At 47.6% G+C, this 58,464-nt stretch overlaps 2 protein-coding genes across 2 annotated transcripts; both read left to right on the forward strand.

Annotated features, from left to right (window-relative positions):
• Positions 1 to 14,915: 14,915 nt before the first annotated feature.
• LOC136473695 (peroxidase 5-like) lies at positions 14,916 to 16,288 on the forward strand. The gene has a single exon (XM_066471339.1). The coding sequence runs from the start codon at positions 15,072 to 15,074 to the stop codon at positions 16,071 to 16,073; it is 1,002 nt and encodes a 333-aa protein (XP_066327436.1). The 5' UTR covers positions 14,916 to 15,071; the 3' UTR covers positions 16,074 to 16,288.
• A 32,368-nt stretch (positions 16,289 to 48,656) lies between these two features.
• On the forward strand, positions 48,657 to 50,060 carry LOC136473696 (peroxidase 5-like). The gene has a single exon (XM_066471340.1). The coding sequence runs from the start codon at positions 48,835 to 48,837 to the stop codon at positions 49,837 to 49,839; it is 1,005 nt and encodes a 334-aa protein (XP_066327437.1). The 5' UTR covers positions 48,657 to 48,834; the 3' UTR covers positions 49,840 to 50,060.
• Positions 50,061 to 58,464: the final 8,404 nt, after the last annotated feature.

The following is a 58,464-nucleotide window of genomic DNA, read 5'->3' on the forward strand; positions in this document are numbered from 1 at the left end:
TTTTTGTAGGGAAATTAGGTTAAGGAGTAGGGAAGTATTATGGCTTGTTTTAATAGCCTAATATACCCTCTAAGGTATAGCAAAAGTGGTTTGGGGATTGGATCAATGGTTTAGATGTTTCGAATGCTTTAAAATTCATGCACAACACATGCTTCGGTTGCCTGGCTAAGTGTGCGCGATCACCACTGTGTGGAGCCTCGGTGTCGCTGGGCTTGGATGCGCGCTCGCGCACTGCCGCCCGTGGTCGGCCGCGACAGCCCCATCTGGGCTGCCACAGATGGCCGTCTGACCTTGTCGTGCGGTGCTACTGCCACTACCGACCCGGTGCCCTGGCTGCCCTAGCGCGCAAACGTCTCGTCCCGCTGCCACATTGTGTTGCTGCCACTCGTAGTGTTGTGCTGTGGGCCGCCAGCCACTGCTGCTCTGCTGTCCCTACTACTCTGCTGCGATGCCGTTGCTGCTGATATTGTGTCGTGATGTGCTCGTCCCCTCGCTGTGCGCACGATGGCTTGCCCCCTCCTCTGCTACCAGGGCAGAGGCGTCAGGGACCTCCCTAATGTGAAGACAAGAAAATATGAGAGCTTCCTTGCAAAGTCGCTGTCTACAGGAATAGTACGCATAGTGCTCACGCTAATGCCTGGTAACATGAGGGCATTTTTGCAAGAGTGCCAATGCGCACGGGCTACCCCCATCGTGGGCTGGCTCACGTGGGCCACGTTTGCACGGTGGGCCATGCTAGGCTCGGCGCCTTTTCTTTTTAAGCGAATTAGTTAAATGGTTTTCTAATTACATTTTTGAGCTGATCTTTGGTAAATCATATAAAATCATGTAGATGTCCAAAAATTATGAGACCAATTTTGTTAGGTTCCTAAAATCATGACCTATTTGCTAATGTATTTTGTTCACTTAGTTTCATAGAATTTTCAAGAGTAGACTAATTAATTTGAAGCACTTAAAATATGTAAAACATGAACTTGTAGGAATTATTGTGATGAATTGGTAGTAGTGCTGGCCCTAAAATTTGTATAGTAGATTCCTAACATTATTAGGTGATTACCATAATTTTTGTAGATTCGTAGTTATTAGTTTGCTAAGGTAGCTAAACTAGCCATAGTTCAAAAATATATGTTTAAACCAATAAAATGTCGAAACACCTAGAGATTTTATAACTAAAACATTGTGGGAAATTAGCGCCTAGTTCAACAACTTGGATACGTGGTCGAGTATGTTAGTCGTTAGAGCTAGCTCATTAGTTTGAGAGGTGTAATCATATTTTAAGAGTTGCGATTGTCATTGAGTATTTACATCTCTGCGTTGCATCCACGAATATCATAATAGGGACAACGATGGATCGTGGAGTTGACCAAAGTAGCAGAGAAGATGGTGCATTGACAATCGTGTCATCATGATGGAATGCTAACTTTTGGTTATATGTTACCTAGGCAAGCCCCGGTGCATAACCCCTATTATTCTGCACTTTATTTTATGCTTGTGCATTAAGTTTAAGGAGTTGAATAAAACCCACTTGCATATATATACCCTTATCCTATGAGTTTTACTAGTATGATAGGATTGTGTAGATTGCTATACTACAGAACTCTGGTAGAAGTCGAGTGATTGCCTATCACTCGCGAGAGATAGGAAATATATTATTATTGTTATTATATTACTATCACATGGAATATATATGAATGATAATTGGAGACCGGGCGGAATGGTACTTTGGATCCGGACTTGGTTAGGCATTCGAGCGAGTCTTGGATTGCACTTGTTCCGCCTGTGTCGATTGAGGACCATCTGTTGCATTGGATTCTAGTCAGGTCACAGACTTATTATCCTGAGCACATACTTGCTTATGGGAGTGGGAAGACTCGTTGCTCGCTTGTCATGGGTTCTGGCTCTTTCTGGATCGACTGATTAGAGGCGGGGATGGTGGAGGTCTAAGCACCACACTTAGTCCGGGACTCAGGAGTGGGGGTTTAGAGTCCAAGTTTGGACGGGGACCTGGACCCCTTGATAGGAGCATGGTGGGTTGGTCATGCTTGTGCCTAGGGTATAAGCGAGGCGCGTGTTTTGGGGTACCCAACTGGGATATATTGGTTTGCGAATCGTTGTGTAATACGGTATGACTTGTCTACGATCTAGCACCGTAGTAAGAACTGGAATATGAAAGATGGTAAAATGGTTCTGATTGCTTACCACCTGCTTGAAAGTAGAATATGTGCTTACATAGAATGGTTAGTTAATGAACTAATGATGACTGCTAATAAAATTGAATATAAGGACGCACGTTTAGTAATGCTCCTACAGATGCAATAAATCCATAAGACAGATAGCCTTGCATGTCCTTGGAGTCTTTTCTTTCCTCCTGACGGGTAAGTCTTGCGAAGTACAATTGAGTACTCAGGGTTTGTTCTACCCTGTTGCAGGCGACAGGTGGATGCTAGAGCTGACACCCACCTCCTGGTGGGTTCAGCGAGGATTTCGTTAACGTTGTGACATAGAGTTTATTTGAAACTTCCACCCAAAATGTTTTACAATGGAAAAACTTATAACATGTTATGATGTATATAACGGATCAGCATGTTAATGTTTACCTTGTCATTAATGATTTTATTTCCGCTGAAATTCTGATAACATGGTTATATTTTGCTGTTATAAACAACAAATATTATACTCTGATGTTGCATGGAAAGTGATGTAAGAAATGGCTAAAATGTTGTCAGCTTTATTCTCCTATTTATGATCCTGTTGAAAAAAGTGGATTTTTGGGTTCTCCCATGGGGTGTGCTCGACAGAACTGCCTAATGTAGCTTAACTTCAGGGTGCTTAGTATCTAGTGAAAGACAAGCGCCTCTGTAAGTCTATTATTTCAGGCGGTTCTGCCACACCAAACTCCACAATATATATGTAAGTTGAATAAAACCATTTATGATTCGAAACAAGCTCGTAGAGCTTGTTACTCACGTTTAAGTGCAAGGCTGCGGTAGTTAGGATTTATACCATCATAGGATGATACTTCATTATATATATTCAATAAGTTAGGAGTTATGATGTATTGAGAATATATGGTGAGATGATATTATTGTTGCTAGCTCTTCAAATAAAGCAAGTACAGTCCAACTAGAAGATTTTAGGAGTAGCTTTTGCCTTGAAAGATCTTGGTGACTAACATTATTTCCTGGGAATAGAATTTAAGAGATGTGGTACCTGGAATTATCTTGTCCTAAGAAAAGTATGCTCGTGACTTGTTGAGACATGTGAATATGCACAATTGCAAACATGTGTCTACTCCACTTTTTGTTTCAGAGGAGTTATCTGCTTATGATGGGGATCCACTTGGTCCAAAAGATAGTACTATATAGAGGAGTATTGTAGGGGCACTTCACTATAGTATCTTGAAATGTAATCACAAGCCAGTTGTTCAGCTGATGGTTTCAACGGCTGATAAGCCTGCTGATGCTGATTTGTTGTGAGATAAAAACACTGTAACATGGCTGATAAGCCAGGCTAATAAGTTAGCTTTTTTAGTTAATAAGGCGTGTCAATATCTTCATGCTCCAACTATAGTTCATTGGACTGTAGCTAAAAGAATTTTGAGATATGTGAGGCAAATAGTGGGTCATGGTCTTTGTTTCAAGAAGCCTATCTATACCCTAGTAAGTGCCCTTTCTGATGTAGATTGGGCAGGTAATGTTGATGATATGAGGTCTATAAGAGGTTTTGCTACATTTACGTGATAAATCTAATTTATTGGAATGCCAAGAAGCAAGTTACAGTTTTCAGGTCAAGTACGGAAGTTGAGTGCAAAGCTATGGCCAATGCTACAGCAGAATTGATTTGGGCTCTGTTCAGCTGCCATTATAAGCCAGCTTATCAACCATGGTATAATATTTTTCTCTCCTAACAAATTAGTCGTACAAATCAGCACAAGCGGCTTATAGACCAGCCATCTTTATTAAAGGAACCTAGGATTTCTCACGATCAAAGGCCATGTGTCGGTGTTTTTGGACCACCGACGAGTAAATTTATATTTGCGTGTCTAGCTCGGATGGTGTGCTCGAAGGACACAAGGGTTTATACTAGTTTAGGTAGAACATCCCTATGTCCAGTTCGCTACTGCTTGTGTTACCAGCACTTGGTTTGCAGAAGGGGTTATAAACAGGTGAGAGAGGGAGAGGGTCCCAAGTCTCTAGTGGAAGGACTGAATGGGTGCTGAGAGCTCGCTTGCCACTTAGCCGTGTGCTCATGTCGTGCTCTTGTGTCTAGATCCCCCCTCTCATGGGGCGCACTGCTTCCCTATTTATAGGCGAACGGAAAGCGTGGGTTATCGAGGCGGAAAAAGACAATTACGAGAGAGAGAAGAAGGCTTCCAGGGTTGTCGGGTCCTTCTTCTCCTTCATGTAGGTCCTGCCGATCATGTAGATGTCAACAAGAATGGCTCCATATCATGGCCCTATTCATCACTGGTGCCATGCATAGGTGTCATCTGCCGGTCATGGCCTTCCACTCCGTCCTGACGGACGTCGTGGTAAACGGACATGCCTGTTAGCATCCATACGAGGATTAGGCAGAACAGCACCAACACGCACGACACTGTTCTTGATGTGAATCCCTCGGTATAGCCCATCATAGCCATGGGTTACATCGAGGCATGCCAGCCTCTTCCTTGATGTCAGAGTTTTGACCCAGGCCCATACGCTTGGACCTAGAGTGGTTGGTGGTGGTATGGGTCCCCATCGGACGAGACAGAACCCACGTCCTCGAGGTTGGGCGAGATGGTGCCCGTGACCTAGGGCGAGACAAAAACTGCGTCCTTAGGGTCGGGCGAGATAGAGCCCGCACCCAAGAGGTCGGGCGAGACAGAGCCCACAGCCTCGAGGTCGGGCAAGATGGAGCCCGTGGCCTCGAGGTTGGGCGAGACGGAACCCTCGTCCTTAGGGTCGGGCGAGACAGAGCCCGCACCCAAGGGGTCAGGCAACACGAAGCACATGGCCTCGAGGTCAGGCGAGATGGAGCCCACGGCCTTGGGGTTGGGCAAGACCTTTTAATATGCCTCGAGCCATCTAGGGAAGTCAGTGTGGGTGCTAACTTCCTTGCTTTGGGTATCCCTAATATCGATACCCAACAGTAGCCCCCAATCCTACGGAGGAGTAGAATACTCCTTTGGAGGCTTTTCTGAACAGGAGGACTCTGAGGGCCTTGGCCATCTTTTTGTAGTCCATGGCGTGTCCTGGTAGGAGGTGATTCCCTTTTATCGCAATCGATCTTCTTGGGGGCATGTAACCATAGGATTCAGGAGGTCTAAAAGATTTTTCTTGATTCTGGTCCGCTAGGATCCGATCGGTCCACCGTCGTACTACGACCGCATGTTCGGTCTCCTTGCGAGTCCAACTTCCCTTGAGCCCCCGTGCATAGAAGGGGTCTGGTCGAGGGTCAACTCAGCTTTGTGATCGTCATCCCTTAAGCATTTTTTGATAAAATGGAGCGGTAGAGCCATGCCACGTTTTTCCTCGATGGACGAAACATGGTGCTCGATGAGCTATTAATAGGCTAGTCCAAGTGGGGCCCTAGTTTCCTATTCATGGGGGTCCAGCATGGGTTAGCTGGTGACCTACTCTAGACTCTTGGTGGCCAATCCATATGGTTCTTGGGACCGTTTGGCCGGTCTCAAGGGCTCATTGCCTTTCTTTGAGGAAAAACCATGGACTAGGAACTGACCAAGACTCGAACATGGGTTGGGATGCCCGCGGTGATTGTGCGCTAGGGTACTGGCCGCTTGTGGGCCATCCCTTTCCATTCCTCACTCTAAGGATGCCCCGGTGAAAACTCTAGTTTAGTTTTGATGAATTGATGAAACCCTAAGTGCTAACCTAGTTTATCAAAGTGATTATGAGATAGGTAGCACATTCCAAGTGGTGAAGCAAATGAAGATCATGACATGATGATGGTGATGCCATGGTGATGATCAAGCGCTTGGACTTGAAAAGAAGAAAGAGAAAAACAAAAGGCCCAAGGTAAAGGTATAAATTGTAGGAGCCATTTTGTTTTGGTGATCGAGACACTTAGTGAGTGTGATCACATTTTGGATCGATAGCCATACTATTAAGAGGGGTGAAACTCGTATCGAAATGCGGTCATTAAAGTGCCACTAGATGCTCTAACTCATTGCATATGCATTTAGGATCTAGTGGAGTGCTAACACCCTTGAAAATGTTTATGAAAATATGCTAATACATGTGCACAAGGTGATACACTTGGTGGTTGGCATATTTGAGCAAGGGTTAGGAACTTCACCGGTGGAGTGTCCACCCATAGAGTGCGGATAGTTCGACGGTGCCACTAGCGCCCTATACAGAAAAGACCGAGGTCACTGTAAGTGACCGAACGCTAGTCTCGGAAGGACCGGCACGTACGGTCAGTACAAGCAGCGAAGACGCTGGCGTCGGTCTCTGACCGGGCGCTGAGTCACTTAGTGACCGAACATTAGAGGGCTGCATCTGGTCCTGCTAATGTGGCAGTGCACAGAGGAGACGCCGAGTGACTGGACATTGGGAGAGTCCGGTCGAGCATGACCAGACGCGTTCGGTCGTGATTTCTCATTTCTGGATGCTTACTGGAAATGACCAGATGCTGAGGTCCAGTATTCAGTCACTTCATAGTAGTGCATCTAGTCATCACTTGACCATTGAGATCAGCTGAACAACATTTGAAGTCAATGACACGTGGCATGCATCACACGACTAGACGCTGGGGTCCTGCGTTCGGTCGATATGATCAGAGCGTCCGGTTACCCCGTGTTGTGCCCAGTGAAGGGGTACAACGGCTCTATTTCATGGGGGCTTCTATTTAGGCCCCATGGCCGGCTCAAGCTCATTCTCTTGGCCATTTGCTTTATCATAGCAACCTTGTGAGCTTAGCCAAAGCAATCCCACTCATCTCCATTGTTGATTCAACATCTTTGTGAGATTGGGAGCAAATCCAAGTACATTGCTTGAGTGTTTGCACCTAGAGGCACTTGGTGTTTGTGTTTTGCTAGGGGATTCGCTTGTTACTCTTGGTGGTTGCCGCCACCTAGATGGCTTGGAGCAGTGAGGATCGTTGAGCGGAGGGTGGTGATTGTCTCTGGCTCCGATCGTGGTGATTATGAGGGGTTCTTCACCTTTCCCCACCGAAGAGCCAAAAGGTACTCTAGTAAATTGCTCATGGCTTGTGTGATCCTCATCTTGTGTTGGTTGTGCAGCACCCTATTGACGATTTGGCATGTGATGCCAATTAGCATGTGAACCTTCAAGTGAGTGAATCGCCACAACAAGGACTAGCTTGCCGGTAAGCAAGTGAACCTCGGTAAAAAATCATTGTGTCATCATTTGATTCCGAGATGATTGGTCTTCATTGGTATTCATTCTTGTGATTCATTGGTTCACTCCTCGACACGGCGGTATAACTATCTTGCTCACTCTCTTTACATTACCACAAACTAGTTGTCAAGCTCTTTAGTGTAGCTAGTTGTGAGAGCTTATTAGTTTGATTAGTGTGGCTCTTTAGTTAGCCTTTGAGAGCACACTAACTTAGTGTAGTGACATAACTATTGTGTGGATAAAAACTATATAAACTAGAATTGTGGTAGGTGGCTTGTTTTTTAGTAGGCTAGCGCAACACTTGCTTCACCTTATAATTGTCTAACCAGTTTGTTAAGTGTTGTTGTAGAAATTTTTAATCGGCTATTCACCCCCCTCTAGCCATTAGGACCTTGCACCCAAAGCGGCTGTAAACCTATTAGAGGGCCAGCCTTCGAACTCCTAGGTCTGAATAGATCGTAGGAGCGTTTTTAGCTCCGTATCCCACCTTACCTATGATGGTTCTCACGCCTATCTACACCGACGCTGAGCTGGATGACATCAAGAAGGAGGTGGCCCCTCTGGTACAGGACTTACCTACCGAGATAGAGGATGAGATCATCCCCCCAAGAAATTAGTTAGGTAGATAAGCTAGGCGATGAACTTGTAATAAGTGAACAAGCTCTTAAATTTTGTTATGACCAAACAGATTTTTAGCTCTTCTCTCCTTTTTATATAAAAGGTTAATGCGATCTGGCTCTTTCCATCTTTAAGGCTGTAAAGCTCGGGGTGTGGGTGAAAAAACTCTGATCACGCTGGTGAGCAAAAATGCCATAGCCGCTGGGGCGTAGGTTTCTTGCAGTCTGACCAGTTTTACTCAGCGTTCGTTTCTACAACCCCTGCTTCTAGATCTTAACGTGAGAAAGGGTCAGGCATAGAGAATGTCTACTGGATAGATATACTCTTTAATGCGTTCGTACTCTTTCCATAGTGAAGGCTAAAAAGTTTGGGGTGTGGGCAAAAAACTCTGATCACGCTGGTGAGCAAAAACATCATAGCCGCTGGGGCATAGGATTCTTGTGATTCGACCAGTTTTACTCAGCCTTTTGTTTCTGCAACCCTTGCTCCTAGATCTTAATGTGAGAAAGGGTTGGGCATAGAGAATGTCTACCGGATAGATATGCTCTTTAATGTGTTCCAACTCTTTCCATAGTTAAGGCTAAAAAGCTTGGGGTACGGGCAAAAACTCTGATCACGCTAGTGAGCAAAAATGAAATAGCCGCAGGGGCATAGGTTTCTTGCGGTCTGACTAGTTTTACTCAACGTTTGTTTTCGCAACCCTTGCTTCTAGATATTAACGTGAGAAAGGGTTAGGCATAGAGAATGTTTATGGATAGATATGCTCTTATCAGGCCCTGAGTGAGGCCAGACCCCGTGCCGTTGCTGGGGTCGGGTGTCACTAAAGATCGAGAAGTCAATATCAAAACCGATAAGAGAACGTGTGCGTAGATTAAGGGTAAAAGCAACGTAGTTGTTTGATGTTCCAGGCATTAACGAAGACTTCATCGTTGATGGTCTTGAGCTTATAGGTGCCTAGTCAGAGCACCTCCGCGATGACGTACGGTCCCTCCCACGGCGGAGAGAGCTTGTGGCAGTTCTTATTGCTCTAGACAAGGCGAAGCACTAGGTCCCCGACGTCGAAGGCCCGACCCCACACTCGATTGTTGTGGTACCAGCGCAACGCTTGCTGATACTTGGCTGAGCGAAGGAGGGCAACATCATGTGCTTCATCTAGCTGGTCCATGGCATCCTCAAGGGATGCCTCGGCTCCCTGTTCGTCATACGCCCTGACCCTCGGTGCTCCATAATCGAGGTCGATCGGAAGGATAGCCTCAGAATCATAGACATGAAGAATGGCGTGTAGTCGGTGGTCCGGTTGGGGTCATCCTTAGGCTCCAGAGCACTACAGGAAGCTCCGTGACCATCATCTACCAAACTTATTCGACCAGTTGAAGATCCTAGGCTTAAGGCCTTGTAGGACCATGCAGTTCACGCGCTCAACCTGCCCATTCGTGTGGGGGTGCGCCACGGTGGCCCAATCAATGCGGATGTGGTATTCATCGTAGAATCAGAGGAACTTTTCTAGGTCAACTATGTGCCGTTCTCCGTAATAATGGAGTTTGGGACTCCAAAATGATGGACAATGTCAAGGAAGAACAGCATGGCTTGCTCGGACTTCATCGCAGAGATCGGTCGAGCCTCTATCCACTTTATAAACTTGTCTATGGTGGCAAGCAAGTACGTATAGCTCCTGGGCGCCCTCTTGAGAGGTCCGACCAGATCGAGCCCCCAGACCACAAATGGCCATGTGATAGGGATCGTTTGGAGTGCTTGGGCCGGCATGAGGGTCTACCGAGCATAGTATTGACACCATTCATAGGTGCGCACAATCTATTCAGCGTCGGCTACTACGGTCGGCCAGTAGAAGACATGTCGGAACGCATTTCTAACTAGGGTCCTAGGTGCGGCATGTTGCCTGAAGACCCCACCATGTATATCACTCCGTAACTGCTTCCCTTATTCGATGGGGATGCAGCGCTGTAGGATCCCGGAGTAGCTTCGCCTATATAGCTTGCCCCCAATAATGACAAAGGACTTAGCGCGACTCATGAGCCGCCGAGCCTCCATTTTGTCTATCGGCAATGCCTCATGGAGGAGGTAGTCGAGGTAAGGCATCCTCCAGTTGACTAGAGGGTCGTGCTCTGTGGCTGGATCCTCATCAAGCTCCATGACTCCGAGGTCGGATGGAGCCACTGACTGGTTAGCCCCTGAGCCTAGGGCAGGCGGTTCATCACCGGTCTGTTCTGGCTCCTCGTAGCGGACCGAGGACTTGTACAGATCACTGGCGAAGACACCCATCGACACTGGCTCTCAGTCAGACGCCATTTTTGCCAGCGTGTCAGCCACCTCATTGAGATGCCTCAGGATGTGATTGACCTCGAGACCGTCAAACTTGTCCTCTAGTTGGTGGGCTTCTCGGCAATATGCAGTCATCTTGGCGTTGTGGTAGCTTGATTCCTTTATGACTTGGTCGATGACCAGCTGGGAGTTGCCCCAGACGTCAAGCCATCGGATACCCAACTTGATGGTGATGCGTAGGCCATTAATGAGTGCCTCATTCTCGGCCACTGCTTGTTCTTCTTCTTGTTGGGGTGGTTGGAGGCGCCTTCACCGACGTCCTCGTCCCACTTTGCCTTGCCCTTGGGGCAGTCAAAAATTGCCCCGATCGCCTCCTCGCCCGAGGCGTGGCTGGTGGCGATGTTGAGGAACTCCTTGGTGGTTCATAGGCCCTTACATCCTAGCTTGTGAACCAAGGACTCGTAGGTGGTCTCAGACAAGAAAGCTCCTATAACATCGGTATCGGTGACATCAGGCAGCTCGTTGCAATGCTGGGAGAAGCGATAGATGTACCTAGGAAGAGTTTCCCTAGACTTCTATCGATAGTTTTTGAGATTCCATGGGTTCCTAGGATGCATGTATGTGCCCTAGAATTTTCCCACGAAGATCTCTTTTAGGTCCACCGAACTTTGGATTCGGTTGGGTGGAAGGTGTTCCAACCACGTTCATGCCAAATCGGCCAGGAACAATGGAAGGTTGTGGATAATGAAATTGTCACTATCTGCTCCACCAGCTTGGCAAGCAAGCCGATAATCCTCAAGTCATAGTCCAAGGTTTGTTTCCCTAGAGTATTTTTGGGATGTTGATCGGCGATTGGTATCGTGGTGGAAAGACGGCATTGAGGATGTGTCGGCCAAAGGCTTGAGGTCCCGGCAAGTCGAGGGTCGAGCTTCGGTCCTCGCCACTATCATAGCATCTGCCACGATGAGGATCCTAGCCGCGGCTAGCCTCCTCTCTCTCATCGTTGTGGGCACGACTACGAGCATCGAGGGTGTTGCGCATGTCACTGTGGAGGCCGAGATGCTCATACACCAGGGCCACAGCGTGTGGCCTGCTGCCTCGCTGCGCTCGGTGGACTGACATGTCCCTGTCGGGTTGCTATGAGGGTTCGCGCTGGCTAGAATCAAGCTCGCGTTGTTGGGACAGCGTGTGAATCTCGTGATGGGCCTGATGATCCTTGGGTGTCATGGGCTCCGAAAGCCCCTGGAGCAAGGCCACCGCGGCAGCGATGTTCTAGCTTGCCTGGATGAAGTGTGGGAGGGCTTCGTCATCCTCGATGATCCTTCGGTTCACGTCGCGGTCCACGGCATGCGCACGCCCACCATCTCCATGGCGCTTGATCTCTCGCTCGAGCTCCATGAGTTCCTGCTCGAGCTGGAGTCGTGCTTCTTAGGGCTCTTGGTGCCATGCCCTCAGCTGCTCTACTAGTAGGTGAGGTGGGGCCCCTGCATCCCCCTTGACCTCATTGTCGAGGTCATCTATTGGGTAGCCCCTCCCTCATGGATGCTTTCGATGTATCCCTTGGGGGTACCTACCATAAAACATTCTCATGAGGGGTTATGCCCCCCCTATTAGAGTCAGAGTCGGAGGGCGACTCTGATTCTCCCATGAGAAGGTCATGGAGAGATTTCGTGATGTATTCGGTCATCCACACGAACTCGTTGTTCGCAGGGGATGGGGGCATGCGTTGCGCCACAAGGTGGCCAACGGTCTCTACAGCGTTGCGCAGACCGAACGAGAGCGCTGTTGGGGCGCTCCGAATGAGGTATTCTAGGGAGAGTGGCTCTCCTCTGGCAAATTGCGTCATGACATTAGGAAACGAGAAGGTGAGGCGGTGTAGGTCCTCCCAGGATGGTTGGGGTCCTAGGAAGGCGCTGAGCTGGCGCTCTAGCCCCCCATAATCGAAGCTAAGGAGCTGGTCACTCCTAGGGGCATGGGCCTCCAATGCATGCAGCTGCAGCTCCTCAAGCACCTCGGCGATCACGTCGAGGATGGCGGAGCGGAGAGGCTAGACGGTGGCGGGAACCAGCGCCAACTCTCCCTATGTCGTAACGATGATGTGCAGGTTCCCGAAGCACACATGCGTGCTTGAGACTTAGCTGACACCATGACTAGCCATCCAAGGCCTGATGTGGACATCGAGACACGCAAAAATCACCTACCAGGCGCGCCAACTGTCGGTGTTTTTGGACCACCGACGAGTAAATTTGTATTTACGCGTCTGGCTCGGATGGTGTGCATAGAGGACACAAGGGTTTATACTGGTTTGGGTGGAACGTCCCTACGTCCAGTTCACTGCTACTCGTGTTACCGGCACTTGGTTTTGCAGTAGCGGTTACAAACAGGCAAGAGAGGGAGAGGATCCCAATTTTTGACGCAATCTTAACTTAGTAAAGTTATGATTGAGGGGGGCTATTAGGAAACATGATGACGGGATCATCTGTATTTCTCTTGTGACTCTAAGGCTTTGACCGAACCTTGTCTCAAGGAGTAGATTCCATATATAGTTTCCTTTGAGATCAAGTTGAATCGGTTTAAACTTGGAAATCTATCTATACTCTGTCTTTTACCGTGTATCCGTGTGTGTCTGTCCTCCTATAGGCACCACTTTTTTAGGGCCTGTTCGGCTGGTATTAAAGTCGGCTGATAAGCCGGCTGAAGCTATTGTGTTGTGAGAGAAAAATACTATAGATTCTAGCTAATGGGCTGCCACACCAAAGGGTGCTCCTCCAGCGTATACTATTACACAATCAACATCATAGACCTCTAGGCACTTTGCTCAGTGTGTACAACAAAATAGGCATCAGCATGTACAAGATCTACACAAAACATGAGGTATACACCAAATACGAAGTATCATGTACAGATCTGAGCTAGGAATAGGTAAATCAGGTATAGCATCGCACAGAACCGAGGATGTCAAACCAAGAACCCTAATTTCTTGGCATTGCAAGCAAAATCCACAGACAAATCAACAAAATCGACACTGAAGAAGGAGGAGGAGAAGAGCGCAGGTGGCATATACCGTCGAAGCGCCGGAGGACCGAGAAAAATCCGTCGACGGTGGTCACCTCGGTAGGGCTACCGAGGTCGAGGGGGAGCTAGAGGGGAGTTTGCACCAGAGCTATGGCGGAAGGAGAGGCGAAGAGTGAGGGCGGTAACCCTAGCCGCGACCCGCGCGCGCTTCATCGCCAGGACGGCCTCATCTAAAGATGGCAACGGGTACAGAATGCCCGCATGCCCGCGGGCATGGAACCCGATGGGCAAGGATACGGGCACCACTTCTTGCCCGTGGGCACGGGCGCGGGCACCATCCTGAACCCAGAGGATAGTTCTTCGCGGGCAAAGAAATTTGCTATCCTCGCCCGCTTATCTGCCAGACCCGCTCCACAGGTCTGACATGTGAGACCTACAAGCAAATATATGTATATATACACGATTTGTTGTGAATATGTATCTTCGTATTTCTTGTAATGCACTATGATTTTATGTATATACTCAACCTGGCGGGCACACGGGCATGCCCGCGGGCATTTCATGCCCGCGGATGGAGGGCGCGGGCGTGGTTTGTTGCCCGTGGCGGGTCGCGGGCGCGGACGCGGGCGAGAGATTTAGTTGACGGGCGCGGGCGTAAGAAGGCAGTATCCGCGGGCACCACGCCCGCTGCCATAGCCTCATCTCCCGCGCTCTCCGCAAAGGGTTCCCGCCAAGCACCGAGCAAGCCTGCACCGAGACGGAACTGAGGATCGAGAAGACGGCGCCGTCCGGGATGGAGGAGGGAATCTGCACGAGAGGAAGCAGCAGAAAGGTGCGAGTAGGGCAACCAAACACAGGCGAATGCACCAAAGGTGCGGGATGGGCCATATGACGGCCCGGTTCGGGCAACCAATCACGCCCATCATAACCTGCATGACTGCATCCTCTTTTTTTTTACTGCTGAGTGCAAGCAGAACACGAAAACGAAAGAAAAATTGGGAAAAAAAAAGTCTGCCATGCTCCAATTGAGGTCTAAACGCACACCTCAGCACCGCGTACCCCATCGACCATATCCAAAGCTCCCGTTACGCAACTAGTTGCTCCAAAAGTTTGAGCCAACGACCCAACGTGAGGTGGATGGTGACATGTCATCATGTACAGCGTATGTTGTGCTCCCCTCTCTCATACCAGTTCGTCGATTCAGAACAAAGCCAACTGGGCGCTGGTGGAGTGGTTATACACGGATCCATCCCTTTCCGCTCCGACGATTTTCTCTCTCTATATAGATTATATATAACACGCACGCACCAAACTGATTAATATAATATAAATCCGATCCATGATCGATGAATGTTCGATCAAGCACCGTTCATTGCCCCTCGAGAACTGAAGAACAGCGGGAAAAATGTTGATGTGGACCAATGCAGGTCGACGAGGTCTATGCATGCGCAGTTTGAGCACGCACTTGCTTGTTTGATGACTAAACATTGGACTAGCCACTGCTTGGATCGGGTCTCTCCTTAGACTCGGCACGATATGTAATTTCCCAACTGTCACTTGCTAACACCGATGTTTAGAGATGCGCATGTATAAATAGAAACCCACTGGTCGTCAGCCCATCACCACTCCTAGCTCGTTCTCTCCTGTTGCAGCTCAGCTCAGATAGCTGACAAGCTCAGCGCCTGCGAGGTTAAGAGCTCCAGTGTTAAAAGCTAGCTGCACTGATCAACCGAGCTTGCCGTCGGAAACCGAGATCGATCGAGTGATCATCGCCTCATCGGTTGGTAGCAAGTGAGCATGATGAATCAGTGGCTAGTGTTTGCATGCGCCTTGCTGGCGGCCTTCTCGGCGGCGCGCGCGTCCCCGCCCCTGCAGGTCGGGTTCTACGAGCACTCGTGCCCGCAGGCCGAGGACATGGTGCGCAACGCCGTCCGCCGCGCCGTCGCCAGGGAGCCCGGCCTCGCCGCGGGCCTCATCCGGATGCACTTCCACGACTGCTTCGTCAGGGGGTGCGACGCCTCCATCCTGCTCGACTCCACGCCGGGGCAGCCGCACGAGGCCGAGAGGTACTCGCCGGCCAACTTCCCGAGCCTGCGCGGCTTCGAGGTCATCGACGAGGCCAAGGCCATCGTGGAGGCTCACTGCCCGCGCACGGTCTCCTGCGCCGACATCGTCGCCTTCGCCGCGCGCGACGGGGCCTACCTCGCCGGCGGCATCGACTACCGCGTCCCCGCCGGCCGCCGCGACGGCCGCGTGTCCGTCAAGGACGAGGTGCTCGAGGACAACCTGCCGTTCCCGGACTCCACCGTGGCGGAGCTCATCGAGAGCTTCGGGCGCAAGGGCCTCTCCGCGGACGACATGGTCACGCTCTCGGGCGCGCACTCCATCGGCCGGTCGCACTGCTCGTCGATCACGGACCGGCTGTACAGCTTCCACGGCGAGATGGGGCGGACGGACCCGGCCCTCCACCCGGCGTACGCGGCGGACCTGAAGCGGCGGTGCCCGCCATCCACGGACGACAACACGGAGGACCGCACGACGGTGCCGCTCGACACGGTGACGCCCAACACCTTCGACAACCAGTACTTTAAGAACGTGCTGGTGCACAAGGTGCCCTTCACCTCCGACCAGACGCTGCTCGACAGCCCCAGGACAGCGGGGCTCGTCGCGTTCCATGCCGCCGTCGGGCAGGCGTGGGAGGCCAAGTTCGCCAAGGCGATGGTCAAGATGGGCGCCATCGAGGTACTCACCGGCCATGAGGGCGAGATCAGGCAAAAGTGCTCCATGGTGAACTACTAGTAGTTGACTCTGCTACTGCTACTTGGTCGGTCAAAACAAAAACAAAAAAGAAGATTAAGATTGTCAGAACAAAAACAAAACGGGGTCGTGAAAAACAAAACTTTAGATTAAAAAGAGAGATTCGTCGCCGGCTCCTTTTGCCTATTTTGGACAATTTGTACATTTGGCATGCCAAATGGACATAAACTCCTAAATAGACAACTTGTAAAATAGATTGATTATTTGATTGTTTGTAAATTGTTTAATACCTGTATGTAGCCATGATCAAGCATAAATATGGTTCGAGTATACCGTTGTGTTGTTTTTTGATATAAAACAAATCAAGCATAAATAAGATGAACATAATTACAATATTTTTAGAATCATCAATATAAATGACATATTAATATATACATATATAATGTAGTGTAATAGTTTTTCATAACTCAAATAAAATATAATATAATTACATCATTTTGGTCTAATTTACATTGTGGCCATAGCGTGGCTCAACTAGATTCCTATTGAGCTGTCTATGTTTTGATGCTAAGCACAGATAGCGGAATTTCTTCGAAGCACATCTGGAAAGTATGGATTAGGATTGTCGCTAGTACGCATTTCAGGTGACAGCACTATCGTTGTACTCGATTTAGATATCTAGGATAACCATCTCAATTGCTCATGGATGCCGAACATTGTGGCAGAACCTCCTGAGAAATCGGGCCCACATGCATCTATCGTTGTCTCAACAGACCTTTGATAGCGTACACGAGTTCCCAACAACTTAACAGGTCTGTCGGGTGTCCTCGGGAAACCCGAATCATCCACGATTCTTTTTCGAACAGGATTCCAATCACAGACATTGCAGATTACAACAGTTTATTCAAATATATACATCAGAGTAAAAAGATAGCGGAAGTCTTAAGATAACTTAGTTTACAAACCAGTTGTTTTCAAACTTACAATACCATAAGTGTCATACAACCATAGTAGCGGGATAATATTACATTAACTTTATTTATCATACAAACTAGTGCCTTGTCCAAAGGCCATTCATGATTCCTCATCGTCATTGACTTCAAACACAGACATGCAGCAGGGACCAAAACAAGCATGCGCATGCGACTCACCTACAACAAGGGCTAACAAACCCTGAGTACAAAAGTACTCAACAAGACTGACCCAACGTAATAGGGGGTGAAATACTTTGGAGATGCAGGTGTTGGGGCAAGGTAAGGATGTAGCAAGATTCAAAAGTTCTTTGCTAAAAGCTTACTATTCTTGATCCTATTTTCAAGTTTTTCCCTTAAGTCTTCTTAGTTCATTATCTCAAACTAAGTGTTCATATCCCATGTTCCAATCCATTTCATTCCATTCCTTTTTCTCAAATTTTAGTAATTCACCAGTCCTACATTGCTTCTGTAATGAATCGAGTCTCCATATCCGTGGAGCACCGGCAATTCAAATTGATTCAAGTCCCAGCTGGGGATTCCTTATCACACGATATATGTAGAACTTAATCTTGCATATATCAACCTCGCTACCGGATCCTCCTATACTAAGCCATCTCCGCGCCACCCGAGAGCACAGCACACCTCCAATCCAGCCACATTCCAGCCATGAGGGTACATGCTACTCCCGCCATCTCTCCACTCCCAGTGCGTGGACATTCGTCTTAGTATTGGATTAGCCGAAGTAGGCTTACCGGAGTATGTGACTAGTACTACAAAGCGTCTCGTTCAGAAGATCCACAATAAGTGGCCTTTAAGCGACATAGTCGGCAACATTGTCTAACATTCAAGATAAGTCACCCGACCAGTCTCTAGTTCATTCTATCTTCTTTCTTTCCTTGGCTAGAATGCCATCTTTGAGTATATCAAAACTTTTACATTAAAAGCCTACCATAAAGCATACTAAGAATTCTACGGCTTTATAAATGAAATCATCTTCAAAGATGGTAAACAATTAACAAGATAGGCAATGCATCAAGTAGGTAACATTTGAATAAATCAACTTAATGCAATAGGTAACATAGGTGATAAACTTTTCAAAGTAAGCAAGGTAATGGTTTAATGCATAAACCGGGGCTTGCCTTCATTGATGATCTCGGGTTCCGGATCAGTACCACAAATATCAAATCCCGAGGCAACCGGGGATCCTTCAACAACTTGCTCAACTAGGATCGGTTCACTCTCGGATTCTACACAAAATGATAACATATGCTTCAACATGATGATAATGTAAACATGATGCTTTCATGGTGCATGAAATATAACAACATCTCGAATACAATTTTCCTTCACGGTACAGTTGCAAGCCAACAAAACCAACTTGTAATTCTACCATCAAGGACCACATAAGTGACTTGACCAAATTGATCTTGAAACCCTACTGGTCACAAAACATGACTAAAACAAGTTCAAACTCTAACCTAACACTTAGGGTTTACTTTTATTCATTTTTGAATTAATTTGGAAATAAGCCTAAAAATGAACTTGTTTCAAATGACCTCAAAATTTTATGTAAGCTTCCTCATGACAAATTAGTGTACCAAAACAAATTTCATAATTTTTGGAATTATACAGTGGCCTACAAAAATCATGGAAATTGCATTTATCAATTAATGGACTGAATTTTTGAACATTAAAAATCTATTCAAATTTCAAGTTTCATATTTTTAAACCATAATAGAACATGTACAAAAGCTACACATAAATTTTCAGAATTTTTAGAGCTGTAATTAATTTCCTATAAATTTCCAAAGTTGCTGCACTATTCATAATTCAGAAAATATCAAAACCTTACTGTTCTCTCCCTCTCTCTCACTGACAACCGGCCCCGCTCGTCAGTGACTCAACACAGAGCATACGGCGGCGCTGTCAGGTCCAGCCAACAAAACGCGTCGGCGGTGAGGTTTCGACGAAACGGACTGCACCAGAACAACCTATGCCACCCCGTGAATCCATCCCAACCCTTAGAACGGCAGTAGGCGCACCGGAGGGAGCTCCACGCCAGCCATGGCGGCGCGGGCACGACGGCGCACGGCGTACCTCGGCTACGATGCAGTAGAGGCTAAAGCAAAGCGAGCATCATGCTCAGGAGCTCACTACGATCACGCTGGTGTGCTTGGTGAAGACGGAGACGAGCTGGAACGACGTGGCCACGGTGAGGTCGATGGTGGCGGAGCTCCGGCCAGTCACGGGGAAGAACGTGTTGTGCCGGGCGATTCTGGCCAACCCAAGCGACGCGAGCAAGCCAAAGAGGAGCGCAAGGTTGAGGCGATCACGCTGGTGTAGCTGGGCACGACGGACGTGGTTCGACGGCGGCTACGGCAAGCGACGGAGCTGATCGGTGGCGGAGCAGAGCAGAGGGGAAAAATGGAGGACGACGGCGGCGGTGCTCCTATTTATAGCCGGGAAGAACGCGCCCGGCGTCGACAGCTCACGCACGAGCTCGCCATGGAAATTGATCAGCGGCGGCAGCTGCGTGGTGGCGGCGGCAAGCAGGGAGGTGGCGTTCGGCTGGGTTTTGTTTTTTTGAAGTATTTACAGAATTGCCACTGCGTTTATTTTTTAAATTACTCACAAATTTTCTAAAGAAGTTGAAAATCTCCAAAAATGAAAGTTGCTCAACTTTTCCAACTCTACAACTTTGCTTCAAGGAATATTTTCAAATTCTGCCTTCATTTTCAAATTTGAATTTGGGGTGTATTTGAGCATTTGAATCATTTCAAAATTACTCCAAATTTTATATGTAAACTTGAAAAACTTTGAATACCAAAATTGATCCTTATAAAATAAGCTTCAACTTTGCTTTTTGTCACAACCCCAAATTCCAAATGCATTTTGAATTAGACAAAAGGGGCAAAAAGGACTTTTATGATTTGAATTTGAATTCAAATATGATTTGTTTACCTTTTGCTTTAACTTGATTTTTGACCAGTAACATGGCCCATTAGGGTTATTTGAGTCAAATGACACATGGCCTCACATGATCACATAAAATTTAACCCTTGTGGCCATGATCTTTATTTAGAGCTTGAATCACATCACACATAAAATAACAACTTATGAAATAAAGCTTATTTAGTGAATGCATTCAAAATGTTCTACTTTATGAATGCTTTGCAATGCATATAATGACATGTCAAGTTTTAGTGCTAGGTCAAAACACCAGAGGTGTTACAACCCTTCCCCCTTAAAGAAATCTCGTCTGAGATTTAAAACCTAAGGCTAAGTAAAGGAAAAGGAAATGTGTCAAGCTAACACATCATAACTTTATTCAAAAGGCTAGTGAGGGGGTTTTCCATTCTGTTGACAAACGAGACAAGTTACAATATAGACAAGGTATTGCAACTAGATAGAAGCGAAGAAGTCAGGAAAGTTTTCTTCTAAGTAATCCTCGGACTCCCAAGTAGCTTCATCTTCAGTATGTTGATTCCATTGTACTTTATAGAACTTGATTGTACGTCTTCGAGTGACTCGATCTTTCCGATCTAAGACTCTAATGGGGTACTCGGCATAAGTTAAATCAGGTTCTAATTCTACATCACCAAAGTCGATCACTTGGTCAGGTACTTGAAGACACTTCTTTAACTAGGATACATGAAAGATATCATGCATAGCTGACATGTGATCTGGTAGCTTGACGCGATAGGCGACCGGTCCACATCATTGTTGGATTTGAAAAGGACCGACATAACAGGGCGCCAACTTTCCCCGAATCCCAAAACGATGAACTCCTTTCATCGGCGACACCTTGAGGTAGACATGATCTCCCACTTTGAATTCTAGCAGTCGTCTCCTCTTATCAGCATAGCTTTTCTATCGGGATTGAGCTACCTTCATATTAGCTTGTATGAGTTTAACTTTCTCTTCAGCTTCCTTGACCACATTCGGTCCAAAGAACCAACGTTCTCCAGCTTCTGACCAATTTAAAGGTGTCTAGCATCTACGGCCATACAATGCTTTGAATGGTGCCATTTTAATACTCTCTTGATGGCTATTGTTATATGAGAATTCAGCTAAGGGAAGGCATTCATCCCATTTAGCACCATAGGAAAGGGCACATGCTCTTAATATATCTTCAAGAATTTGATTTACCCTCTTAGTCTGTCCATCTGTTTGCGGATGATAAGCAGAACTATGGATAAGTTTGGTTCCCAAAGACTCATGTAGACTTTTTCCAAAACTTGGATATGAACAATGACCCTCTGTCAGAGACAATGGTCTTGGGTGCCCCATGTAGACTGAAGATTCTATCAAGATAAAGCTTTGCATACTATTCCGCTCGACATTTATCTCTGACTGGTAAGAAATAAGCTATCTTGGTTAGGCGATCAACAATAACCCATATTGAATTGTGGCCTGCAGATGTCCTAGGCAATCCCACGATGAAGTCCATACAGATATCTTCCCACTTCCAAGATGGAACTGGCAATGAATGTAATGGACCTATAGTCCTCATGTGAACCGCTTTGACTCTCTAACAAATATCACATTTGGCCACATATTGAGCTATTTCTATTTTCATTTTGGTCCACCAATATCTCTTTCTCAGATCATGATACATTTTGTTGCTACCTGGATGAATGGAGTATCTTGTAGAATGAGCTTCATCAAGAATCTGCTTTCGTAGCTCCGGATTTTTGGGTACTACCAATCTATCCTTGAACCATACAACATCTGATTCATCAATCTTGAAACATATTGGTTTTCTAGATCTGACTTTATCTTTGATATGGGCTATGCCCTTACTTTTTTGTTGAGCAGCAATGATCTGATCTTTGATAGTGGACTCAATCACAATATTGGACAGGGAACCATGTTCTATGATTTGTAAATTCAGATGCTCCATCTCTTGGCACAATGTTCGTTGCATAGGTTCCACAGTCAGACAATGGCAATGACTCTTGCGACTTAGGGCATCGGCAACCACATTAGCCTTGCCCGGATGATAATACACTTCTAAGTCATAATCTTTGATAAGTTCTAACCATCTTCTTTGCCTCATATTCAACTCTAACTGAGTGAAGATATATTTCAAACTTTTGTGATCCATATAGATATGACAAATATTGCCCAATAAATAATGTCGCCAAACCTTGAGTGCATGAACAACAGCGGCTAATTCAAGATCATGGGTGGGATAATGTTCTTCATGCTTCTTGAGTTGTCTGGAAGCATATGCTATGACTCTACCTTCTTGCATAAGAACACAGCCAATACTGATTCTAGATGCATCACAATAGATATCAAACGGCCTCTCGATATCAGGTTGTGCTAATACTAGTGCAGTTGTCAACAACTTCTTTAATGTTTGAAGGCCTCCTCACATTCTATCGACCATACAAACTTAGTTTGATTCTTCAGCAGTCTAGTAATCGGCTTTGCAATTCTGGAGAAGTCAGGGATGAACCGACGATAATACCCTACCAACCCCAGAAAACTACAAACTTGATGAATAGTGGTAGGTGCTTTCTAGTTAAGGACTTCTTCTACCTTGTTCGGATCAATAGCTATACCTTCAGCAGATAACACATGACCCAGAAATTGTACTTCCTCCAACCAAAATGCACATTTACTGAATTTGGCATATAATTGGTGGTCTCTTAATCTTTGTAGAACAATGTGGAGATGTTCCGTATGTTCCTCTTTGCTCTTAGAATAGATAAGAATGTCATCAATGAACACCACTACAAACTTATCCAACTCGGGCATGAAAACTAAGTTCATTAGGTGCATGAAATGAGCCGGGGCATTGGTCAGCCCAAAAGACATGACTAGATACTCATATAGACCATATCGGGTAGTAAATGCTGTCTTCGGCACATCTTCTTATCTGATCTTAATCTGGTGATAGCCTGATCTCAAGTCTATCTTTGAGAACACCTTAGCTCCCACAAGTTGGTCAAAAAGCAAATCAATTCGGGGTAAGGGGTATTTGTTCTTTATGATGACTTCATTTAATGGCCGATAGTCAATACATAACCTTAAGGTTTGGTCCTTCTTCTTCACGAAGATAGCAGGGCATCCCCAAGGTGATGAACTGGGTTGAATAAAACCCTTGTCTAACAACTCTTGTAGTTGGATCTTTAATTCCGCTAGTTCTTTGGGTGGCATCCTATATGCTCTTCTAGACACAGGCACCGTTCCTAGTTTCAAATCAATTCTAAACTCTACATCTCGGTCTAGTGGCAGACCATGCAGATCATCAGGGAAGACATCCATAAATTCACATACCACTAAAATTTCCTCTACTTCTTCAATAGTAGTTGCACAGACTGAAAGGGAAGTTGGATGAGAAGTTGGGTTTTGCTGTCAGGTGCATTTACCCTTATGGTTCTACGCAGGACATCTATGATAGCCCCGTGTTGGGTTAACCAGTTCATACCAAGGATCACATCTATATCTTGATCCTTTAATATCAGCATATTGGTAGGGAACTCATAACCTCCCAAATCAATAGGTACATGCTGAACTACCTCCCTTGTACAAATTCGTCCCCTGGGCGACTGTATATGATATGGTTTTTTTGTTTCCCCAATAGCTATCCCATGCTTCACAACAAATGTACGATTGATGAATGTATGGGATGCACCAGAATCAAATAAGGTAATTGCAGGATGCTTAGCAATGGGAAACATACCCATCATTACTGGTTCTCCTTCTAGAATAGATTCCACCTGAGTATAGAAGACCCTTCTAGTTTTCTTCTCAGTCTGACCCTTCTGACTGTTCTGAGCATTGCCCTTATACTGATTCTGAGCTTGAGTAATAGGGGCTTTAGATGCATCAGGATTATTCTTCCTGGGATATGGACATTCTTGGGAAAAATGTCTAGGTTTACCACAATTATAGCATGGATAATTGTGATTCTAGGGAGTAGCAGTGCGGTTTGCATTATTTGTATTCTTTTGCTGCTGCTATGCTTGATGAGGATAAGGCGTATTAGTTGCAGGGCGAATAAAAATTTACTGCCTGCTTTGGCTTTGTTGTGGGTGGAATGGCGCATGGCCATGATTCTGAGGATGGTAGACTATCTTTTAACGCTTTCCACTTGATGATCCGGAAGCAGATATTCTCTTTTTCTTCGCCTCCTTATGTCGGCGGTAATTCTCTTCCGAAGCGATAGCAATGTTGACCGTCTCATGATAAGTTGCATTGCCACAAGTTGCCATCATGATCTGAAGTTTAGTGTTCAGGCCTCTAAGAAAATGATTCTTCTTCTTCCTGTCAGTATTCACATACTCTATAGCATACTACGATAGATGATTGAAACGCCCAACATAGTGCATCACTGGGTGCTCCCCTTGCATAAGAGCCAAAAACTCTTCTAACTTCATGGTCATCACACCATCTGGAATATAATGTGCCCTGAAGGCATCCTTAAACTCCATCCAGGTGATTTGGTGACCAGTGGGCTGTATAGCTACCAAATTTGCCCACCAGGCACCAGCAGCTCCTCGAAGTTGCTGTGCCGCAAACCTTGGTTTCTAAATCTCGGTACAGTGAATCAGCTCAAACTTTTGCTCTATTGTCCTAAGCCAATCGTCAGCTTCTAAAGGCTCTTCTGCCTTAGAGAACATAGGTGGATGTGTGTCAGTAAAATCAACATAGGTTGACTCATCATTTCCATTATTACGGTGGCCACGATTAGGGTATGGTGCCTGTTGGTTCTACGCCAATTCCCTTAACAACCTAGCATTCTTTGTCGTTGCATTGACGAGTGCGGCTATGGCATCTGCCATAGTCGAAGGCATTGGTGGAGGATTTGGGTAATCATCATCATCATGCAAGCCACTAGCACCAGCTCGGGTGATAGGACGGGGCATCTGTTAGAGAAACACGTTTACTTACATTATTATTTATTGAAAGCAGTTAAAAGGCTTCATTCTACAAAGGATTACTTATTTAAATTACATGTCTTGTATCCCACAAGACAACCCTGGTTTACTAGGAAAGCAGTAAAGGAACTATTACTACTCCGAGCTCTCAGTCATCGGTGTCCATGCCCATACCGGACGAAACCTCATCTTCATCTGAGAAGTACACTAACTCCTCAGGATCCTCCTCCTCTTCTTCATTCTCGACTTCTCCTGGATCTACAATCATTTCTTCATCTATAACTTCACCATCCCCATGAGGAGGATGAAGTTGAGCGTATAGCATGTGGACATTCTCATGAAGAATGGCATTGTCCATCTCCAGGTCTTCTACATAGAACTCCAACTCATGGACGCGTTCATTGGCTGCATCCTCTTGTGTCCAGGCTTCATTCCGTAGCTCCATGGTCATGGTGATGCCCCTTTGCATTTCCGCCAGCTCTTCTTGATCTTTGGCATGAGCTCAACGAAGAGTGTTGAGCTCCTTGGTAAGGTTCTCGATGTTGGCAGGATTGCTTGAAGATCCTTCATCTCCTAGGGTTTTGGAACTTCCTTCACCAAGCTCATGATTACACGGTGCCAACTGGTGACGAGGGACTCCGTGAGGTCCGGTGGACTTGTGTGCGGTTACCTTGGTCTTTGCCATAGCCTGTAGAATTTAGGGTAGGACTATAAGAATAGCTTGAGGATAAGGGAGGTTAGCAAGAATGGGATTGACATTACTTACCCAACCACTATTAAGGGGAATTATTATGCAAGGTGCTCAAGCATGATGCATGAATCGATCTTACGAATCTAGGTACAAAAGATTTATATAATCATAAGTACTAGATTTTTAATACATAGGACAAACCTAATCATATTATCCACCACAAACTTTCAAATATTATAGGATTAAGGCTAGACCAAAGGTAAGAAGAAAGAAATTTGAACTTTTAAAATATCAAGTTTACTTTCTTTGATCCAAATCAATTTGAAGGTTTTCCAAAGTAACCTACAATGATCTTAGATAGGAACTGCTCTAATACCAGCTATGGCAAAACCTCCTGAGAAATCAGGCCCACGTGCATCTATCGTTGTCTCAACAGACCTTTGATAGCGTATACGAGTTCTCAACAACTTAACAGGTCTATCGGGTGTCCTTGGGAAACCCGAATCATCCACGATTCTTTTTCGAATAGGATCCCAATCATAGACATTGCATATTACAATAGTTTATTCAAATATATACATCAGAGTAAAAAGATAGCGGAAGTCTTAAGATAACATAGTTTACAAACCAGTTGTTTTCAAACTTACAATACCATAAGTGTCATACAACCATAGTAGCGGGATAATATTACATTAACTTTATTTATCATACAAACTAGTGCCTTGTCCAAAGGCCATTCATGATTCCTCATCGTCATTGACTTCAAACACAGACATGCAGTAGGGACCAAAACAAGCATGCGCATGCGACTCACCTACAACAAGGGCTAACAAACCCTGAGTACAAAAGTACTCAACAAGACTGACCCAACGTAATAGGGGGTGAAATACTTTGGAGATGCAGGTGTTGGGGCAAGGTAAGGATGTAGCAAGATTCAAAAGTTCTTTGCCAAAAGCTTACTATTCTTGATCCTATTTTCAAGTTTTTCCCTTAAGTCTTCTTAGTTCATTATCTCAAACTAAGTGTTCATATCCCATGTTCCAATCCATTTCATTCCATTGCTTTTTCTCAAATTTTAGTAATTCACCAGTCCTACATTGCTTCTATAATAAATCGAGTCTCCATATCCGTGGAGCACCGGCAATTCAAATTGATTCAAGTCCCAGCTGGGGATTCCTTATCACACGACATATGTAGAACTTAATCTTGCATATATCAACCTCGCTACCGGATCCTCCTATACTAAGCCATCTCCACGCCACCCGAGAGCACAGCACACCTCCAATCCAGCCACATTCTAGCCATGAGGGTACATGCTACTCCCGCCATCTCTCCACTCCCAGTGCGTGGGCATTTGTCTTAGTGTTGGATTAGCCAAAGTAGGCTTACCGGAGTATGTGACCAGTACTACAAAGTGTCTCGTTTAGAAGATCCACAATGAGTGTCCTTTAAGCGACATAGTTGGCAACATTACCCAACATTCAAGATAAGTCACCCGACCAGTCTCTAGTTCATTCTATCTTCTTTCTTTCCTAGGCCAGAATGCCATCTTTGAGTGTATCGAAACTTTTACTTTGAAAGCCTACCATAAAGCATACTAAGCATTCTACGCCTTTGTAAATGAAATCATCTTCAAGGATGGTAAACAATTAACAAGGTAGGCAATGCATCAAGTAGGTAACATTTGAATAAATCAACTTAATGCAATAGGTAACATCGGTGATAAACTTTTCAAAGTAAACAAGGTAATGGTTTAATGCATAAATCGGGGCTTGCCTTCATTGATGATCTCGGGTTCCGGATCAGTACCACAAATATCAAATCCCGAGGCAATCGGGGATCCTTCAACAACTTGCTCAACTAGTATCGGTTCACTCTCGGATTCTATACAAAATGATAACATATGCTTCAACATGATGATAATGTAAACATGATGCTTTCATGGTGCATGAAATATAACAACATCTCGAATACAATTTTCCTTCACGGTACAGTTGCAAGCCAACAAAACCAACTTGTAATTCTACCATCAAGGACCACATAAGTGACTTGACCAAATTGATCTTGAAACCCTACTGGTCACAAAACATGACTAAAACAAGTTCAAACTCTAACCTAACACTTAGGGTTTACTTTTATTCATTTTTAAATTAATTTGGAAATAAGCCCAAAAATGAACTTGTTCCAAATGACCTCAAAATTTTATGTAAGCTTCCTCATGACAAATTAGTGTACCAAAACAAATTTCATAATTTTTGGAATTATACAGTGGCCTACAAAAATCATGGAAATTGCATTTATCAATTAATGGACTGAATTTTTGAACATTAAAAATTTATTCAAATTTCAAGTTTCATATTTTTAAACCATAATAGAACATGTACAAAAGCTACACATAAATTTTCAGAATTTTTAGAGCTGTAATTAATTTCCTATAAATTTCCAAAGTTGCTGCACTATTCATAATTCAGAAAATATCAAAACCTTACTGTTCTCTCCCTCTCTCTCACTGACAACCGGCCCCGCTCGTCAGTGACTCAACACAGAGCATACGGCGGTGCTGTCAGGTCCAGCCAACAAAACGCGTCGGCAGTGAGGTTTCGACGAAACGGACTACACCAGAACAACCTATGCCACCCCGTGAATCCATCCCAACCCTTAGAACGGCAGCAGGCGCACCGGAGGGAGCTCCACGGCGGCCATGGCGGCGCGGGCACGACGGCGCACGGCGTACCTCGGCTACGATGTAGTAGAGGCTAAAGCAAAGCAAGCATCACACTCAGGAGCTCACTACGATCACGCCGGTGTGCTTGGTGAAGACGGAGACGAGCTGGAATGACATGGCCACGGTGAGGTCGATGGTGGCGGAGCTCCGGCCAGTCATGGGGAAGAACGTGTTGTGCCGGGCGATTCTGGCCAACCCAAGCGACGCGAGCAAGCCAAAGAGGAGCGCAAGGTTGAGGCGATCACGCTGGTGTAGCTGGGCACGACGGACGTGGTTCGACGGCGGCTGCGGCGAGCGACGGAGCTGATCGGTGGCGGAGCAGAGCAGAGGGGAAAAACGAAGGACGACGGCGGCGGTGCTCCTATTTATAGCCGGGAAGAACGCGCCCGGCGTCGACAGCTCACGCATGAGCTCGCCATGGAAATTGATCAGCGGCAGCAGCTGCGTGGTGGCGGCGGCAAGCAGGGAGGTGGCGCTCGGCTGGGTTTTGTTTTTTTGAAGTATTTACAGAATTGCCACTGCATTTATTTTTCAAATTACTCTCGAATTTTCTAAAGAAGTTGAAAATCTCCAAAAATGAAAGTTGCTCAACTTTTCCAACTCTACAACTTTGCTTCAAGGAATATTTTCAAATTCTGCCTTCATTTTCAAATTTGAATTTGGGGTGTATTTGAGTATTTGAATCATTTCAAAATTACTCCAAATTTTATATGTAAACTTGAAAAACTTTGAATACCAAAATTGATCCTTATAAAATAAGCTTCAACTTTGCTTTTTGTCACAACCCCAAATTCCAAATGCATTTTGAATTAGACAAAAGGGGCAAAAAGGACTTTTATGATTTGAATTTGAATTCAAATTTGATTTGTTTACCTTTTGCTTTAACTTGATTTTTGACCAGTAACATGGCCCATTAGGGTTATTTGAGTCAAATGACACATGGCCTCACATGATCACATGAAATTTAACCCTTGTGGCCATGATCTTTATTTAGAGCTTGAATCACATCACACATAAAATAACAACTTATGAAATAAAGCTTATTTAGTGAATGCATTCAAAATGTTCTACTTTATGAATGCTTTGCAATGCATATGATGACATGTCAAGTTTTAGAGCTAGGTCAAAACACAAAAGGTGTTACAAACATGAAGCACTATCTAGGATAAACATCTATAAATTGTTCACCAAGGTGTGGGAGGCCAAGTTCGCTAAGGCGAAGGCCAAGATGGGCACCATCGAGGTACTCACCAGCCATGAGGGCAAGATCAGGCAAAAGTGCTCCATGGTGAACTACTACTAGTTGACTCTGCTACTGCTACTTGGTCGGTCAAAACAAAAACAAAAACAAAAAAGTAGATTGAGATTGTCAGAACAAAAACAAAATGGTGTCGTAAAAAACTAAACTTTAAGTTCAAAAAGAGAGATTCGCCGCCGGCTCCTTTTGCCTATTTTGGACAATTTGTACATTTGGCATGGACATAAACTCCTAAACAGACAACTTGTAAAATAGATTTATTATTTGATTGTTTGTAAATTGTTTAATACCTGTATGTAGCCAAGATCAAGCATAGATATGGTTCGAATATACCGTTGTGTTGCTTTTTGATATAAAACAAATCAAGCATAAATAAGATGAACATAATTACAATATTTTTAGAATCATCAATATAAATGACATATTAATATATACATATATAATGTAATGTAATAGTTTTCATAACTCAAATAAAATATAATATAATTACATCATTTTGGTCTAATTTACATTGTGGCCATAGCGTGGCTCAACTAGATTCCTATTGAGCCGTCTATGTTTTGATGCTAAGCACAGATAGCGGAATTTCTCCGAAGCACATCTAAAAAGTATGGATTAGGATTGTTGCTAGTACGCATTTCAGGTGACAGCACTATCGTTGTACTCGATTTAGATATCTAGGATAACCATCTCAATTGCTCATGGATGCCGAATATGAAGCACTATTAACCATCTTAGGTGGCAGCACTATCGTCGTACTCGATTTAGATAGCGCTATGGATGCCAAATATGAAGCACTTTTGAAAAAACAAGACCAGGCACTTGGTTCCGCCTCAAGCGAGTAAAAATATTATTAATTGCAGGTGGGTATACAAAATCAAAAAAGAGCATATGCTTCTATTGAAACATAGATATAAGGGTATGGCATAGACTATGAGGATACGTTTAGTCCAGTTGTAAGTTGCTACTATTCAGCTTGTGTTAGCTATTGCAGTTTCAAAGGGGTGGAGTTTGAGACAGTTAGATGTACAGAACGCGTTTTCTTGCATAGTGTTCTGGAAGAAGAGGTTTATACGAAGCAACTACCAGATTATGAAAATAAGCAAATGTTTATCACATGCAAATGTAACACTCTTGGTGTTACACCATAAATCATTTACTAAAATATGTCATGAGCATCATGTTTATGTGTTAATGCATGTGATAAAGTGTGTAGATCAATTTCTGTAACTCAAAACGATCGACAAAAATGCGAAATGAAAGTTGATTCAATAGTCATGTTATATCACTTAGGGTTTAAAACAAATTTTTATTGAACAAAAATACTACAGAACATGTATGTGACACCTTAATAAAGTTTGAAATGTGAGATTTGTGGATGACAAAGAAATACTTGGTGTTGAGAGATAATGTTGTTAAGTGCTATATTCAATAGCTTAAAAGTCCAACTAGAAATAGAAATCCATTTAACACTTAGAAAATTTCATGAACTTTTGGAAGGTTAGGCATTGTGATGTTTAGCAATTTTTGTAGAGAAATTAGGTTAAGGAGTAGGGAAGTATTATGGCTTGTTTTAATAGCCTAATATACCCTCTAAGGTATAGCAAAAGTGGTTTGGGGATTGGATCAACGGTTTAGATGTTTCGAATGCTTTAAAATTCATGCGCGACACTTGCTTCGGTTGCCTGGCTAAGTGTGCGCGGTCACCACCGCGTGGAGCCTCGGTGTCGCTGGGCTCGGTGAAGGGTCGAGATGGCGACTAGAGGGGGGGTGAATAGTCTTTTCTAAAACTTAATCGCGTCGGCTAACCGATACAAGTGCGGAATTAAAACTATCGGTCTAGCCAAGACTATACCCCACTATATATGTTCACTAGCACCTTGCAAAGATAACAATTATGCAACAAAGGTGCCGGGCTAGCAAGAGCTCTCCTAAACAATTCTAGAAGCAAGGTCACACAAACCTATGCCACTAGTACTTTAAGCGACAAGGGAGCTCCTACACATGCTAGTAAGCAAAAGCACAAAGCTAACTAAGCTCACTAGCAATGCTCAATAACAAGGCAACCAATGCCTAATTAGAGAGCGCAAATACTTAGCTACACAAACTAAGCAATGTGACCAACAAGGTTACTAAAACCAAATTAGCCATGCAAGGGAGCTACTTCTATGCTACACAAGCAAGAAGGTAATTAGCAAGCTACACAAGCTATCTAATTACAAGAGCAACTACACAAGCTTAATATGTATAAAAGTAAGTGCAAGCTTGTGTAATGGGGATGCAAACCAACGGGAAGAACAAGGTTGACACGATGATTTTTCTCCCGAGGTTCACGTGTTTGCCAACACGCTAGTCCCCGTTGTGTCGACCGCTCACTTGGTGGTTCGGCGGCTAATTAGCATCACCCGCTAAGCCCGCACGTCGGGCGCCGCAAGAACCTACCCCTTGAGTGAGGGTAGCTCAATGACACGCTTTACTAGAGTTGCTCTTCGCGGCTCCCGCGGGGCGAGCACAATACCCCTCACAAGCACTTCTCCGGAGCGCCGCACAAGCTTCTTGCGCGCTTCGACGGAGACCACCACCAAGCCGTCTAGGAGGTGGCAACCTCCAAGAGTAACAAGCACCACCGGCTTGCAACTCGATCACCTAGTGCCACTCGATGCAACCTCACAATGCAATCGCACTAGAATCACTCACTCACACAATCGAATGATCACTATCAAGTATGTGTGTGATGGAGGGCTCCCAAGCACTCACAAGCATGGACACTAAGTCCCTTGAGGTGCTCCACACCAGCCATGGCCGAGGGCCACTTCTATTTATAGCCCCAAGGGCTAAACTAGCCGTTACCCCTTCACTGGGCAACGGTCGGGCCGACCGGACGCTCCGGTCGTGTTGACCGGACACTGGACCTCAGCGTCCGGTCGCCCACAGACGACCACGTGTCCTAGTTCCAACGGTCACTTGACCTGACCGGACGCAGCAGCACTCAACTGACCGGACGCTGAACCCCCAGCGTCCGGTCATTTCCAGTAAGCTCCCGAGCATGACCGGACGTGTCCGGTTGAACGTGATCGGACGCAGCCAGCGTTCGGTCACTCTCTAGCTACTGCGTCACCGTACATCAGCCTGACCGGACGCAGCCTTCCAGCGTCCGGTGCATTCAGATCCAGCGTCCGGTCAGTTGACCGACGCTGGCATCTTCGCGACCAACTCGATTTCACTTCTAACTTCTTCACCCTTGCACCAATGTGCTAACCACCAAGAATTTGCATCCGGCACAATAGAAAATAGACATTCCGTTTTCCCGAAAGCGCCGAATCCCGCCTCGCAAGCTCGGCGGGAGGGAGAGGGACCCAAACCCATCTCATCCCTGCAAACACCATCTCCTTTGTAAATGTGCCAACACCACCAAGTGTACACCACCATGTGTATGTGTGTTAGCATTTTCACAATCATTTCCCAAAGGATGTTAGCCACTCAACTTGCCACGCCACTGGATCCTAGCGACAATGCAAAGTTAGATCACTCGAGTGGCACTAGATGACCGATATGCAAACAAGTTTGCCCCTCTTGATAGTACGGCCATCTATCCTAAACCCGGTCATAAACTTCTCTACACACCTATGACCGGTGAAATGAAATGCCCTAGGTTATACCTTTGCCTTGCGCATTCCATTCCATCTCCTCCAATGTCGATGCAAGACATGCACCAACACGATCAACAATGATATGATCCACTTCATATCATCACATGATCATATTGGTTCATCGATCTTGACTCTACTTGCTCTTCACCGTTGCCATCGTCCATCGGTGCCAAGTCTTGCTCAAGCTTCACCGCCACGCAGTCCATCACTCCAAAGCCTTTGACTTGCCCTTCACGCTTGCAACCGGTCCATCAAGCCAAGTCTTGTCTTGATCTTCTCCACCTTGATCACATGACTCAATGTCATGTCTCATGTGCATTTAAGCTCCTTCATCATCACATGTGTGAGCTTTGCAACATCTCCAAGCCATTTTCACCTTCATGGCATATGTTGCTCACACACATGTACCTATGGACTAATCACCTGTGTATCTCACATAAACACAATTAGTCCACCTAAGTTGTCACTCAATTACCAAAACCAAACAAGGACCTTTCACTCGGATGCGCGCTCGCGCACTGCCGCTCATGGTCGGCCGTGACAGCCCCATCTTGGTTGGCCTTAGATGGCCGTCTGACCTTGTCGTGCGGTGCCACCGCCGCTACCGACCTGGTGCCTTGGCCGCCCTACCACATAGACATCTCATCCTACTGCCACGTTGTGTCGCTATCACTCATCGGGTTGTGCTATGGGCCGCCAGCCGCTGCTGCTCCACTGTCCCTATCGCTCTGCTATGATGCCGCTGCTGCTAATACTATGTCGTGATGGGCTCGTCCCCTCACTGCGCGCATGAGGGCTTGCCCCCTCCTCTACTGCCAGCACCATCGCTTTGCCATTTATGGTGTAGCAACCCCACAGGCAGTGTCGGTCGGTGGTGTGCGTGTGTTGTCTATAGTAGCAACACATGGGTTGGCAGATCACGATGGATGCATCCTGCCAAGGTCGGTCGTGTCGAGCTTCGGTTCTCTCTCTGCTCTCCCTGCCATGGCCGGCTGAGCCACACGAGTTAATACGACTGGGAGGAGTCATCTCAGGTCATGGCATCATGTCTCTGGCCCTGCCATCAAGTCCTCTAGTCGACCGTCCCCACCTCGCCTTGAATGGCGCCTGGCCGAGCTCCAATTTTGGAGTTTTGCCCCCACCACAGCGCCATTAAGACCCAGCCTGCCACCACCATAGGCAGCCACCAACTCATCGCCTCAAGACAAATTGGCTACACCACCCAACCCACCTTGCACCCCTTCTCGTTGTGCGCACCTAAGCCGTACCCCTATGGCTACCCTCACGGTGCTGACGCAGCCATGCCACCGCGGCCCACCATCACGCGTGTCGCGTGCATGCGACTAGGCTTGCTTGGGGCATCTCCGGGCAAGCCACTGCCATGGGTAGGTGCATGGTGAGTCGCTGATGCTCACCCACTGTTTCTATCACCTCTTTTATGCCAAGGCTCACTGGAACGTGGTTGTTGCCGCCGTAGGGTGCCCGCCGTCGTGGAGAGGCCATCCTACTATGTCTCGACTTGTCCCACCACTGCCTAGAGTTGCGCGTTAGCCCGTAGGTAAGGGTCGACCCCCTAGCTAGGTCAATGTGGGTCCTAGTTGGCCGGCGTAGTGGCTTAGTGCTGACTAGTGTCGCACCGATGAGCGCAGATGCGTTAGGGACCTCTCCAATGCGAAGACAAGAAAATACGAGAGCTTCCTTGCAAAGTCGTTGTCTACAGGAATAGTACGCGTAGTGCTCGCGCTAATGCCTGGTAACACGAGGGCATTTTTGCAAGAGTGCCAATGCGCATGGGCTACCCCCATCAGGGGTCGGCTTGCATGGGCCACGCTCGCATGGTGGGCCATGCTGGGCTCATCGCCTTTTCTTTTTAAGCAAATTAGTTAAATGGTTTTCTAATTATATTTCTGAGCTGATCTTTGGTAAATCATATAAAATCATATAAGTGTCCAAAAATTATGAAACCAATTTTGTTAGGTTCCTAAAATCATGACCTATCTGCTAATGTATTTTGTTCACTTAGTTTCATAGAATTTTCAAGAATAGACTAATTAATTTGAAGCACTTAAAATAGGTAAAACATGAACTTGTAGGAATTATTGTGATGAATTGGTAGTAGTACTGGCCTTGAAATTTTTATAGTAGATTCCTAATATTATTAGGTGATCACCATAATTTTTGTACCTCCATAGTTATTAGTTTGCTAAGGTAGCTAAATGAGCCCTAGTTCAAAAATACATGTTTAAATCAATAAAATGTCGAAACACCTAGAGATTTTATAACTAAAACATTGTGGGAAATTAGCGCCTAGTTCAACAACTTGGATATGTGGTCTAGTATGTTAGTCATTAGAGCTAGCTCATTAGTTTGAGAGGCGTAATCGTATTTTAAGAGTTGTGATTGCCGTTGAGTATTTACATCTCTGTGTTGCATCCACGAATATCATAATAGGGACAACGATGGATCGTGGAGTCGACTGAAGTAGCAGAGAAGATGGTGCATTAACGATCATGTCATCATGATGGAATGCTAACTTTTGGTTATATGTTACTCAGGCAAGCCCCGGTGTATAACCCCTGTTATTCTGCACTTTATTTTATGCTTGTGCATTAAGTTTAAGGAGTTGAATGAAGCCCACTTGCATATATATACCCTTATCCTATGAGTTTTACTAGTATGACAGGATCGTGTAGATTGCTATGCTATAGAACTCTGGTAGAAGTCGAGTGATTACCTGTCACTCACGAGAGATAGGAAATAAATTATTGTTGTTATTATATTACTATCACATGGAATATATATGAATGATAATTGGAGACCAGGCGGAATGGTACTTTGGATCTAGACTTGGTTAGGCATTCGAGCGAGGCTTGGATTGCACTTGTTCTGCCTATGTCGATTGAGGACCATCCGTTGCATTGGATTCTAGTCAGGTCACAGACTTATTATCCTAAGCACATACTTGCTTATGGGAGCGGGAAGACTCGTTGCTCTCTTGTCGTGGGTTCTAGCTCTTTCTGGATCGACTAATTAGAGACTGGGATGGTGGAGGTCTAAGCACCACACTGAGTCTGGGACTCAGGAGTGGGGCTTTGGAGTCCAAGTTTGGACGGGGACCTAGACCCCTTGATAGGAGTGTGGTGGGTTGGTCATGCTTGTGCCTGGGGTATAAGTGGGGTGTGTGTTTTGGGGTTCCCAACTGGGATATATCTGTTCGTGAATCGCTGTGTAATACGGTACGACTTGTCTACGATCTAGCACCGTAGTAAGAACTAGAATATGAAATATGGTAAAATGGTTCTGATTGCTTACCACCTGCTTGAAAGTAGCATATGTGCTTACATAGAATGGTTAGTTAATGAACTAATGATAACTGCTAATAAAATTGAATATAAGGACACATGTTTAGTAATGCTCCTGTAGATGCAATAAATCCACAAGACAGATAGCCTTGCATATCCTTGGAGTTTTTTCTTTCCTCCTAACGGGTAAGTTTTGTGAAGTACAATTGAGTACTCATGGTTTGTCCTACCCTGTTGTAGGTGACAGGTGGATGCTAGAGCTGACACCCGCCTCCCGGTGGGTTCAACGAGGATTTCCTTAACGTTGTGACATAGAGTTTATTTGAAACTTCCACCCAAAATGTTTTACAATTGAAAAACTTATAACATGTTATGATGTATATAACGGATCATCATGTTAATGTTTAACTTGTCATTAATGATTTTATTTTCGCTGAAATTCTGATAACATAGTTATATTTCACTGTTATAAACAATAAATATTATACTCTGATGTTGCATGTTAAGTGATGTAAGAAATGGCTAAAATGTTGTAAGCTTTATTCTCCCATTTATGATCCTGTTGACAAAAGTGGATTTTTGGGTTTTCCCATGGGGTGTGCTCGACAGAACTACCTGATGTAGCTTAACTTCAAGGTGCTTAGTATCTAGTGAAAGACAAGTGCCTCCGTAAGTCTGTTATTTCGGGTGGTTCTGCCACAGCAAACTCCACAATATATGTGTAAGTTGAATAAAACCATTTATAATTCGAAACAAGCTCGTAGAGCTTGTTACTCACATTTAAGTGCAAGGCTGCGGCAGTTTGGATTTATACCATCATAGGATGATACTTCATTATATATATTCAATAAGTTAGGAGTTACGATGTATTGATAATATATGGTGAGATGATATTATTGTTGCTAGCTCTTCAGATAAAGCAAGTACAGTCCTACTAGAAGATTTTAGGAGTAGCTTTGCCTTGAAAGATCTTGGTGACTAACATTATTTCCTGGGAATAGAAGTTAAGAGATGTGGTACCTAGAATTATCTTGTCCTAAGAAAAGTATGCTCGTGACTTGTTGAGACGTGTGAATATGCACAATTGCAAACCTGTGTCTACTCCACTTTTAGTTTCAGAGGAGTTATATGCTTATGATGGGGATCCACTTGGTCCAAAAGATAGTACTATATATAGGAGTATTGTAGGGGCACTGCACTATAGTATCTTACAATGTAATCACAAGCCAGCTATTCAACTGATGGTTTCAACGGCTGATAAGCCTGCTGATGCTGATTTATTGTGAGATAAAAACACTGTAACATGGCTGATAAGCCAAGCTAATAAGTTAGCTTTTTCGGTTAATAAGGTGTGTCAATATCTTCATGCTCCAACTATAGTTCATTGGACTATAGCTAAAAGAATTTTGAGATATGTGAGGCAAACAGTGGGTCATGGTCTTTGTTTCAAGAAGCCTATCTCTACCCTAGTAAGTGCCCTTTCTGATGTAGATTGGGTAGGTAATGTTGATGATATGAGGTCTATAAGAGGTTTTGCTACATTTACGCGATAAATCTAATTTATTGGAATGCCAAGAAGCAAGTTACAATTTTCAGGTCAAGTATGGAAGTTGAGTGCAAAGCTATGGCCAATGCTACAGCAAAATTGATTTGGGCTCTGTTCGGCTGCCATTATAAGCCAGCTTATCAGCCATGGTATAATATTTTTCTCTCCCAACAAATCAGTCGTACAAATCAGCATAAGTGGCTTATAGACCAGCCATCTTTATTAAAGGAACCTAGGATTTCTCACGATCAAAGGCCATGTGTCGGTGTTTTCGGACCACCGACGAGTAAATTTATATTTGCGTGTCTAGCTCGGATGGTGTGCTCGGAGGACACAAGGGTTTATACTAGTTTAGGTAGAACATCCCTATGTCCAGTTCGCTGTTGCTCGTGTTACCAGCACTTGGTTTGCAATAGGGGTTATAAACAGGTGAGAGAGGGAGAGGGTCCCAAGTCTCTAATGGAAGGACTAAACGGGTGCTGAGAGCTCGCTTGCCGCTTAGCCATGTGCTCATGTCATGCTCTTGTGTCTAGATCCCCCTCTCATGGGGCGCACTGCTTCCCTATTTATAGGCGAATGGAAAGCGTGGGTTACCGAGGAGGAAATGACAAGAACGAGAGAGAGAAGAAGGCTTCTAGGGTTGTCGGGTCCTTCTTCTCCTTCATGCAGGTCCTACCGATCATGTAGATGTCAACAGGAATGGCTCCATATTGTGGCCCTATTCATCACTAGCGCCATGCGTAGGCGTCATCTGCCGGTCATGGCCTTCCACTCCGTCCTGACGGACGTCGTGGTAAATGGACACGCCTGTTAGCATCCATACGAGGATTAGGCAGAACAGCACCAACACGCACGACACTGTTCTTGATGTGAATCCCTAGGTATAGCCCATCATAGCCATGGGTTACATCAAGGCATGCTAGCCTCTTCCTTGATGTTAGAGTTTTGACCCAGGCCCATACACTTTGACCTAGAGTGGTTGGCGGTGGTATGGGTCCTCGTCGGACGAGACAGAACCCACGTCCTTGAGGTTGGGCAAGACGGTGCCCGCAACCTAGGGCGAGACAAAAACTACGTCCTTGGGGTCAGGCGAGACAGAGCCCACACCCAAGAGGTCAGGCGAGATAGAGCCCACGGCCTCAAGGTCAGGCAAGATGGAGCCTGCGGCCTCAAGGTTGGGCGAGACAGAACCCTCGTCCTTGGGGTCGGGCGAGACAGAGCCCGCACCCAAGGGGTCGGGCAACACAAAGCACGTGGCCTCGAGGTTAGGCGAGATGGAGCCCATGGCCTTGGGGTTGGGTGAGACCTTTTAATATGCCTCGAGCCATCCGGGGAAGTCAGTGTGGGCGCTAACTTCCTTGCTTTGGGTATCCCTAATATCGATACCCGACAGTAGCCCCCAATCCTATGGAGGAGTAGAATACTCCTTTGGAGGCTTTTCCAGACAGGAGGACTCTGAGGGCCTTGGCCATCTTTTTGTAGTCCATGGCGTGTCCTGGTAGGAGGTGATTCCCTTTTGTCACAATCGGTCTTCTTGGGGGCATGTAACCATAGGATTCGGGAGGTCTAAAAGATTTTTCTTGATTTTGGTCCGCTAGGATCCGATCGATCCACTGTCGTACTATGACCGCATGTTCGGTCTCCTTGCGAGTCCAACTTCCCTTGAGCCCCCGTGCATAGAAGGGGTCCAGTCGAGGGTCAACTTAGCTTTGTGATCATCATCCCTTAAGCATTTTTTTGATAAAATGGAGCGGCTGAGTCATGCCATGTTTTTCCTCGATGGACGAAACATGGTGCTCGATGAGCTGTTAACGGGCTAGTCCAAGTGGGGCCCTAGTTTCCCGTTCATGGGGGTCCAGCATGGGTCAGCTGGTGACATACTCCAGACTCTTGGTGGCCAATCCATATGGTTCTTGGGACCGTTTGGCTGGTCTCAAGGGCTCGTTGCCTTTCTTTGAGGAAAAACCATGGACTAGGAACCGACCAAGACTCGAACATGGGTTGGGATGCCCGTGGCGCTTGTGTGCTAGGGTACTGGCCGCTAGTGGGCCATCCCTTTCCATCCCTCACTCTAAGGATGCCCCGGTGAAAGCTCTAGTTTGGTTTTGGTGAATTGATGAAACCCTAAGGGCTAACCTAGTTTATCAAAGTGATTATGAGATAGGTAGCACATTCTAAGTGGTGAAGCAAATGAAGATCATGACAAGATGATGGTGATGCCATGGTGATGATCAAGCGCTTGGACTTGAAAAGAAGAAAGAGAAAAACAAAAGGCTCAAGGTAAAGGTATAAATTGTAGGAGCCATTTTGTTTTGGTGATCGAGACACTTAGTGAGTGTGATTACATTTTGGATCGATAGCCATACTATTAAGAGGGGTGAAACTCATATCAAAATGTGGTTATCAAAGTGCCACTAGATGCTCTAACTCATTGCATATGCATTTAGGATCTAGTGGAGTGCTAACACCCTTGAAAATGTTTACGAAAATATGCTAACACATGTGCACAAGGTGATACACTTGGTGGTTCGCACATTTGAGCAAGGGTTAGGAACTTCACCAGCGGAGTGTCCGGTCGTGATTTCTCGTTTCTAGATGCTTACTGGAAATGACCGGACACTTGCTTTGCCTTATAATTGTCTAACCGGTTTGTTAAGTGTTGTTGTAGAAATTTTTAATATGCTATTCACCCCCCTCTAGCCATTAGGACCTTGCACCTAGAGCGGTTGTGAACCCATCAGAGGGCTAGCCTTCGAACTCCTAGGTCTGAATAGACCATAGGAGCATTTTCAGCTCTGTATCCCTCCTTACCTATGATGGTTCTCATGCATGTCTACACCGATGCTGAGTTGTATGACATCGAGAAGGAGGTGGCCCCTCTTGTACAGGACTTACCTACCGAGATAGAGGATGAGATCATCCCCCCAAGAAATTAGTTAGGTAGATAAGCCAGGCGGTGAACTTGTAATAAGCGGACAACCTCTTAAATTTTGTTATGGCCAAACAGATTTTTAGCTCTTCTCTCCTTTTTTATATAAAAAGGTTAATGCGTTCTGACTCTTTCTGTCTTTAAGGCTGTAAAGCGTGGGGTGCGGGTGAAAAAACTCTGATCACGCTGGTGAGCAAAAACGCCATAGCCACTGGGGCGTAGGTTTCTTGTAGTCTGACCAGTTTTACTCAGTGTTCATTTCTGCAACCCCTGCTTCTAGATCTTAATGTGCGAAAGGGTCGGGCATAGAGAATGTCTACCGGATAGATATACTCTTTAATGCGTTCAGACTCTTTCTGTAGTTAAGGCTAAAAAGTTTGGGGTGCGGGCAAAAAACTCTGATCACGCTGGTGAGCAAAAACATCATAGCCACTGGGGCGTAGGATTCTTGAGATTCGACCAGTTTTACTCAGCGTTTTGTTTCTGCAACCCTTGCTTCTAGATCTTAACATGAGAAAGGGTTGGGCATAGAGAATGTCTACCAGATAGATATGCTCTTTAATGCATTTCGACTCTTTCCATAGTTAGGGCTAAAAAGCTAGGGGTACGGGCAAAAACTCTAATCATGCTGGTGAGCAAAAATGCCATAGCCACTGGGGCGTAGGTTTCTTGCAGTCCGACCAGTTTTACTCAGCGTTTGTTTTCGCAACCCTTGCTTCTAGATATTAATGTGAGAAAGGGTCAGGCATAGAGAATGTCTATGGATAGATATGCTCTTATCAGCCCTCGAGTGAGGCCCGACCCCTTGCCGTTGCTGGGGTCAGGTGTCACTAAAGATCGAGGAGTCGATATCAAAACCGATAAGAGAAAGCGTGCGTAGATTAAGGGTAAAAGCGATGTAGTTGTTCAATGTTCCAGGCATTAACGAAGACTTCATCGTCGATGGTCTTGAGCTTATAGGTGCCTGGTCGGAGCACCTCCACGATGACATATGGTCCCTCCCATGGCGGAGAGAGCTTGTGGCAGTTCTTATTGCTCTGGACAAGGTGGAGCACCAGGTCCCCGACGTTGAAGGCCCGACCCTACACTCGATTGTTGTGGTATCGGCGCAACGCTTACTGATACTTGGTTGAGCGGAGGAGGGCAACTTCATGTGCTTCATCTAGCTGGTCCATGGCATCCTCAAGGGACGCCTTGGCTCCCTATTCGTCATACGCCCCAACCCTTGGCGCTCCATAATCGAGGTCGATCAGGAGGATAGCATCGGAACCATAGACCATGAAGAATGGCGTGTAGCCGGTGGCCTGGCTGGGGTCATCCTCAGGCTCTAGAGCACTACAGGAAGCTCCACGACCATCATCTGCCAAATTTGTTCAACCGGTTGAAGATCCTAGGCTTAAGGCCTTGTAGGACCATGCAGTTCACGCGCTTGACCTGCCCATTCGTGCGGGGGTGCACCACGGCGGCCCAATCAACACAGATGTGGTATTCATCATAGAATCGGAGGAACTTTTCCAGGTCAACTGTGTTACATTGTCCGTGGTAATGGAGTTTGGGACTCCAAAACGATGGACAATGTCAAGGAAGAACAGCATGGCTTGCTCAGACTTCATCGCAGAGATCGGTCAAGCCTCTATCCACTTTATAAACTTGTCTATGGTGGCAAGCAAGTGCGTATAGCTCCTGGGCGCCCTCTTGAGAGGTCCGACCAGATCGAGCCCCTAGACCGCAAATGGCCACGTGATGGGGATCATTTGGAGTGCTTGGGCCGGCATGTGGGTCTGTCGAGCGTAGTATTGACACCATTCATAAGTGCGCACAATCTGTTCAGCATTGGCTACTATGGTCGGCCAGTAGAAGCCATGTCGGAACGCATTTCTAACTAGGGTCTTAGGTGCGGCATGTTGCCCATAGACCCCACCATGTATATCACTCCATAACTGCTTCCCTTATTCGATGGGGATGCAGCGCTGTAGGATCCCGGAGTGGCTTCGCCTATAGAGCTTGCCCTCAATAACGACAAAGGACTTGGCGCGACTCACGAGCCGCCGAGCCTCCATTTTGTCTATCGGTAGCGCCTCATGGAGGAGGTAGTTGAGGTAAGGCTTCCTCCAGTCGACTAGAGGGTCGGGCACTATGGCTGGATCCTCATTAAGCTCCATGACTCCAGGGTCAGATGGAGCCACCAACTAGTTAGCCCCTGAGCCCAGGGTAGGCGATTCATCACCGGTCTGTTCTGGCTCCTCATAGCGGACCGAGGACTTGTACTGATCGCTGGCGAAGACACCCATCGGCACCAGCCCTCAGTCAGACGCCATTTTTGCCAGCGTGTTGGCCGCCTCGTTGAGATGCCTCGGGATGTGATTAAGCTCAAGACCGTCAAACTTGTCCTCCAGTTGGTGGGCTTCTCGACAATATGCAGCCATCTTGGCATTGTGGTAGCTTGAGTCCTTTATGACTTGGTCGATGACCAGCTGGGAGTTGCCCCAGACGTCAAGCCGTCGGATACCCAACTCGATGGTGATGCATAGGCCGTTGATGAGTGCCTCATTCTCGGCCATTGCTTGTTCTTCTTCTTGTTGGGGCGGTTGGAGGTGCCTTCGCCAGCGTCCTCGTCCCACTTTGCCTTGCCCTTAGGGCAGTCAAAAATCACCCCGATTGCCTCCTCACCTGAGGCATGGCTAGTGGCGATGTCGAGGAGCTCCTTGGTGGTTCACAGGCCCTTACATCCCAGCTTATGAACTAGGGACTCGTAGGTGGTCTCGGACAAGAAAGCTCCTATAACATCAGCATCGGTGACATCGGGCAGCTTGTTGCAATGCTGGGAGCCTAGGAGAAATGCCAGATGTACCCAGGAAGAGTTTCCCTAGACTTCTGTTGCAATTTTCGAGATCCCATGGGTTCCCAGGATGCGCGTGTGTGCCCTAGAAGTTTCCCACGAAGATCTCTTTTAGGTCCACCCAACTTTGGATTCGGTTGGGTGAAAGGTGTTCCAACCACGTTCACGCTGAATTGGCTAGGAACAGTGGAAGGTTCTAGATAATGAAATTGTCACTATCTGCTCCACCGAATTCGCAAGCAAGCCGATAATCCTTGAGCCACAGTCCAGGGTTTGTTTCCCCAGAGTATTTTCGGGTTGTTGATCGGCGGTCGGTATCGTGGTGGAAAGACGGCGTTGAAGATGTGTCGATCAAAGGCTTGAGGTCCTAGCAAGTCGAGGCTATGGCTTTGGTCCTTGTCGGTCGCCACTATCATAGCATCCACCACGATGAGGGTCCTAGCCACGGCTAGCCTCCTCTCTCTCATCGTTGTGGGCATGACTATGGGCATCGAGGGTGTTGCGCATATCATTATGGAGGCCGAGACGCTCATGCACCAGGGCCACGGTGCGTGGTCTGCCGCCTCGCTGCGCTCGGTGGACTAACATGTCCCTGTCGGGTCGCTATGAGATCACGCGCTGGCTGGCATTGAGCTCACGTCGTCGGGACAGCGTGTGAATCTCGTGATGGGCCCGACGATCCTCGGGTGTCATGGGCTCCAAAAGCCCTCGGAGCAAGGCCGCCACAGCAGCGATGTTCTAGCTTGCCCGGATGAAGCGTGGGAGGGCTTCGTCGTCCTTGATGATCCTCCAGTTCACGTCGCGGTCCACGGCGCACGCACGCCCACTGTCTTCGTGGCGCTCGATCTCTCGCTCGAGCTTCGTGAATTCCTGCTCGAGCTAGAGTCGTGCATCTTTGAGCTCTTGGTGCCATGCCCTCAGTTGCTCTACCAGCAGGCAAAGTGGGGCCCCTGCATCCCCTCGACCTCATTGTTGAGGTCATCTATTGGGTAGCCCTCCCTCGTGGATGCTTTCGATGTATCCCTTGGGGGTACCTACCATAAAACATTCTCATGAGGGGTTATGGCTCCCCCTACTGGAGTCAGAGTCGGAGGGCGACTCTGATTCTCCCATGAGAAGGTCGTGGAAAGATTTCACAATGTATTTGGTCATCCCCACGAACTCATCGTTCGTAGGGGATGGGGGCATGCGTTGCGCCACAAGGTGGCCAACGGTCTCCACGGCGTTGCGTAGACCGAATGGGAGCACTATTGGGGCGCTCTAGATGAGGTATTCTGGGGAGAGCGGCTCTCCTCCGGCAAGTTGCGTCATGACATTGGCGAACGAGAAGGTGAGGCAGCGTAGGTCCTCCCAGGACGGTCGGGGTCCTAGGAAGGCACCGAGCTAGCGCTCTAGCCCCCCATAATCGAAGCCGAGGAGCTAGTCACTCCTAGGGGCGTGAGCCTCTGGTGCATGCAGCTGCAGCTCCTCAAGCGCCTAGGCGATCACGTCGAGGCCGGCGGAGTGGAAAGGCTGGACGGTGGCGGGAACCAGTGCCAACTCTCCCTACGTCGTAACGATGAAGTGCAAGTTCTCAAAGCACACGTGCGTGCTCGGGACTCAACTAACACCGTGACTAGCCATCTGAGGCCTAATGTGGACATCGAGACGCGCAAAAATCACCTACCTGGCGCGCCAACTGTCGGTGTTTTCGGACCACCGACGAGTAAATTTATATTTGCGTGTCTGGCTCAGATGGTGTGCATAGAGGACACAAGGGTTTATACTGGTTCGGACGGAATATCCCTACGTCTTGTTCGCTACTACTCATGTTACCGGCACTTGGTTTTGCAGTATGGGTTACAAACTGGCAAGAGAGAGAGAGGATCCCAAGTCTCTAGTAGAAGGAGTGAACGAGTGCTAAGAGCTCTCTTGTTGCCCAGCCGTGTACTCGTGTCGTGCCCTTGTGTCTAGATCCCCCCTCTCATGGGAAGCCCTGCTTCCCCTTTTATAGGCGAAGGGAAAGCGTGGGTTACAGAGGAGGAAAAGGAGAAGAACGAGATAGAGAAGAAGGCTTCTAGGGTTGCTAGGTCCTTCTTCTCCTTCATGCGAGTCCCGCTGATCCTGTAGATGTCAATAGGGATGGCTCCATGTCACGGCCCTGTTCATCACTGGCGCCATGCGCAGACGTCATCTGTCGGTCATGGCATTCCACTCCGTTCTGGCGGATGTCGTGGTGAACTAACACGGCTGTCCATGTCCGTACAAGGATTTGACAGAACAGCACAGGCACGCCCGACACTGTTCTTGATGTGAATCCCCTGGTACGGCCTGTCATGGCCACGGGTTACATCGAGGCGTGCCAGCCTCTTCCCTGGTGTTAGAGTTTTGACCCAGGGCCATACGCTTGGACCTGGATTGGTTGGCGGCGGTATGGGTCCCCGTCGGACAAGACAGAACCCGCGTCCTCGAGGTCGATCGAGACAAACCCCACGACCTTGGGCGAGACATAAACCGCGTCCTTGGGGTCAGACGAGATGGAGCCCACACCCAAGGGGTCGGGCGAGACAGAACCAGCAGCCATAAGGTCGGGCAACACGGAGCCTGCGGCCTCGAGGTCGAGCGAGACAGAGCCCGCGGCCTTGGGCGAGATGGAACCGACATCCTTGGGGTTGGGCGAGACGGAACCCGCACCCAAGGGGTCAGGCGAGACGGAGCCCATGGCCTCGAGGTCGGGTGAGACGGAGCACGCGGCTTTGGGGTTAGGCGAGACCTTTTAATACGTCTTGAGCCATCCAAGGAAGTCAGCGTGGGAGCTAACTTCCTTGCTTTGGGTATCCCTAATATCGATACCCGACACCATGTCTCTAGTGTGATAACTTAGGGTGCTACTTATCTTTTTGCTAATCGAATTTTCCATGTCAGAACAAAGCATATAGAGATTGATTATCATTTTATTAGAGAAAGAGTAGCAAATAAATTGTCAGATGTTTGTAATATTTCATCAAAGGATCAACTTGTTGATGGTTTCACAAAAGCATTGTCTACACAAAGGCCAGAGGATTTTTGACGCAATCTTAACTTAGTAAAGTTATGGTTGAGGGGGGCTGTTAGGAAACATGATGACGTGATCATCTGTATTTCTCTTGTGACTCTAAGGCTTTGACCGAACCTTGTCTCAAGGAGTAGATTCCATATATAGTTTCCTTTGAGATCAAGTTGAATCGGTTTAAACTTGGAAATCTATCTATACTCTAAGTCTTTTGCAGTGTATCCGTGTGTGTGTCCTCCTGTAGGCACCGCTTTTTTAGGGCCTGTTCGGCTGGTATTAAAGCCGGCTGATAAGCCGGCTGAAGCTATTGTGTTGTGAGAGAAAAATAATGTAGATTCTAGCTGATAAGTCGGCTGCCACACCAAAGGGTGCTCCTCCAGCATATACTATTACACAATCAACATCACTGACCTCTAGGCACCTCAGTGTGTACAACAAAATAGGCATCAGCATGTACAGGATCTACACAAAATATGAGGTATACACCAAATACGAAGCATCATGTACAGATCTGAGCTAGGAACAGGTAAATCAGGTATAGCATCGCACAGATCCGAGGATGTCAAACCAAGGACCCTAATTTCTTGGCATTGCAAGCAAAATCCACAGACAAATTAACAAAATCGACACTGAAGAAGGAGGAGGAGAAGAGCACAGGTGGCATATACCGTCGAAGCGCCGGAGGACCGAGAGAAATCCGTCGGCGGTGGTCACCTCGGTAGGGCTACCGAGGTCAAGGGGGGAGCTAGAGGGGAGTTCGCACCAGAGCTATGGCGGAAGGAGAGGCGAAGAGTGAGGGCGGTAACCCTAGCCGCGACCCGCGCGCGCGCGCTTTATTGCCAGGACGGCCTCATCTCCCGCACTCTCCGCAAAGGGTTCCCGCCAAGCACCGAGCGAGCCTGCACCGAGACGGAACTGAGGATCGAGAAGATGGCGCCGTCCGAGATGGAGGAGGGAATCTGCACGAGAGGAAGCAGGAGAAAGGTGCGAGTAGGGCAACCAAACATAGGCGAATGCACCAAAGGGTGCAGGATGGGCCATATGACGGCTCGGTTTGGACAACCAATCACGCCCATCATAACCTGCATGACTGCATCCTCTCTTTTTTTTACTGATGAGTGCAAGCAGAACACGAAAACGAAAGAAAAAATGAAAAAAAAAAAAAAAGTCTGCCTTGCTCCAATTGAGGTCTAAACGCACACCTCAGCACCGCGTACCCCATCGACCATATCCAAAGCTCCCGTTACGCAACTGGTTGCTCCAAAAGTTTGAGCCAACGACCCAACGTGAGGTGGATGGTGACATGTCATCATGTACAGCGTATGTTGTGCTCCCGGCTCTCATACCAGTTCGTCGATTCAGAACAAATTAAAGTCAACTGGGCGCTGGTGGAGTGGTTATACACGGATCCATCCCTTTCCGCTCCGACGATTTTCTCTCTATATATAGATTATATATAACACGCACGCACCAAACTGATTAATATAATATAAATCCGATCCATGATCGATGAATGTTCGATCAAGCACCGTTCATTGCCCCTCGAGAACTGAAGAACAGCGGGAAAAAATGTTGATGTGGACCAATGCAGGTCGACGAGGTCTATGCATGCGCAGTTTGAGCACGCGCTTGCTTGTTTGATGACTAAACATTGGACTAGCCACTGCTTGGATCGGGTCTCTCCTTAGACTCGGCACGATATGTAATTTCCCAACTGTCACTTGCTAACACCGATGTTTAGAGATGCGCATGTATAAATAGAAACCCACTGGTCGTCAGCCCATCACCACTCCTAGCTCGTTCTCTCCTGTTGCAGCTCAGCTCAGATAGCTGACAAGCTCAGCGCCTGCGAGGTTAAGAGCTCCGATCCAGTGTTAAAAGCTAGCTGCACTGATCAACCGAGCTTGCCGTCGGAAACCGAGATCGATCGAGTGATCATCGCCTCATCGGTTGGTAGCAAGTGAGCATGATGAATCAGTGGCTAGTGTTTGCATGCGCCTTGCTGGCGGCCTTCTCGGCGGCGCGCGCGTCCCCGCCCCTGCAGGTCGGGTTCTACGAGCACTCGTGCCCGCAGGCCGAGGACATGGTGCGCAACGCCGTCCGCCGCGCCGTCGCCAGGGAGCCCGGCCTCGCCGCGGGCCTCATCCGGATGCACTTCCACGACTGCTTCGTCAGGGGGTGCGACGCCTCCATCCTGCTCGACTCCACGCCGGGGCAGCCGCACGAGGCCGAGAGGTACTCGCCGGCCAACTTCCCGAGCCTGCGCGGCTTCGAGGTCATCGACGAGGCCAAGGCCATCGTGGAGGCTCACTGCCCGCGCACGGTCTCCTGCGCCGACATCGTCGCCTTCGCCGCGCGCGACGGGGCCTACCTCGCCGGCGGCATCGACTACCGCGTCCCCGCCGGCCGCCGCGACGGCCGCGTGTCCGTCAAGGACGAGGTGCTCGAGGACAACCTGCCGTTCCCGGACTCCACCGTGGCGGAGCTCATCGAGAGCTTCGGGCGCAAGGGCCTCTCCGCGGACGACATGGTCACGCTCTCGGGCGCGCACTCCATCGGCCGGTCGCACTGCTCGTCGATCACGGACCGGCTGTACAGCTTCCACGGCGAGATGGGGCGGACGGACCCGGCCCTCCACCCGGCGTACGCGGCGGACCTGAAGCGGCGGTGCCCGCCATCCACGGACGACAACACGGAGGACCGCACGACGGTGCCGCTCGACACGGTGACGCCCAACACCTTCGACAACCAGTACTTTAAGAACGTGCTGGTGCACAAGGTGCCCTTCACCTCCGACCAGACGCTGCTCGACAGCCCCTGGACAGCGGGGCTCGTCGCGTTCCATGCCGCCGTCGGGCAGGCGTGGGAGGCCAAGTTCGCCAAGGCGATGGTCAAGATGGGCGCCATCGAGGTACTCACCGGCCATGAGGGCGAGATCAGGCAAAAGTGCTCCATGGTGAACTACTACTAGTTGACTCTGCTACTGCTACTTGGTCGGTCAAAACAAAAACAAAAACAAAAATTGAGATTGTCAGAACAAAAACAAAACGGGGTCGTGAAAAACAAAACTTTAGGTTCAAAAAGAGAGATTCGCCGCCGGCTCCTTTTGCCTATTTTAGACAATTTGTACATTTGGAATGGACATATACTCACGAGTACGTAATTTGGTAGAAGGCCGAGAATGTCCACGTACGGCTTGTTGTCTATAAGTTTTTTTACCAGACACATAGACAACTTGTAAAATAGATTGATTATTTGATTATCTATAAATTGTTTTTGTGTGTATGTAGCTATGACCAAACAAAAATATGATTCATGTATATCATTGTGTTGCATTTTGATATAAAACAAATCAAGCATAAACAAGATGAACATAATTACAATATTTTTTAGAATCATCAATATAAATGACATATTAATATATACATATATATAATGTAATATAATAGTTTTCCATAACTCAAACAATATATAATACAATTACATCATTTTGGTCTAATTTCCGTTGTGCCCATAGCGCAGCCCAATTAGATTCCTATTGAGCTGTTTATGTGTTGGTGCTAAGCACGAATAGCGGGATTTGTCTGAATCACATCTTTGAATCATGGATTAGGATTATCACTGGTAAGCATTTCAGGTGGCAGCACTATCGTCGCACTTGATTTAGATATCTAGGATAACCATCTCAAATGCTCATGGAGTACCTGTAGCCTACAAGACAAGAACAACACAATTGAGTCAGAAAACCACATAAGTCTGAGATGAACCAATAATTTAGATTCTTTTTCCAACAAATGGAATCATGTGGATACTTGATAATTTCTGGATTTTGCAAGTGTGAAGTCATGTTTCTGAGTGAGAACAAAATCAATTTGAATGCTAAGACTATATATGGAAAACATATTTGATGACATTGTCAATGAAATTCCTAGAGCTCTACCTGGTATAAATGTTATTCATTGCTAGAGTTGATGAATTTGTTAACAAAGAACAACCGATAAGCCTTTAAACAATTGTTAGGCTCATTTCTATTTGATATCTACTATGCAATGAATTGAAGGTGCTATCACACTTATTGTTCAGCTAGCATGAGCTTGTTTCAGATGACGACTAGTAGAGACATACCCTTAAGTTGAGATAGTATTCAAGTGACACAACATATAAAATAGAACACTTCAAACTATACATACTTTGAGGCACATGTGGCACAACCTGTAAAAGAGAACTCACCCATAGCTGAGCGGCGGCGGCTGGCGAGCGTGCGAACTGAAAAGTGCAAGAACAATCTATTTTATAGGCGTTCAGTTCTACTTTTTGTATGCATCCCAATTGAAAAGTGCATTGAACAATCTATTTTATAGGATAAAATCGTACAAGGTTGTTGTAACATGGCCACCGCGAGCGGCGGAGACCTGCGCAGTTACGAAGGCACCTCCGACCTATTACCAAAACGGAGATTGTGCTCCCACGCCTCCAAACCCGGGAAAGAGAACGGTTGGTTAGATCGGGTTTGCAGGTTACGGGCGACGGCCCTGACGTGGTCTCCGCCCGGCCGGCTCACAGGCGTCTCCGGCCACTGGGGCGGAGGCCGCTCTGCCAGGAGACTAATTAAATGCCAACATTGTTTGGGTATGTGCAGGTGACCAGATGAGGGCGCTCGTGGACTGCGCGGGTGTTCCAGCATGGTCTCTGCCCGTCGAGGCGAAGACCCAAGCAGGAGAACGGCAATCCTAGGATGCCGGAGGCCTACGGCTTTGGCACTCCCAGAGGCGGAGGCCCAAAGGCTCATCGTCGGATCTTGAGGCCGGACAGAGCGGAAACCCACGGCGGTGGCCCTAAAGCCCATCGCCGAGTCTTGAGGCCCGATGGGCCGGTTAATCATGCAGCCCCAGTACCAGATGGCGGCATGGCAAGATTACCCCCGAGACGGAAGGCGAGTAGAGGAATATCCCAAGAATGTACTGTAGCAGTTGAAGGATACTACTGTAAACTCTACGAATATGGTAGTTGAGCCCTATAAATAGGGAACACTTGTAACAGTAAAGGTTTGGTTGATGGATGAATTAATGAAACCATAGCTTTCCGTGCCATTCCCTTACTCACCACTCTCCCCCCTGACGTTCCTATTCCGAGCCTCCGCCCAAGGGCGACGTCCGACGGGCGAAGGCCTCGGTCATCCCCACGTTGTTTGAAACCGCAAGTTTCAACATTGGCGCCCACCGTGGTTTGGCCAAGGCAAACCAACGAGGGCAGGGAAAAGAAAGACCACCACTAGAGCAGCAATGACCACGGGTCAGCGAGGAAGGCCTAGGTGCAACATTCGTAGCGCCTACGCAACCTCGCCAGAGGAGGATGACACCAGAGCAGACGCCCAGGGTCAACCACCGGAACCCCAAGATCCAGAGATTCAAGATCCGAAGGCCCAACCAAACTCAGCCACAACACCCGAGCAAGAACTGCAACAGCTGCAAGCATAGTTGCAAAGAGCGCAACAAGAGAGGGACAGAATGGCAGCAGCATTCGCAGCCAATCAGCAAGCTATTCAAGCGTCAGCACAAGCAACAGAAATAAGGCAGCAGTTGGCAGTCCTACATGCTGAGATGCTAAGTATGCAGCATGTAGTACCAGCGTCAACCTCCGCAATCCCAGCCTCCGCAGCAACACCAACTGCAACCATGCTTCAAGGTCCTACGCCAGTCATCAGCCAGCCGACAATGCCATCTCAGGTGATGCGGAGGCCTATCGATCCCAAGTCCCCACTATCTGAAGGTGTACAACAGTCGCCATGGCCAACAGCGTACAAGCCAATCACACTACCAAAGTTCAACGGAAAGACTGACCCCCATCAGTTCATTATGAGTAACGAGGCAGCAGTAGCCTCCGCCAGCGGAGACGACGTCATCTTGGCAAAGTCATTTGTCATTGCAGCCGAAGGCGACGCGCTGGCTTAGTATTCTATGCTCAAACCAAGTACAGTCTATTCTTGGGAGAACCTCCGGGACAAGATATTGGCAAACTTCAAGGGGCTAACAGCACAGTCGCTGACTTCCACAGATCTGTTCCAGTGTAAGCAAATGCAGGGAGAGACACTACACGACTACTTCCAAAAATTCGTGCAACTAAAGGCGAAGGCACCAGACGTCCCAGACGAGATCGCCATCGAAGCAGCGATCAAAGGTCTCTGAATCAGGCCATTCGCAGCACACCTAGCAAGAAAGAAACCAACTTCCATACAACAGTTGTATGACAAGTTCGAGAAGTACTGCAGATCAGACAATGACCTTCGCAAAAGGCTAGAGGAGCAAGGTCAAAACAGACAATAAAACAGCAGCAAAAATTCCCACAAAACATATACCAACCAGAATGTACCAAATCAGAAGCTAGGCCAGGGGCAAGTGCTCAGCATTGAGGGTCAACCTCACCCCGAGCAAGGGCAACAGGCAGCGCCAACACGGCCGGAGACCCAGACAAGGAACCAAGGTCGGCAAGGTTACCAAGGCAAAAACTGGAACAGAAACCAAAGCCAAAAACAACGCAGGCCATATTGCGTTTTTCACAGCGAAAATGCAGGGCACAGCACCAAAGATTGTCCGGAGACAAAAGAAACACAGGAAAGGATGAAGAACAAGCAGACTGCCCAACCTCCGACACAGCAGAGCGCAAGAGAGGTCAACACCACCTACACAACTGGCCACCAGCAGTACTGTCCAATGTACCCAGTGCTAAACGCAACCCAAATACATCCCTCCACACTGCCCTCTGCCTATTACCCAAACTTCCTACCAGCATGGCGGTCATCACCTTCGCAGCAGCCTCCGCCGAGAAACTACAGGTCGGAGGCATGCTTGACCTACATAAACCCAAAATCTCCCCATATAACCTACCTCGAAACAAACCCACCAGAACAAAACCAAATAAGGTTCGAGCCTCCGCCGCCACAGCACCACATGCAGCAACTACCTCCGCCACCACCTCACAACCCACCCCCAACGCCAAAAAATGAGCCAAACCTAGAAAACCAAGTCAACCCTCATGGAGCACTGCCAACAATAGGCATGATATTACCAATCGCCGGAGGATCATCAATGGAGTTCCAAACTAAAAAGCAAAAAAAGGATCACCTCCGCCTGGTAAACAATGTAACAGTCCAAGGCCCGACGAAACACTCAAATTGGTATAGAGTCCCAATCACCTTCACAGAAGAAGATCTCTAGCTAGAGAGCTACCCTCACGCAGATGCAATGGTGATCAAGACCAACATAGCAGCATGGGAGATAAGCAGAATACTGATCGACACTGGTAGTTCAGCAGATATCATCTTTGCAAATACCTTCGACCAAATGAAGCTCAGCAGAAATCAACTTCAGCCCTCCAAATCCCCTTTAATAGGATTCGGAGGCAAGCAGATACTAGCATTAGAAAAAATCTCACTCCCAGTGTCGTTCGGAACCCAAGCGAATGCCAGAACCGAGTACATAACCTTCGATGTCGTCGATCTATATTACCCATACAATGCCATCTTGGGCAGAGGATTCACAACCAAATTCAACGCAGCCCTGCATATGGCCTACCTGTGCATGAAAATACCAGCACTCCATGGTATTATCACAGTCCGAGGTAGCCAGAAAGAAGCAAGAAACATAGAGAAAGCTATCTACAGAGCCCAAAGAAACATCAATGCAGTCGAGTCGGCGAACAAAGAACTAGAGCCTTCGAATATGCCTAGAGGAGAAACAGATATGGCAGGTCAAGAAGAGACAAAGCTGATCCCTCTAGAAAAGGAGTTACCAGACAGAAAAGTAACAATCAGCTCAAAATTGAGCAAGGTAGAAGAGGAAGAGCTCATGGAAACCCTAGTAAAAAACAAGGACATCTTCACCTAGTCAGCCTCCGACCTCCAGGGAGTCAGCGGGGACATCATACAGCATGACATCATACATTTTTGCAAACCAAGACAGGTCTCACCGAGCTCCTCTGGGCCAGGCAGCGCCCCCTTCGGAATACTTTCGATATGCATACACCCGCCGCGTGCCAAAAGTTTGGCATAATTCGCCACTCCCACGAGCGCCCCATAGTCCGTGCAGCCGTTGATCAGACCGGGGAGCTTTGCAAGGTGACGCTTTAGCCAGGAGGCGAGGGCATACACGCTATCTTCCTCCAGAGGAGCGGAGGTTTCGCCTCCGAGCTCAGCGACGGTGGCCCGGTAGTGGCCAATGGTTGCAGCAAGGACTCCTTTGACCAAGTCCAAACGCCTCATCATCAGAGATAGCTGCTCCCTCACCACAGCTGCGGATTCCTTCTTGGAGGCAAGCTCGTGCCGGAGACCCTCGGTCAGCTCATTTGCCCTACGGGCCTGCTCGACGGACAAAACCTCTGCTTCCCGGGCCTTGGCCAGATCGGCCCTCAAGCCATCCTTTTCTCGCTCCTTCTCTGTTAGAGACAGGCGGAGAGCTGTAAGAGAGTCCGACAGACCCCCTTTTTCACCTTCCAGGCGCTCGATTTCCGCCTTGAGCGCTTCGATCGCGACGTCCCGATCGGAGACCTCGTGGGTACAGCGCTCTTCCATAACAACACCCGTGTGATACCCCTGCGACCAGAGGGAAAAAACCAAAGCGATCAGCAACGGAATCAAGAACAAGTCTAGAAGCGAGCATACACAAAAAATAATAAAAGAAGGAAAGGGGCAAAACCACTGGAGACGCACCAGGCCCTGGTGTTCTAGGTGAACGCGGAGAAGCTAGAAGAAATCCATATCCCTCAGACGTTGTTTGAAGCGATCTGTTCAAAAAAGAACAAACACGAAACGATAAGGTGAGAAAAGCAAATCTCACGTTAAACGCACCAACAGCCGAAGACCACCTCCGACGTCTCCAAGAACGGCAAGATAACACTCCTCCCAACCTGAGATAGAAGTGTCGGAGGAGCCTACGTAAAAAACAACAACAACAGCTCAAGTCGGAGGGTAGATCAGAAACAAGTCAGATGATGATCAAAATAAAAACATTTTATACTTACTCGGACCTGGCGCCGTCAGTCCCGGCTGCCCCAGACCGAACCTAGCACCCGCAGCGGCTGCTCGCTCCTCCGGGGTGAGAAGTCCGGCCATGACATCACCTACAAAGCAACAGATACACAGTATTAGCACTTAGCTCAATACGCGAAGGAATGAACTGGGCGAAGACAATAAACACAAAGATGTGCACCAAACAGACTTACTCATAAAAAGCCCAGGCTGGGTAGCTTGCCGCGCCCTCTAAGCAGAGGTCTCCGCCGTATCATGTGGCGAAGGCCCAAAGGGCCGGACTTCCTTAGCTAGCAGCCCGGCGGGCGGAGGACTCGAAGAAGGCTGAACCGTCGGGGCCTCCTCAGCAAGCGCGGCCTCCAGCCACCCGACGTCGGCCACAGGCACGGGCGAAGGCGTGACAGTGGTAGGGGACGAAGGAACATGCCGCGGGATGGCCTCCGTGTCCTCTTTAGAGCTTGAGCATAGCCCGCCAAGAACGTCAGGCATAGGCTCGACGGCGCTATCTTCTGGCTGTTTGCCGACGCTCGTAGCACCATGCGAGGAGCACGCTGGGGCAACGCCGGTCTTCGGACGCCCGGCACCGCTCACAGCTCCGCTCATCGGGCACACTAGAGCTACGGGAGAGCCGCGATCCCCTCCGCTCGCTACTCGCGTGTCCGCTGACAGGATGGAGGAGCTCTCAACGTCTTCGCTGTCGACGGAGGCAACGCCCGTACTGCCAGCAGAAGACAAGGCCGGCGCGATCAACAAAGCTCCGCTCTTCTTCTTCTTTTTCGTAGGCTCGAGAGCCGACGACGCCCTTCCTCTTCTTAGACTCGGCCTCCACCATAACATTCTTTGCGAAGGCCTTCTTCTTCTTCTCAATCAAGGCCAAGACCTTAGCAGAAACCTCGCGCTCCCGGTAGACGATCCCAACCTCCTCAAAAACTCGATTGAGCCGCGGCATGGTGCCTGCCATGGCCATCCGAGACGTGTACTCACGCTCGGAAATCTTGCCAACCAACCCTATGGCGGCTTCCTCAACTTCGGAGATGAAACCGTCCTCCGTCACCCCCTCCCCCAAGGACCGACCGAAGCGGGGGAACGGAATCCCGGCCTCTGGCCCGAAAATGAGAACCTTGACCTTTTCCAGCCAAAAGGCTGGGTTGTTTTTGCCCAAGGGCTAGTAGTTGGAGGCCATGATCTCCTCCACCAGATCGCGACCGCCAGAGTAGCGGCACGCTGCCGCAAAAGCCTGATCACAAGCCTCCCTCGTTAGAGACACCTCCTCCGGCGGATCCACGCGCGTGTGTGGCGCCATCTCCTCCATCCGAGAAGTCAATGGATACTCCGAGAGCTCCTCGCCATCCTCGGTTGTGCTGCGGACCCCGTAGGTCTTCACGTAGAACCATTGCTTGAGCCAGCCGCGGTCCCACTTGCCCTTCTGGCAAAAAGAGATCTCCAGGCGGTCCACACCTTGGTTCCTCTTAGACATAAAAGTGCAACTACCGTACTGGTAGGTCACCTCCACCTCCTTGCCATCTCGCACCTCCTCCTTCTTCTTCGGCTGCTTCTGCAGTTCATAGTACGTGCAAAAGGTGTCCACATCTAGCTCGGCACCGTAAGAGACGCACGCCCAGCAGAATTTACTAAGCGTCAGGAAAGCAGTGGGAGTCAGATGATGGAGCTAGACATCGAAGGTCTCCAACACTCGGCGAAGGAAGGGAATGTAAGGAAGGCGGAGGCCGTAGGTGAAGAAGTCCCGAAAGACCACTGCATATCCTTCCTCCGGTTCCGGAACAGTCTGACCCGGCGGAGGGATTTTTACCCTGGAAGAAGGAAAACATGACTCCTTCAACATCTCTGCGATTGCCTCCTCAGTAATAGAGGAGGGGCCAAAGTCCCAAGACTTTATCGCCATGTCTCCGAAGTCTACGGCGATCAGGTCTCCGATAGACGCAGAGACACTCCCCAAATCCCCCTCCACTAGTTTTTCAAACTCCAACACGGAGGCAGAGGCAAGCATGCACTCCTCAAAGCGTGCGCCCCAGCCGACGGCCCTAACGCCGAGAAGGTGGCGGTAAGGTCCGGAGAAGGCGGGCCGGCGAGTTTGGGCGGAGGCGAAAAGGAAAGCCACCACGACAGCAACCTAAGCGTGAGACGCAAGCACAGAGACGGAACGCGCGAGGGCAGCGAAAGGCGAAAGAGAAGAGAACAGAGAGCGATTTCTCGAATGCAATGAAAGCGAATGAGCGATGCAGGGGGGACCCTGCCACCAACAGCACCCTTATATAGGCAGCGGGCAGGGGGTCCGGCTCCCGCCACACAACGGTCACCTCCGGAAGAATCGCACGCCGCACAACGGTCACCTCCGAAAAAGTTGCAAGATGCACAACGGCTATATTTGTAGCCAAACGGCTACTTTGACAAGACCAACGGCCGTGCCAATGGCCGCGCCAGAGTGGGCCAGGGGGGAACCGGTGGAGATCGGTCGGAGACGTGACCAACGGCTGCGCCAGAGCGGGCCAGGGGGGAACCGGCGGAGATCGGTCGGAGACGTGACCAACGGCCGCGCCAGAGCGGACCAGGGGG

The sequence above is a fragment of the Miscanthus floridulus genome, chromosome 8, assembly GCF_019320115.1.
Source record: "Miscanthus floridulus cultivar M001 chromosome 8, ASM1932011v1, whole genome shotgun sequence".
NCBI lineage: Eukaryota > Viridiplantae > Streptophyta > Magnoliopsida > Poales > Poaceae > Miscanthus > Miscanthus floridulus.

What these genes read in the sequence shown, in the direction of transcription:
- LOC136473695 (XM_066471339.1), top strand. Translation starts at nt 15,072, where the DNA reads ATGATGAATCAGTGGCTAGTGTTTGCATGCGCCTTGCTGGCGGCCTTC.
- LOC136473696 (XM_066471340.1), top strand. Translation starts at nt 48,835, where the DNA reads ATGATGAATCAGTGGCTAGTGTTTGCATGCGCCTTGCTGGCGGCCTTC.